We start from the raw sequence: 60,957 nt of genomic DNA, 5'->3' as shown, positions 1-60,957 counted from the left end.
CAAGCAGACATGCTAGGATCTACTAACTAGACTATTCTGCATCTTATTGCTCTAAACTTTATCAAGTTTGTTCTGGGTCAGTTTGATCTATATTGGTCCCACTTCATAAATTATATGTGAAGCATCTATGAAGGCTTTCATTCATTTCAAGTGAGACTCCTTCATCGTTTGAATGATAAGTGTTTATGCCATGGAAACATCCTATTTCCAGTGATGTCAAACAAGACCTTGAAGCCTTTCAAGAAAATCAATGATGATCTGCCGGAAGCTTTTCTATGCTAAAAAGCTCATTTTAGGGAGAATATTGTCAGTATTGAGTAAGTACAGAATGTTCAGATATATCAACAAGGAAGAGAGAGTCTCGTGTCACACATAAAGGCTCGCTTCTCGGACAGGAAATGATATTCTGCAGGAAATTATAGACTCTTGGAAGATGCAAGATGAAAGGGTGGCTCTCTCCTCTCCACTCCGTATTACAACCCAACATCTTTATAAGCAATAAAGGATCACCTGGACAGCCCATCCTGTATATGTAGTATATGTAGTGACAGTGAAAACATGTTTTTTGAAATTTTGTCAAATGTATTGAAACTTCAATACATAAATATCTAATTTACATAAGTATTCACACCCCTGAGTCAATACATGTTAGAATCACCTTTGGCAGCGATTAGAGCTGTGACTCTTTCTGTGTGAGTCTCAGAGCTTCGCACACCTGGATTGTATAATATGTGCACATTATTAGTCTAAATTAAATATTCAAGCTCTGTTAACCACTTTAAGTTGGCTGTTGACCATTGCTAGACAGCCATTTTCAAGTCTTGCCATAGAGTTTCACTCCGATTCAAGTCAAAACTGTAACTAGGCCACTCAAGAACAACAGTGTGTTTGGCCTTGTCTTTTAGGTTATTGTCCTGCTGAAAGGTGAATTTGTCTCCCAGTGTCTGACGGAAAGCAGACTTGAACCAGGATTTCTTCTAGGATTTTGCCTGGGCTTATTTGTATCCCATCAAAACTCTCCCTAGTCCTTGCCAATGACAATCATACCCATACCATGATGCAGCCACCACCATGCTTGAAAATATGAAGAGCAGTACTCAGTGATGTGTTGTGTTGGATTTGCCCCAAACATAACACTTTATATTCAAGACACAATGTTTCTTTCTTTGCCACATTTTTTGCAGTTTTACTTTAGTGGCTTATTGCAAATAGGATGCATGTATTGGAATAGTTTTATTCTGTACAGGCTTCCTTCTTTTCACTCTGTCATTTAGGTTAGTATTGTGGAGTAACTAGAATGTTGTTGATCCATCCTCAGTTTTCTCCTGTCACAGCCATTAAACTCTGTAACTGTGTTAAAGACTTCATTGCCTCATTGTGAAATCCCTGAGTGGTTTGCTTCCTCTTATTAAGTCGACTCACATTAGCCAGATAGAGACGGCAGTGTGACGAGAGGGAAATCCATTCAGAATAAAACTACCCTGGTTCTGATTCTTAGTAATTAAGAACAAGTGAACGATGCGTCGTCGCATTACTCTGGTCAGGTCGGTCGGAGGCCCAATGAGTCACACACACACACACACACACACACACACACACACACACACACACACACACACACACACACACACACACACACACACACACACACACACACACACACACAGACACACACATACAGACACATACAGACACACACACACACATACAGACACACACACACACACACACACACACACACACACACACACACACACACACACACACACACACACACACACACACACACACACACACACACACACACACATACACATACAGACACACACATACAGACACATACAGACACACACACACACATACAGACACACACACACACACACACACACACACACACATACAGACACACACACACACACACATACAGACACATACAGACACACACACACACATACAGACCGTCCATTCACAACGACTCCTCTCAGCTTATTAGCATGAAAGCTTTTCTGGCATCGTGCTACTCTCAGGAGCGACCAGCCACAGAAGCCTCCATTTGTAGCATTAGTAGAAGCAGCATTATCTCCCTACTGTTTTCTGGTGAGTGTAGGTAGATGTCATTATTGTGACGAGTTGTACTTTATGGTGTTAAACTTCCAGAAGCACTTATATTCCAAGTGTGTTGGCCTTCGTAAAAGGCCGACTTAAAAATGTATATTAATATGAACTTTGTAATAAATCTCTGATTGAAAACAACAAAAATAATGGCAACCTTATTCATGAAAGTTAAGTTTGCTGCTCTGAGATATTCTTTGGTCTGGTTGCACAGATAGGTCCAGAGGCAACCAATGACATTTCTTTCCCCTGCACTTTCCTCCATGAAGGAGGAACGTTACTTCTTCGTGATGATTACAGATAGTTTTTTGTGGGGAAAACATTTCCCTTGCTCTCCGGCCACCGCGTCTCAAATGAGCGGGCAACTGATGGCTCGGCTATTATGACTGTAGAGATAAGCACTATTGTTGATTTATTTTTAATGAGTTTTTCAATTATATTACCCATTAGAAGTTGTTCAAAACGACCACTGGTACAATAGGCCTGGTTTCATGTTGAAACTGGAATGTGGATCAGGCTGCTGCCCTGATCCTGCTGCTGTATGTAATTACATTGTTTAATTTTTAATTGAACCTTTATTTATCTAGGCAAGTCAGTTAAGAACAAATTCTTATTTACAATGACGGCCTACCCCGGCCAAACCTGGACGACGCTGGGCTAATTGGGGACTGTAGTGGCGCCTCTTGCACAGAGATGCAGTGCGTTAGACCGTATGTTGGTATGGCTCTTGGATAATTCAAATAATGTATGTATGATCCATATCTCTACAAAACATTTGACTGAGAATTGCGGAAGCCCCATTCTATTAGGAGACCTAAGAGACCATGGTTTGTTTTTGGTTCGCTGTGACATTCCATCATACGTAAAGCTTAATAAAGAGCAGTGTGCAGGTTACATTTTTTCTCATCACTAGTAAAACATGCTTTTCTTTGATGTCCAATAGAGGAGTATACGAAACAAACAACTAGCTGTGTGTTTACTTATTTGTGTGTTCCTTCCATGTGTGTGTGTTTGTTCCGTGTGTGTGTTTTGCTTCTGAGTATGTTCCGAATGTGTGTGTGTTCCGTTCTGCGTGTGTGTTCATTCTGGAGGGGAGACATTAATCACTGTCGGGGCCAGACACAGAACAGTGTGGATGGGCTCCGTCCAGCCGCTGCCACGGAGCATTCTGGGTAAGAGCAGGAGAGTGACAGGCTGTAAATGAGAGTGAGTCAGCGGATGTCAGCGAAGTGTGTATGTGTTTAAAACAGGGTCTTTCTCCATCATTTAGGCAGTCAGGGAGAATGTGGATCAACCTGGACCACAGCAGGACAGGTAGGGACAGGTAATGCTCATCAGTACCAACACCTGACGGGAGCCATTTTGTTTGAGACAGGTGTGTGCTTGAGAGGTGTCAGTTTCAAGATGCTGTGTTAGATGCATATAGACATGTACAAAGACCCCATGAGTTTATTCATGAATGTTTGACTAAGTAAGAAGAGACACCTTCTTAATTCAGATATATATACATTACATTTATACAGTATTACATGATGTGAGACTAGAGGATATTCTGACTATCTAGTATTTGAGTACATACAGTCCTTATTAGTATCTCTCACTCTCTCTCTGTCACCCTCTCTCTCTCTGTCACCCTATCTCTCTCTCTCTGTCACCCCCTCTCTCTCTGTCACTCTCTCTCTCATCTCTGTCTCTCTTTTCTGTCTCTGTCTCTTTCTCTCTGTCTTTCTCTCTCTGTCCATTTCTCAGCGAGTGGTAGTAGTGAGTTGTAGTTGTATTTTGTCTTTCTTAACATCCATTGTTGATAGGGGTTTTCAGCAGGATTCTAATCAGGAAGACAGAATCAGCTATTTTCAGGCTTATCTCATTGATTACACTTGATGAACACACACACACACACACACACACACACACACACACACACACACACACACACACACACACACACACACACACACACACACACACACACCCCACTTGATGAGGAGAATGCATGCACACACACACATTCACTCACATGCTCATATTCACACACACATTGGGCCTAATTGCATGGTAGAGAGACACAGAGGGGTGATTTCCATGTATTCGAATCCAGGCCTCTCCTGCAGATTACATTTAATTAGCCCTCTCATCTGGAGTGAACACAGCTAGGGTCCCTGCAAAGCACCTATAAACTCTGCCTCCTGGAAAAAGGAAACAGGACAAACAATGAGATGACAACTCACACCAAATAATCAAATACATGGACTCTATTCTATTTAAATACCACACAAAATAGCCCCTTCTTGAAAATATGCTAACTTAACCTTTTGAATTTGGAACTGCAGGAGTGGCTAGCAATCTTTTACGCGCCCATCCTCCCAACAACAACATGTTCCACCTCACAACACAAGTGGTTTCCTCTTCTTAGCAGTTTTAGCAGAGTCTTTATACAGGAGGATTTAGAGCGATCTGAAAACAAGTCTTAGGCCATATAGCTGCTTTCTGTCAGTCTGGTGGTGTGATCGTGGGCTGTAGTGATAAGCCTTTGGCTATTGCAGAACAGGGCTGGGATATGTTGGTGTGTGTGTGTGTGTGTGTGTGTGTGTGTGTGTGTGTGTGTGTGTGTGTGTGTGTGCCTGCAACCACCAATGTTATCTACAACCCAAGAGTAATAGCCTGGCGGCACCATTAGCCTGTAACTACATGGATAAGGGTGTTGTGTGTGTGTGCGTGTGTGTGTGCGTGTGCGTGTGTGTGTGTGTGTTTTGCTGGCCAAGCGAAGATAGCGAGAGAGTCTGTGTATGTATGTGAAAGTGAGTGTGTGTCTGCACGAATGTCTTCAGCTGTTGTAATTGCCCTCAGAGGTCCTGGTAATCTCTCGACCAAACAGAGCAGTTTGCAGCTGAAGTCAGTCGTAATCGCTGTGCCTGTCTAACCCAGCAAAGGGGAAGCTGTAAAAACAGATGTCCTCATGAATTAGTGAAAGCAGTTATGAAAAATTAACTGATGACCAAAGAGAAAATGCCAGGGGGTTTATGTTAATTTAATTATTTATTTGATATACCAGACTGTTTAATATTATATATATATATATATATATATATATATATATATATATAATTAAACAGTCTGGTATATCAAATAAATAATTTAATATATATAATAATATATATAATAATATATATATTATCTTCAGCTGGGTGTGTTCAGTTTGGATGCTGTGTTCCTCTCCAATGAGATTTAGGGAGGCAGCATAGACAGGCTTGTAATGGGGGGAGAGAGAGAAGAGCAGAAGGTAGGGAAAGAGAAGAGGGAGAGGGCGGAAGAGGACACAAATGGTGAAGAGGGTGAAGAGGGAGATTGAGGTCATGAAAAAATGAAGCAATCCTTTCTCCTCCCCTCCAACTCTTCCATTCCCTCTCTCCTCCAGCTCTTCCATTCCTCTCTCCTCCAGCTCTTCCATTCCTCTCTCCTCCAGCTCTTCCATTCCTCTCTCCTCCAGCTCTTCCATTCCTCTCTCCTCCAGCTCTCCCATTCCTCTCTCCTCCAGCTCTTCCATTCCCTCTCTCCTCCAGCTCTTCCATTCCTCTCTCCTCCAGCTCTTCCATTCCTCTCTCCTCCAGCTCTTCCATTCCTCTCTCCTCCAGCTCTTCCATTCCCTCTCTCCTCCAGCTCTCCCATTCCTCTCTCCTCCAGCTCTCCCATTCCCTCTCTCCTCCAGCTCTTCCATTCCCTCTCTCCTCCAGCTCTTCCATTCCTCTCTCCTCCAGCTCTCCCATTCCCTCTCTCCTCCAGCTCTCCCATTCCACTCTCCTCCAGCTCTTCCATTCCTCTCTCCTCCAGCTCTCCCATTCCTCTCTCCTCCAGCTCTCCATTCCTCTCTCCTCCAGCTCTCCCATTCCTCTCTCCTCCAGCTCTTCCATTCCTCTCTCCTCCAGCTCTCCCATTCCTCTCTCCTCCAGCTCTTCCATTCCTCTCTCCTCCAGCTCTTCCATTCATCTCTCCTCCAGCTCTCCCATTCCCTCTCTCCTCCAGCTCTTCCATTCCTCTCTCCTCCAGCTCTCCCATTCCCTCTCTCCTCCAGCTCTTCCATTCCTCTCTCCTCCAGCTCTCCCATTCCTCTCTCCTCCAGCTCTTCTATTCCTCTCTCCTCCAGCTCTTCCATTCCTCTCTCCTCCAGCTCTTCCATTCCTCTCTCCTCCAGCTCTCCAATTCCCTCTCTCCTCCAGCTCTCCCATTCCTCTCTCCTCCAGCTCTTCCATTCCTCTCTCCTCCAGCTCTTCCATTCCCTCTCTCCTCCAGCTCTTCCATTCCCTCTCTCCTCCAGCTCTTCCATTCCTCTCTCCTCCAGCTCTCCCATTCCTCTCTCCTCCAGCTCTTCCATTCCTCTCTCCTCCAGCTCTCCCATTCCTCTCTCCTCCAGCTCTTCCATTCCCTCTCTCCTCCAGCTCTTCCATTCCTCTCTCCTCCAGCGTGAACCTAATGTCTGCTGATCACCTAATGTACAATGTGAGGCTAATATCTATGGATGGACGCTAATGATGGGTACTATAGGTTTCTAACAAGACTGCGGCTCACGCTGGATCATTGGAGGCATTCTAATGTGTATATGGGACCAGCGAAGGTCTACCAGAGTCATTTGTAGGGGTTGTAATACTTGGAGAACCTGTTCACTGCACTTTGAACCAGGACTGGTAGGGTGGTTACATGAGAAGAAAGTTTGGCTTGGCTGTGAATGAGAGAGGAGAGAGGAAGGTGAGTCAGTGTGTTTGTAACACACACGCACGTGCGCACACACAAACACAGCCTTGGGCATTGAGGTAGGTTGGCTGTTGGACCCTGTCAGCCTAAATCAGTGCCAGCTTCTCTCTGAGTCCCTGTGACACTGCTGCACATACATTCCCTGTTCTGAAAAACACAAAATAAATTATCATCTGTGCCCAACCACAGGGGAGGAGGGAGGGAGACAAAACTTCAGATTCCAGATGAATAGTCTAATTCCCCAAAAACTTTTTTAAACACAAAGCTAAAACAGAAGAGAATCAGGGAGCGGAACAATGCCCATTGATTTGTTGTCTGTGTGTGGAAGGCCAGATGCTGTTCTTTGGAGTCGTGTTTCAGTGAGTTCGCTCCACTGTGCAGCTGGCCTCCTCTCTCTGAGTGGAGATGTGGAGGATGGAGGGAGTGTAGGGGTTGGAGAACAAACCTCTGCATAGAGGGGAACAACTCCTACACCTACTGGGTTCTGGGCCTCTGTACCTTGGTAATATTTAGATCAGGTCAAATGTTAATGACTTTTGTGTTTATAGTTTGATGCAACTCCTTATTTTCCTAAGAGATAACTTGTGGATAGTCCAGCAGTCCAGCATACCTTTTAAACATTCTTGTATTGTACAGTAGGCCCCTAAAACCCTTTACATTGGATTTGCCCCACTTAAAATGTCTAAAGTTGATCCATTGTGAATAAATTAATGAATAAGTTATAGCCCAATAATTAGGGAGAGGACATTTAGCAGCTCTGCAGTGACATGGAGTAATATCCTCTATCCTCTATTTGCCTCCACCGTTGATATATTCCTTAAATCTAATAATAACACACATCATTTTTATTTGCCTGGGCTATTTTACGAGCAGTTTAATCTTTATTAGCCATGTGAGCGTCTTGTTGTCCAGATTGGGTGCCAGTTCAGGGGCTGTAAATAATGCTTAGGTCATTACAGCCACACGCCTTCCCATTTCTAATCTCACACACAAGCGGAAGCACGAGCACACACACATATGGACGAACATGTACACAGGTGAGCGCAAGCGCACACACACACATGAGCATGCACACACACACACACACACACACACACACATGAGCGCCACACACACACACATGAGCATGCACACACACACACACACATGAGCACACACACACACACCCACACACATGAGCCTGCACACATACACACAATTTCAGCCCTCAATATTCCTCCAGGTAATTGCGTTGGATGCCTTGTGGTTTGACAAATTTTGGAGTCAATTCATGGAATATTTTTTAACCTCTAGCTTCGAGCAATCCCGTATCCGGGAGCGTAATCATAGCCTCAAGCTCATTAGCATAACGCAACGTTAACTATTCATGAAAATCGCAAATGAAATGAAATAAATATATTGGCTCAAAAGCTTAGCCTTTTGTTAACAACACTGTCATCTCAGATTTTCAAAATATGCTTTTCAACCATAGCTACACAAGCATTTGTGTAAGAGTATTGATAGCTAGCATAGCATTAAGCCTAGCATTCAGCAGGCAACATTTTCACAAAAACAAGAAAAGCATTCAAATAAAATAATTTACCTTTGAAGAACTTCGGATGTTTTCAATAAGGAGACTCTCAGTTAGAGAGCAAATGTTCAGTTTTTCCAAAAATATTATTTGTGTAGGAGAAATCGCTCCGTTTTGTTCATCACGTTTGGCTAAGAAAAAACCCTGAAAATTCAGTCATTACAACGCCAAACTTTTTTCCAAATTAACTCCATAATATCGACAGAAACATGGCAAACGTTGTTTAGAATCAATCCTCAAGGTGTTTTTCACATATCTATTCGATGATAAATCATTCCTGGCAGTTTGGTTTCTCCTCTGAACCAAATGGAAAAATGCACGCAGCTGGAGATTGCGCAATAATTTCGACGGAGGACACCATGCGGGCACAAACATTGGGGGAGGGGGTGGGCATTGGCGGGGGGGAGCTATGCTGACATGTGGAATTGTTTTAAAATGGTCATGCTACTTGATTTGAATTTTGAATTTTAGGATCCATTTAGGTATGGTCTGACAAACACGCTCTAACTCTGCCACCTTTCACCACAGATGAGGAAGTGCAACACTGGGGGAAGTGGTGGATTGAGAAGCATCCAATGCAACAAAACAGATATCTCTAGTTTCAACTGACTGATGTTGATGGGGAGTTTTTTGCTATGTAATTTAGATTTACGCAGCGGTGAGTCAGTGGAATCTAGGCGATTAAATAGGCTATATATTACGAACGTTGTCAGTATAACGCACCAGGACAACTGATACTTTATTATATAGATATACTTTTATTAGAAATGTGACACATTCATTTTGTGCTCTGAAAACTGTACATTAACAAAGAGTCAACCCCTGTGAACTAAAAAGGTGGAGGGGCGGTGGAGGTTAAAGGTCAGGGGACAGAGGCCAGGGTTCATGTCAGACACGTACAGATATGAGGAAGGAGTGACAGTCAGTGATACCAAAACACACACTGTTACATGGAGTTACAGAACACTCATATTCCAGTACCCTGAAAAGGATGGGAGGGGAATCATAAGATGTGTCCGAATTGGCACCCTATTCCCTATATAGTGCACTACTTTTAACCTGGTGTTAATTCCTGTCATTTGACTTGGTCAAAAGCAGTGCACTACATAGGGAATAGGGTGCCATTTTGGACGCAGATGTAATGTGAATAATCATGGTCATAATTATAATAATGAGAACAATAATCCCCAAGCACAGTAAGAAAGATATTTATAGGCTAAAATTCATTCTGTAGAACTCTGTTGAAATAATTACATTGCTGTACAACAGGACTCCAAAAGAGCCTTGTGCTTTCTCTTTGTGCAACTAATCCTAACCCCATACTGCAGAGTCACAACCTCTGTCATGTCCTATACAGTATTTATCATATATATTTTTATATTTATTCATTTCCATTGTCATTATTAAGCATAATTCTTTATATACTTTGTGACATGAGTATCCTTCATTTTTTTACCACCTGCATTTACTGAACAAGCAGAATTATATTTGCCACAAATGTACCAAGCCTGCTTGTACACCAAGCAACCAATCAACATATCAAAACACTGTCTCCTTGGCATCTGCTGAGGTCATAGAAGCTTCCACCAACGAGATATGGCCATCTCGGCTTTCTGTGATGTCATTAAGGGCATCCGCAAATGAGATATCTCATCCTTGTTGGTCTATGCTGATGTCACTATGGCCCCCACCAATGGGAGGGTTTTCCACCCTTTGACTGACTGTGATGTCAGCGGTCTGCTCCCTTCCTGTCAAGGGGGTGGGGACACTGTCTGACAGTGCAGTGGAGGGTGGGGGGGGCGGGGCTCTTAGTTGGCATGGAGAGGCACATGGTTATGGTCCAGCAGTCTGCCTCCTCCACTGCCTAGGCGTGTTTGGGACATGTACTGGACATGTAGTTTGGTTGGAACATGTACTGTATGTTGGGTGAAGGTCTTGTCCAGACCAGGTCCATTGCCTAAAGGCTTGGTTGGAACATGAACTGTATGGCTGGTCCAGGTGATCTGTTAGCAGGCTGGTGAAGAGTCCATAGGCAGTTGCAGTCTGTCCTTTTAACCTACACTACCTACACCACCCAAATACCAAACATGGCTAACCATCCACAGAGATCTACCAGGAGGAGAGAGGGACTCAAGTATGTGTCCAGTGAAGTAATAATGTGGATAATAACAGACCAGATATATGACTTTCTGACATAGTAAACAAAAAACTGATTCCAACAGCAATAAGAAAATATAACAAAATGCACTGCAAACCTGTTCTCTTCCCCCCATTTATCAGGCCATTGTCCCCTCTCTCTCTCTCTCTCTCTCTCTCTCTCTCTCTCTCTCTCTCTCTCTCTATATCTCTCTCTTCCCCCATTTAACAGGCCATTGTTCATTCTCTCTTTCCTTCTCTCTCTTTCTCTCTATATCTCTCTATATCTCTCTCTCTCCTTCTCTCTATATCTCTCTCTCTCCTTCTCTCTATATCTCTCTCTCTCTCTCCTTCTCTATATCTCTCTCTCTCCTTCTCTCTAGATCTCTCTCTCTCTCTCCTTCTCTCTATATCTCTCTCTCTCCTTCTCTCTATCTCTCTCTCTCTCTCTCCTTCTCTCTATATCTCTCTCTCTCCTTCTCTCTATATCTCTCTCTCTCTCCTTCTCTCTATATCTCTCTCTCCCCTTCTCTCTATATCTCTCTCTCTCCTTCTCTCTATATCTCTCTCTCTCTCCTTCTCTCTATATCTCTCTCTCCTTCTCTCTATATATCTCTCTCTCTCTTTCCTTCTCTCTCTCTCTCTCTCTCTCTCTCTCTCTCTCTCTCTCTCTCTTTCCTTCTCTCTCTCTCTCTCTCTTTCTCTCTCTCTCTCCCTTTCCTTCTCTCTCTCTCTTTCTCTCTCTCTCTTAGTTGGGTCCTAACATAAAGGAGCCTCTCTCTCTTTCCTTCTCTCTCTCTCTCTCTCTCTCTCTCTCTCTCTCTCTCTTTCCTTCTCTCTCTCTTAGTTGGGTCCTAACATAAAGGAGCCTCTCTCTCTCTCTCTCTCTCTCTCTCTCTTTCCTTCTCTCTCTTAGTTGGGTCCTAACATAAAGGAGCCTCTCTCTCTCTCTCTCTCCCTCTCTCTCTTTCCTCTCTCTCTTAGTTGGGTCCTAACATAAAGGAGCCTCTCTCTCTCTCTCTCTCTCTCTCTCTCTTTCCTTCTCTCTCTCTTAGTTGGGTCCTAACATAAAGGAGCCTCTCTCTCTCTTTCCTTCTCTCTCTCTTAGTTGGGTCCTAACATAAAGGAGCCTCTCTCTCTCCTTCTCTCTATATCTTTCTCTCCCTCTTTCTCTCTCTCTCTCTCTCTCTCTCTCTCTCTCTCTCTCTTTCCTTCTCTCTATCTCTCTCTCTCTCTCTCTCTCTCTCTCTCCTTCTCTCTATATCTCTCTCTCTCTCTTTCTCTCTCTTTCTCTCTTTCTCTCACTCTCTCTCTCTCTCTCCCTCTTTCTCTCTCTCTCTCTCACCACTGCCCGTTTCGTTGGTCATTGATCGTTGGTCATTGGTTCCCAGATTGAGATGTGGAGCTGCGAGAAGGGACGAAGTCTGTCTGTCTGAGAGCTGGGCTGGGGGACGGGGTTGGCTGCTCTCTGTCTCTCTCTCCATCTGTCTCTCTGTCTCAGTCTCACACCTCTGTCTGCAGGTCCATGAGCTCCTGTCCCACCAGAGGGATGGTGGCGCTGGCCTTCTCCCACTCCACGTTCTGCAGCTCCAGGGGAGAGGCCGCCAAGGGCTCCAGGTCCTTCCTCATCCACGACGGGGGAGATTGGGTCTTCCTGATGCCCTCCCAGGCTCTCTTACTGGGTGTCTGCTGCTTGTCCTGTTGGATAGAGGGATGGACAGGAGAGGAGAACAGATGAACCAGAGAACAAACTAAATCATCAACAGATGACAGAGAGAAAGAGAGACAGAAAGAAAGAGATACAGAGACAGAGAGATAGAGAAGAGAGATAGAGAGGACAGAGACACAGAGTCAGAGAGACACAGAGACACAGAGAGAAGAGAGCTAGAGAGAGGACATAGACCCAGAGACACAGAGAGACACAGAGTCAGAGAGACACAGAGAGAGAGAGAGAGAGAGACAGAGAGAGAGAAATAGAGACAGACAAAGAGACAGAGAGAGAGACAGAGAAGGACAGAGACAAGGAGACATAGACAAAGAGAGAGATAGAGAGAGACGGAGAGAGAGAGAGAGAAAGAGGGAGAGAGAGAGGAGAGAGAGAAAGAGAGAGAGAGAGAGAGGTGCTATTCATGGAGATAGAATGGTAAAAAGAGAGAGTGGGAGAGGGAGACATGAAAAGAGAAAGGTAAAAAAAGGTGAAGGGGAAGAAAGAGAGAGAGTCAGACAGAAGGAGAGAAAGAGATAATGGGAGAGACAGTGTGTCGTACGCTCATGATGGTCTTGTCGCTGCCTGCTGAGGACACACTCCACCTCTTCCCTGCCTTCCCATCGCCAGGCGGAGACGCCCTGTCCTGGTCTGCACTGTGGATCTTCCTGTTCAGGTCCTGGAACATGTCCTGGTGACGCTTCCGTGTGTGCATGATCTTCTAAATGAGACAATCACATAGGAAAATCCACCATCAGCATCAATCCTCCTTAAACAACAACATAGCTTGTGCAAGATCTTCTACATGGACCAAACAAATAAAAAAAAAACACCAAAGAAAAATCACTCATCCACCACAGATGTCTACAAAGCTTAGATAGACTACTGTATATGATCTGCTATGCAGTCTCATGCACCATAATTATAAAGAAAAGGGGATTATGTCAATTCTAGTGGATTTTTAGAAGCAGAATTGAGACATTAGAGACAGTTTGTCAAACCAGCAAGACATTATGTCAGAAGTAATGCAGTCCAGAAGTCTGAAATTACCTCAAAATCCAGCTCTGCGTAGCGGGATTTTCGTCTCTGGAGAAAGACATGAGGAACAGATTAAAAGATACATTCTGCTGTCATCTATATGCTGTGTGAATTTGACGAGACAAATGGTGATGTCTTCCTCGGCATTTCACTCTGTTTCACTGTTATTTTCAAATCAGTTAAAACGACTGAGAAAGTTTCTCAGTCATAACAGTGACTCATGAAAAAACTGAGCGTCCATGTTGGTTCATACTGACACCCTTGGCGTGAATCCTTGCAGTAAACAGCTTGTGATCGTGTGACCTTTGTCAGCAAGCAGAGAAAGAAAGGCCTGACCTTCAGGCTGGTTGGTTGTTGGTTGCCCTGGCAGCCGCGACCTTGCATGAACAGCATTTTGGGAGGGGAGCGAGTTTGGCCCTGAGGTGAAAAGACACCAGCAGGCTGAGAGGTCTGACTGTCTGCCTATCTGACTGGCTGCCTATCTCACTGTCAGGCTTGGCACGACTAGCTGTGCGTGGGTGTGTGCTGGTCAGTGTAGCAGTCTGAGTTTGAGCTCCCCCACTGGACTGGCACAGTCAAGGAGAGAATACTAAAACCTGACCTTTTTAAAGATCTAGGTGTTCTGTCGAGCCAGGAAAGATAGGGATATTTCAGTACATCTTGCCACTACAGTGCTGTTACTACACAGAAAAGGATATCGACTATAAATATATCGCAACAGAAACTCTATGCCATGAATACAGTGCCACCACATACTGACAGGAAACGGCACTGGCTGATTTCAGGAACACCTGTCCCATCATTTGGTGAGAACATGGGGTTGTGTGTGTTTGTATGTGTGTCTATGTGTGTGTCTGTGTGTGTGTGTGTGTGTGTGTGTGTATGTGTGTGTTTGTGTGTGTGTGTCTTACCTCCAGGGAGCTCATGGAGAGCGTGGACACGGTCTCGCTCTTGGACATCATTCCAGAGTTCCCAGAATCACCCTGTTCACACATGCTGTTGGTCATGTGGGATTCTCCGGAGACGTTCTGCATGTTGTGGACGGGCGACTCCCTCTCTGAGCAGGAGACACTGACCAGGTCTGCAGGCAGGCTCTTCAGCGCGAAACCCGGGACGCCCTCCACCCCCGCCGAGTTGGCCAGGTGGATGAGTCTGGTCTGGGGCATCTGCTGCTCAATGCTGATGTTGTACTTGGCCGTCGTGTCCTCCTTGCTGCCCTTTCCGGGCCGCCCCAGGGTGCCAGTGTTGTTGTTGTTAGGCAGGATGATGTACCCTGTGCCCTCAGGCCCCCCGGCCTCCCCTGTCCCCCGTGGAGACAGCTCCCCATCCAGCTGTTTAAAGAGCTCCCCGTCACAGATGTAGATGGACTTGGCTCCCGGCAGCTCGGTGCTGATGCCCTTGGTGGCACCACCCTTCTCCCTGCGCAGGGTGAGAGTATGACTGGGGTAGTCTGCCACATTCTGGAGGTGGACCTTGGCCATGCTGGCAGGCATGGTGTTGAAGTTAGAGCCCTTCTGAAGGGTCAGGGGCTGGGAGGATGGCTTCTCATCACCCTGGAGAGAGGAACGCTTCAGAGTACCTGGGGGGAGAGGGAGGAAGGAGAGGGAGTGACAGAGAGAGAGAGAGATTTGAGAGGACGCAAAACTCAGAGATAAAGAGAGGGTGACTCTCAAGATGCCCAGACTTGAACATGCTATAGAATGAGTGCAAACCTTCCCACTGTTGATTGAACTAGTGACTACTGCCTTCCTTGAACTTCTGATTATTAGCTTTTAGATTACGCCGTGAGCCTGTTTCACTGCAACTGCTGGCTTGCTGTGGTGTGCATCTCACTATTGAGCACAGGGCTAGACAAAAGCATCAGACAACTTCCTGTCAGCATGACAAAATATCTTACAATCACTCCCCAGTCCCCACCGCTCCACACACACTCACACAAAGAAAAAGTCATTTCACTCCTTAGTGGGCTTGTCTGCTGTGTCTCGCGTCTCAATGGCGTTTCTGCTCCAGATGCTTTTCCTGATATCCTGTCTCGGGAGATAATCAGATTCCCTTCCGCTCCTAACGGATATCAGAGGAGAGCCTCTATCTGATGCTGCACTGTTGGTGGGTGCTTAATTATAGCACGGCCGGCCCGCCTGCCGGTGGATGTGGGGGAAGATGTGGGAGACTCAGACAACACTATTTATCCTCATATTACTGCTCAGCACTGATTCGCACACCACCGCCCTATTGCCAAATGGCTGGGCTAAATTGCGTTATGCTGCAGTAATGTGGTGCATCTCATGTCAAAACAGTGTTTTGCGCTTCATAAGGGGCGCCTGCTGTGGCGGCCGTGGTCTGACAACGGGCGGAGAGGAGTGGAATGGGAGGGTGCTACTAACACACAATACGCGTGCAGCAGAGAGGGAAAAGCAAGTGTAACTTTTGAATGACAGAACGCAAAGAAAAATCCACATGCATAGAGAGAGTTGTATAGGGTCTGACAGACAGACAGACAGACAGACAGACAGACAGACAGACAGACAGACAGACAGACAGACAGACAGACAGACAGACAGACAGACAGACTGACAGACAGACTGACAGACGAACAGACGGACAGACGGACAGACTCACAGACGGACAGATGAACAGACTGACAGACGAACAGACTGACAGACGGACAGACTGACAGACGGACAGACGGACGGACAGACAGACGTACAGACGAACATACTGACAGACTGACAGACGAACAGACTGACAGACTGACAGACTGTCAGACTGACAGACGAACAGACTGACAGACTGACAGACGAACAGACCGACAGACGAACAGACTGACAGACTGACAGACTGACAGACGAACAGACCGACAGACGAACAGACTGACAGACGGACAGACTGACAGACGGACAGACGGACGGACAGACAGACGAACAGACGAACATACTGACAGACTGACAGACGAACAGACTGACAGACTGACAGACTGACAGACTGTCAGACTGACAGACGGGCAGACTCACAGACGGACAGACTGACAGACTGACAGACTGACAGACGGACAGACGGGCAGGCTCACAGACGGACAGACTGACAGACTGACAGACGAACAGACTGACAGACGAACAGACGAACAGACTGACAGGCAGACAGACGGACAGACGGACAGACTCACAGACGGACAGATGGACAGACTGACAGACTGACAGACGGACAGACTGACAGACGGACAGACGGACGGACGGACAGGACATACTGACAGACTGACAGACTGACAGACGAACAGACGAACAGACTGACAGACTGACAGACGAACAGACTGACAGAATGACAGACTGACAGACTGACAGACGAACAGACTGACAGACGAACAGACTGACAGACGAATAGACTGACAGACGAACAGACTGACAGATGAACAGACTGACAGACTGACAGACGGACAGACGGACAGATGGACAGACTCACAGACGGACAGACTGACAGACGAACAGACTGACAGACGAACAGACTGACAGATGAACAGACTGACAGACGGACAGACGGACAGACTCACAGACTGACAGACGAACAGACTCACGAACAGACTGACAGACAAACAGAACAGAACAGACTGACAGACTGACAGACGAACAGACTGACAGACAAACAGACGAACAGACTGACAGACTGACAGACTGACAGACGAACAGACTGACAGACTGACAGACTGACAGACGAACAGACTGACAGACGAACAGACTGACAGACTGACAAACAGACGAACAGACTGACAGACTGACAGACTGACAGATGAACAGACTGACAGACTGACAGACGGACAGACGGACAGACTCACAGACTGACAGACGGACAGACGGACAGACTGACAGACGAACAGACTGACAGACGGACAGACGGACAGACTCACAGACTGACAGACGAACAGACTGACAGACGAACAGACTGACAGACAAACAGACTGACAGACAAACAGACTGACAGACGAACAGACTGCATAAACTCACTCTTTTTTTTGCCGGTACTCTTACCTCCTCTGCAAGCCATGTCGACGTCTTTCTCGAAATCAGTCTAACGAAGAAAAGAAATGTAGAGAAAACCTGTTAACAAAGAGCCTGTAATACATATCAAGTACATTAGACATTGTTTAAGATGAAGAATAACGTTCCATTGGTACTACCATAAGCTGAGCGTGTCCGTTCTGGAAAGATCCCCCTGAGTCTCCATTCCCGTCCTCCTGGCGGTCCACTACCCGACACTTCACTGCCTCTTGAACCTACAGTACACCATAATAAACACAGAGGTCATGACCTTTCAATGTCATGGTCAGGTTTTTGTCTGCTCAACCTCCTCCCCGCCACATCACCCTCAAAACAACCAATGATTTGGTTTACTTAATCAACTTTTCCCTTTTAGCTCCTAGTGGAGCAAAGGGCCTCAACAACCATCCAATAAAAATAACAAATAAAATAATAATAATACAAATAATAAATAAAAAAAGAGTTTGTGACAGAGTATCATCAAGGTGAAATGTGTCAGAGTGACAACAGGGTGAAGAATGATTTACTTCTCTGCGCAGGATGCAATGCACCATGACGATGACAAAGCCTTCCAGCGAATCAAACACAGCGAACAAGATCTGGAAGAGGGAGGAGCGTCGGTCGGTGATGGCCAGGACAGCAGACATCCAGGTGAGGGCCAGGAGAGGCAGAACCACACAGGAGCTCCACAGCGACGCCCTGGAGGATGGGAGGGGAACAGCAGCCCAGGGTCAGCCCTACAGTCATGGGATTCAATGATACTAAAAACTACATGCAACTTTCTAATTACAATAGAAGCGTGTCAAATTTAATACATACAATATCTACTCCTAAAAAAGGCATCTATGTACTGCATGTTGCCCTCGTTGTTGAAATGATTATGTACAGTATAATAAACCTATAACAAGGTATAGGTATATAGCCTGATGTTTTACATATACTTACAGTAGCTACCGTAAATATGCTAATATCACACACAAAAACATACATCCATAATCAATTGAAATATATGTTCCATAACTGACACATACAATATGCATGTACGTTTAGGATGTGTCAATAAAACATATGAGACCGAGTGCAACAGGAAAAGGAGGAGCTGAGGTGAGTAAAGGAGGAACAAAAGTGAAATGAAGCAAAGAAACAGAACATAAAGACAAACACAAGAGGCAGAGGGCAGAGGTGTGATTAAGTGGACAGGGACTTGTCTTCTGGTCCATATGTTCCTACAGGACAATGTCTCTCTCTCTCCTTTATCAACATGTGTATTTCTTTCCCTAACTCCTCAACTCTTCAGAGTCTTTGTTTCACCTGTCCACCTGTTAACTCTGTCCTGAGTTGATGGAATGAAAGGTTTCTAGGTGTTGTTTAAACCAGATCCAAGCATTCAGACACACACCACTGAAGAGCACATTACATAAAATATAGCTACACAGGCCTGGCAACAGAAACCCAAAGTACATGCACACACACACACACACACGCACACACACTAATTGATAAGTCAAGTGCACTGCCCATGAAAATCTCCTCCATGCGGATACAGATGTAGAGTTACTGTATCCATCCATAGCCTGGGGGCATTACATAGCTGAAAGCCACTGAGCCTTGCACAGTTGGCCTATATTAAAGCTGCTTTTCTGCTGTCTGTGCTACACACAGACACACACACACACACACACACACACACACACACACACACAGACACACACACGCACACACACACACCATATCTTACAAGAACAGCACTGTAGAACTAATTCCCAATGATTCTCACGAGGGTACAGGGGAAGAGAGGGAACGAAAAGGGGGGAAACAAAAAGATATAAACAAGAGGGGGAGGAAGTAGAGGAGGCATATCAAGATAAAGGAAACAGAGGTAAAGAAAGCAGTATAGAATATGTGGGTAAATAATTAGCAGGACTAACATGGCGTTACTGGTAGCTGTGGTAGAAACGTCAGCCGACGAGATAACTCCGCACTTGGCACATTTGAGCGTCATATTGTACAGTGGTACTGTCATCTGACTGCAAAGTAGTCAAATTAACACACGCTGTAACATAATACACACAGATACAAATACACACACACACACACACACACACACACACACATACACACACACACACACACACACACACTTACACACTTACACACTTACACTCAGAGTGAGTCACAGTTCCCTCTCTCTCTCTCTCTCTCTCTCTCTCTCTCAGGGCTAAGGGGTATGTGTGGGGGCTGGGCCGGACAAGATACACAACCACATGGGTGGATATGTCACTAAGGGTTCATTTATTCCTCAATGATTGATCACTGCTCCTACTATGTGAACACAACAAACGTATAGGGGATCCTAACCAACACCGAGTGAGTGGGATAATCAAGTCAACAAAGACACTACTGCATTATTCTAATCATAGTCTGTGCAGAAAAGTGCAGTGACACTGTTGCACATGATGTCGCTCAAACTAGTGATTCAAAATATGATTCATAAGTGGTTAAGGTAGCCGAGCTGTTCAGAGGTTGGACCAGTAACCGAAAGGTTGCTGGTTCGAATCACAGAGCTGACTAGGTGAAATCTACCAATGTGCCCTTGAGCAAGGCACTTAACCCTAATTGCTCCAGTCAGTCACTCTGGATAAGTGTCTGCTAAATGACTAACATGTAAAAAGAGAGATACATGTGTAACTTGTGCAGGTCTGATTCTTATTGGCCAGGCACCTGTATGTGCACTGGCATGAATACACATTATATTTCCCTTCTTCATCTTATTATTCACATTGTTGAATCCTTCATTTACGTGCATTCAGCTAAATAATGATGGTATTCTAATAAATGAATAAAGCAAATGTCTAATTAGAGACACTTCATGTGCCAATTCATGCTTTGCGTCTCAGTTGCGTTGTTTATTTAGCTTCCTAAATGTAATTGCTGTGAATATTTTCACCCCTGGTTATTTCTCCCTACGCCTCACTGGTCAGACTGATTACTTTATACAGGCATTACTGAACACCCTGCTAAGGCTCTCACGCACGCACACACACGCACACACACACTCATGTAGGCATATACACACATGCAAGCACCCACATACACACACAAACACACGTACGCACAAACAATGAACTCAAAGTAGTGAGTCGTGACAGGGCTCTTAGCCTAACTCTCCAATTAACCAATTAACAGTGTGTTTATGTGTGTTCATTACCAGGTGTATATCTTTGAATGTGTGTACGTTGAGTGTGTGTTTCTGCATGGCTGTATTAAAACAGCACAAAGGATAGACAATGAATTCTAAAGATTTCCTGAGAAGCTGTTTCTCCACTGGTACTGTAATCCACGAATACTGTAGAGAATCATCACAGTTCCCATCTAGCAGTCTATTTCTGTGTCACCCCACTTCTCCAGTGTCTGTGCTGTCATCTAATCTCCTCTCATCACATCACAAAGCCCAGTGTGGCTGGGCCTGCCTCTCTCTGCCTGGCTGGAAGTAAGAGACACAGTACAATCTCTACAATGCCTCTTCATCATGGATGACATATTGTCTGAGAAATAATACACGAGAGGGTATGTGATTACTAAGATTATTATCAGGACGAGATGCAACAATAAACTGTCCATCCATACTTCAACACAATGGCTTGAAAGCTGCTTCATTATATTAAAATACTCCCACAAGAAACACACATCTAGAAGAAACAGAGTTCGAGAAGAACAGTGTCACAAAATGGCCGCTTGCAAAACAACAATTAAACCATCGATTCCATATAGCCGCTGGACAGACGGATTAAAAATCACATTATAACAAATTCCATTTCAAGTAAAAAGGCAATACAACCAACACCCCCCCTCCCCTTCAGCCATAGGCTGTGATATTAAAAAGCAATCAGTAGCTTTTGAAATACAACACCATTTCCCTCGTCTTTATGATGTGTAGACGACAGAGAGAGTTCAGTGAGAGAGAATGAAGCTGAGTAGGAAACACCCATATCCACAGGGACACATAGACCTGCTCAAATCAAATCCAGGTCTTCAATCAAACAAGCAATACTTTTCAGCTAAATGCTCACTTCGTTGTTCTGTCTCAACAATGTGGGTAGAAGAGATTCGATATGTGATATCCTGTGGTTCCCAGTCGACCAACAAGGGTACAAAGCTTACCCAGTTTACTGGTATTTCTTTCACTTGGATCGTCCACTCTGTAACAATTGCCACTTTTTTCCAGTGAGCCTGGGAGGAGCCAGTCTGTATAGTGACAACTAGGGTTAAAGTAACTGAACAGCAACCTCCTAACACAGTGCTAACACTTCCTGGAATGAAGAACAAGAAAACAGTACACCCGCCAGCTCTGCCTGGATGGCTTTACAGTTGGCCTTTCCTCTTCTCTCCTGTCTTATCCTCTACTCTCCTGTCTTTCCATTTTCCTATCCAATTAGCCTCTAATTTTAGGGGTGGAGGAAAGAGAGAGAGCCTCGCCAGGCAGCGAGGGTACATTTAAATCTCTAAGATATGAGAGAGCGGAGCCACGGTACGCCGTGCCTCATTAGGCGCATCATCTAGCGATCATTAATTATCTTGATTAAACATGTTAGGTATTGAAAGGCATGCGAGGGGGCAAAGAGGCTAACACCCTTCGGTTTTCCACGTATCCACTCTGCAGTGCCACCCTGCCCCCTTCCTACAGTCCCTCCACCCCTCAGTCCACGTATGCTTAACCTAATCCTTGCGAAAGCTGTGAGGGAGCAGAGGGGGCCCAAACAGTGAGTATAATATCAGAGAATACCATGGTATCCTACTGTGTTGTGTATGTATCCATCTTCTTGTGCCACCTCTGCCCCCTCTCCCCTCGGTCCAGGCATCACTGATAGCCCAGTGGTCTGCTGTGTAACATCGGTGTAAAACAACCCTTAAACAACCCCCCAGTACCCACTGTGTAATCGAATGCACACAAACACACAGGCCAAAGCACAGACTCACTCATCTAAACACACACGAACATACACACTTCCTGTCATATACTACTCTGTGCCATGTCCTATACTTCTGTCACTATTCATTCTGTATCTTAGTAATGTGACTACTTTGAACAGATCTATGGATCACAACCGTGTTCTAGATTTTGCACTGCAGTTTATGTTTATAGTTATTCTATACATCTAGTTCTTGTCTAGCTGGTTTTAGATGGAAGCTGGGATATTGATAGCAGGGAAAGACATTCTACAATTCTACTAGTTGGGGAGTGTGAGGAGGGGGTATTAAGCCAATCAGAGTGTAAGGAGGGGATATTAAGCCAATCAGAGAGCACTACTGCCAGGGGGAGGAGATTTAGTGGGTGGGCCATGAGCAGGGCTGATAGCCAATACAGTCAACAACAGTGGGCGAGGCAGATTTTTTACCGAATCAGTGACGAGGTGGAAAGGGGGAGCTGAGATTGAGGTGTTCCTGATTGGAGAGGAGAAGCCCTGAGTGAGAGAGGGGGGAATTCTGTGCAAACTCAAAGAGAACGTTTCTGACAGCAAGAAACAAACTTGTACAGTTCAAGAATAGATCATTGCAGAGAGGCAAACATGTTGTTCAGAGAAAATAAATACATAAATAAACAACAACACAGTTGGATGTACTAACGATCGCCAATGAGGGCACAGAACAGCAGCCTGCGAAAAGGGGGGAGCAGGGTACACCGAGAGGTCAAAGGTCAACACTGGGGTTATATAGGGACTAAAGGTCATGACCTCTCACAATGTTGGCGTGTATTGAACTGCACATGTATTAAGTAGCAGTAGTAGGTATAAACAAGGCAGCCTTTAAGGCAAGTACACATGGTTGAAGTAGGTTGAAAACCTTCCATCCTGTCTCAGCAGGAGCTTGGAAATGCCCAAATGGCTGTAGTAAAATCTCCAACACAACAGATGTATCAGACAGAGTATGTTTCATACTATAGTGAGTAGCCTTTTTAACAAAGCAACGGAAAATAAACACATTTCTATGGACATAGAGACAGCATTAGCGGTGTACAATAAATCAAACACATGACATTATCGTGTGCTTTGAGTGATCTCTGAGGTCTCTACTCTATACCCATAGGGCCCCTGCTCCCCTTCCCTATAAAACAATCAACCAAACAAAATAAATGAGAAAGATGGATATACAGAAATGTAGATTATATAGCAACACCTGCAAATGAAGAGAAGCTGAGTGAATGTGTAAAAGCAACATACAGTATATGGCAGAGTATAATGAAACCAATATGATAGCCATGAGATGAGCACTGATGCGCCATCTTGTTTCTTAATGAGAGGGTCCGATAACCACAGCATTCTTTCTCATCTTCCCTTTTCTTATATCTCCCTCCCTCGCTGCTCTCTTCTTTGATCCCTCTCTGTCAGACCTCATCCTCTACAAATCTTCCAATCATTGATCACTGTGTCTTATGAAAACATTCACATAATCCTTTCAATATGTGCTCCTTTTCATTTCCCCCCCTCTCCCCTCCCCCTCTCTCTCTCTCTGCTCTCGCTATATCTCTCATCCCTCCCTCTCTCTGCTCTCACTATATTTCTATTGCTCTCTCTTACTCTCTCTCCCTCTCTCATTTTGTCTGTGCTCCTATTCTGTTATCTCCCCTGTTTCTAAATTCTGTCCCACCCCCAAAAAATAGCTCTTATCAATTTCCTCATCGGACTCTTTCTTAGATCCCTGCGTTCTAAACGCGAGAGCCAATGGCATCGCTAGCCCCGCCCCCAAGCGTATGCCCCCAGGCTGGTGATTGGTGGACCAGTGAGATGGATGTGCGGTAGGATAAGGCATACCCTGCCCTCTCCTTCAGTTTCATATCAGTAATGCCGTCTTTGGACACCAGTTTGTTAAATACGAGAATCCCGATAACCATGTTAACCTGTCAGAGAGAAAAGAGAGATGTGAACGAAGCAGCCAGACACAGAGAACAACTCTACAACCACTCTGTCAGTCTGACATGGGACTACAGAAATGATAGAGTATGATACATGCATGTGAATGTCAGTCCCACACGTAAACACTTAAACACAATAGCTTTACATATCAAACCTATATATATATATATATATAAAAAAGTTGTAACTGCTAAGTCAAGGTAATAACATGTAGTTAGTCAAGTGGTAGCAACCTTGCACATAGGGTCCATTGATGACTATACATGGTTGATGAAGATGTTAGTTAAGATAATGTACAATCTATTGACTGGCTAAAACCAATAGTAGTACAGGATGTTGACTGCATTAAGCCAAAATGGTAAGTTTATGGTTAGGGCAAGATAAGCATTACAGTATCTGACATATTTCTGTGGCTAAATGTTAATCTAAGATCAGTAAAGCAACAAAGGTTTCTCAGACAAATAGAGGCTGAGACAGAGAGATAGGAAGTACCAAGACTACAGCGGCAGCCGGTCCCACAAACGCATAAAGCAGACCACCTTCCAGAGACAGCCAGCAGCTGAGAGAGAAAGAGGAAGAGAGGGAGGAGGAGGAAAGGAAAAAGGCAGGACGAGAGAGTGACACCAAGAGCAGGTGAGAAGGAAGGAGAAAGAGAGATGAAAAGAAAGAAAGATGGCATGAGAAAGGGGATAGAGCGAGGAGAGGAAGAGGTCAAGTCAGCTACCAGCAGTCAGGTCACACAAATACAACCCCCAAGTATAAGGATTCTGTATCACGTCTTAAATGCTCTTTAAACAGTTAGCTAATCCAATAAGGAAAGGTTTAGAAGAAGAAAGAGATATAGAGGTACACAGAAATAACGATACAGAGAGAGAGACAGAATTACACTTGTCTAGACAAAGGGAGACACAAGGCAACAATATCAGGGACAGCAGACTCACTAGTTGACGGTGCCATATCCCTTAGCTTTGGTGAATCCCACAGAGACTGCCACAACCAGAGCAGGTAGACCTAAGGAGGAGGAGGGGGAAGGGTCAGTACTGGGAAGGGATGGGACGGACACACAGATGGACAGACAGAGAGACAGATAAAACTGATCCCCCCTGCCCTCAGCATCCTCACCCCAGCCCAGACACAGGAATCGCTTGCGGATGATGCGGTTCCTCAGCCGGCCAGTCACGGCCATGTATGACTGCCACGCCTCTGTCAGAACCCAACAGAACGACGACAGGAAGAAGAAATGCAGGAAAGCAGCGACCAGCGTGCAGATCACCTGAGAGAGGGAGAGAACACAAGATAGGAAGAGAGGGACAGAGAGTGAGGGAGAAAGAGAACAAGAGGGGGAGAAAGAAGGAGAGTGTGAGGGGGGTTGAAAGAGGGAACAGGGAAGAGAAGAAGAGATGGAGAGATGTGAGTAAAGCATCTTTACAAGACCTTGAGAGAGTACGTGGTGAGATACAGCTTGTTCATTGGCTCTTACCTTGTTCCGTGTCTGCGTCTGACCAATGAGGATGAGGGCGTTGGAGGAGATGATGGAGAGGCAGAAGTTGATGAGGATGACGGAGCGCTCGGAGCGAATGTACCTGAGGAGAGACAACATGTTCAGGCGTCCACACCTTTCCAAGTTGACCGTCAACCATCAACAACCACACCCATACTTCCTTCACTTAAACGGTTCAAAAGCTCTAACCTTTTTACACTGAACCGCACTATGCTGGCTCAGATTTAGTCCACTTTGTCCTTTCCAGCACGGTTCAAGCAACTATGGAGGATGTGTAACCAAACCAGCCTAATACAGGTCAGCTGGGCATAGTAACTACTCAGATACCACTCGAAACAAAAGACCAGAGTCAATGTGTTCTCACCTCCAGACCGACACATAGATGATGATGAGGAGCAGCAAGGTGAGAGAGGAGACTCCACAGCCCACCATCAGCGTCACAGAGGGAAGCTGCATTTTATCCATGTTCTGCAGGAGACACACATACAGTCAACACATAGATGATGATGAGGAGCAGCAAGGTGAGAGAGGAGACTCCACAGCCCACCATCAGCGTCACAGAGGGAAGCTGCATTTTATCCATGTTCTTCAGGAGACACACATACAGTCAACACACAGACTGTTAGGACTGTAAAGAAACGTAAAGAAGCTGTCTTCTTCTCCTTATTTTGGAAAATATTCTTTCTTCCACTCTCCTGGTTCAGGACTAAAAAACTAAAACAGCCCCCCACACACACAGACATGCGCAGTGCCGTGTACAGAGGTAGGTATATCTGGTATCTGATAAAGAGAGCAGGGAGCTGGAGAGAGGCTGGCAGGCAGGCTGCTGTTTGGGCCTTGGCTGGATATGGAGAGCAAGGTGACTCCAAGGTGAATCACTACACAGATTCTTAGCTGAAGGCCATGAAGCACATTCTGACAAATTATATTGTCAGACGTGTAGTCTGATTCAGCCAGATCCAAACATTCTACTATGAAACACAGCAAGATAATCAAAACCTCCTGTGAAAGCATCGACAACAACAGGTCGCCGTCTCCATGTTCCCGCAGCAGCCATTATCTTAGTTGCCATGGTGATGCAGGATGTCGGTACGGTAGCGTGGCAGCAGCAGCAGCAGTAAGGGAAGGAAGGCTGCAGCAACCCACTGACCCTGCGTCTGCTTTATGCATCTCACTGGTGTGTGTGTGTGTATGTGTGTTTAAGAGAGTGCGTGCGTGTGTGTGTGTGCATTTCTGACACAATTTTCAGACTTGACTCATATATGCTTAGCAGCACTGACTGACGAGTGTTCCCTGCTTTGGCCTGAACAGAGTGAAAGCATCTAGCTGGCAGACAGTGTATCTTCCTGTCATCCAAAGGAAACATGTTCTAAGGGCAGCTGTCTTTGCTAAAGTTTGTTAGAGGTGGTGTTCGGGGGTGGATGTAGGTGAATGGGTCTGATGGAAAGGGATAGGGATGGAGGGTTGGGGTGCAGGGGGGGTTGAGGTTGTGTTGGGGTAGCTAGAGGTGAGAAGCAGGTGGAAGGGAGAGCACCAGTCTTATAACAGGGATATGGGGGGAGAAGAGGAGGGGCGTCTATTCTATGGTTGGGCATTCCACCCTCAAGCAGAAGATAATTGGAGTTTATAGTCTGTCTTGTTTCCAGGTTTGATGTGTGCTAGAGGGCCAAATTAATTAAATCCTTTGATTAATCTGCACTGCGGTGAGTTCCCCTCGCTCTCTCTGTCTGAAGGAAAAAGATTACGAGTGCAGCCAAATGGAACAATGTCCGCTGAGACCGAGTAACTCTTACAGCCCTCTCTGTCTCCACTAATGGCAGAGCTGGGATGTGGGATGTGAATTGCGTACAGTGCAATCACCTAGTGAGAGAGACAGAGACTTCCCATCCGGAAGAGACTACACTATCCCAGAGTTGACCTAAAACTGCCTTCAGATAGGGTGCATATACAGTTGAAGTCATTTTTCAACCACTCCACACATTTCTTTCTCCACACATTTCTGCAAATCGGGTAGGACATCTACTTTGTGCATGAGGCAAGTCATTTTTCCAACAATTGTTAACAGACATATTATTTCACTTAGAATTCATTGTATCACAATTCCAGTGGGTCTGAAGTTTACATACACTAAGTTGACTGTGCCTTTAAACAGCTTGGAAAATTCCAGAAAAGATGTCAGAAGCTTTAGAAGCTTAGAAGCTTAGAAGCTTCTGATAGGCTAATTGACATCATTTGAGTCAATTGGAGGTGTACCTGTGGATGTATTTCAAGGCCTACCTTCATACTCAGTGACATCATGGGAAAATCAAAAGAAATCAGCCAAGACCTCAGAATAGTTTTTTTTTACCTCCACAAGTCTGATTCATCCTTGGGAGCAATTTCCAAACGCCTGAAGGTACAACGTTCATCTGTACAAACAATAGTACGCTAGTATAAACACCATGGGACCACGCAGCTGTCATACTGCTCAGGAAGGAGACACGTTCTGTCTCCTAGAGATGAACGTACTTTTGTGCGAAAAGTGCAAATCAATCCCAGAACAACAGCAAAGGACCTTGTGAAGTTGATGGAGGAAACAGGTACAAAAATATCTATATCCACAGTAAAATTAGTCCTATATCGTCATAACCTGAAAGGCCGCTCAACAAGGAAGAAACCATTGCTCCAAAACCGCCATAAAAAAGCCAGACTACGGTTTGCAACTGCACTTGTGGACAAATATCATACTTTTTGGAGAAATGTCCTCTTGTCTGATGAAACAAAAATAGAACTGTTTGGCCATAATGACCATCGTTATCTTTGGAGAAAAAACGGGGAGGCTTGCAAGCCAAAGAACAACGTCCCAACCATGAAGCACGTGGGTGGCAGCATCATGTTGTGGGAGTGCTTTGCTGCAGGAGGGACTAGTGCACTTCACAAAATAGATGGCATCATGAGGCAAGAAAATTATGTGGATATATGAAAGTAACATCTCAAGACATCAGTCAGAAAGTTAAAGCTTGGTCGCAAATGGATCTTCCAAATAGACAATGACTCCAAGCATACTTCCAAAGTTGTGGAAAAATGGCTTAAGGACAACAAAGTCAAGGTATTGGAATGGCCAACACAAAGCCCTGACCTCAATCCCATAGAACATTTGTGGGCAGAACTGAAAAAGCGTGTGCGAGCAAGGAGGCCTACAAACCTGACTCAGTTACACCAGCTCTGTCAGGACGAATGGGCCAAAATTCACCCAACTTATTGTGGGAAGCTTGTGGAAGGCTACCCGAAACGTTAGACCCAAGTTAAACAATTTAAAGGTAATGCTACCAAATACTAATTGAGTGTATGTAAACTTCTGACCCACTGGAAATGTGATGAAATAAATAAAAGCTGAAATAAATAATTATCTCTACTAATATTCTGACATGTCACATTCTTAAAATAAAATGGTGATCCTAACTGACCTAAAACAGGGAATCTTTACTAGGATTAAATGTCAGGATTTGTGAAAGACTGAGTTTAAATGTATTTGGCTGAGGTGTATGTAAACTTCCGACTTCAACTGTAAGTCTCTCAATGGCTAAATGGTGTTCTTGATTTGTTGGTTACTGTCCTGTATCAATGCAGATATACAGGTATACATACAGTATCATCGTGTTAACAGCTGTCCAACACCATCAAGACTTTCTGGGAATCACCATGGAAACCAGTAGTTCAATGATACCTAGCCTGGGTGTGTCTAGTTTGTAGAGTCATACTAACAGGCTTTGATTAAGACATTTCACTAACTCTGTGTCTGACTGTATGTGACTCAAACCCAAGTAGGATAGCTTCTAAATGAACATGAATCAATGAATGAGTCGTGGTGTAGCTACAGCATGAGGAACAGTCTCTCTGATATAATGGGAAACACAAATCTGTTCTGTGGTTCTGCTGAGTTAGTTGATCTATGTCTTACTATCTAGAGGTCTACTATGGGTTACATGGTCAAAGGCAGGTCTGTAGGTGTGTGAACTGCGTACTCACAAACCCATGAGACATTCTAACAAAGAGTTGTCTCTCTCTCATACACACACACACACACACACACACACACACACACACACACACATTCATTCATCCTATTACCAAAAACACAAGCCTGCTGGGTTCAAGTTTGAGCCTTTTGATAAGACTGCAGTGAATTTCTCTCTCTCCTTCTACAGCCTGCAGCTGAGTAGGACTGACTGAATGTGGTAACATTACAGAAGACAGGAGAGGAGAGATGAAGAGAGTGAGTGATAAAGGGGCGGGACAGAGACCTACTATGTGGAGAGAGAGAGAGAGAGAGAGAGAGAGAGAGAGAGAGAGAGAGGCAGAGAAAGCAGCAGAGGAAAAGGATGTGGGAAAATGACTAAGCAGGAGGGAGAGGAAAATGGGATAAAGGGGTAGAGGAGAGACAGTGGGAGACTGAGTGTTTGTCATTCTGGGGCTGTATGAGGCTAGCTGCAGACAGAGGAGAGGAGAGGGGATAAAGGGGTAGAGGAGAGACAGTGGGAGACTGAGTGTTTGTCATTCTGGGGCTGTATGAGGCTAGCTGCAGACAGAGGAGAGGAGAGGGGATAAAGGGGTAGAGGAGAGACAGTGGGAGACTGGGTGTTTGTCATTCTGGGGCTGTATGAGGCTAGCTGCAGACAGAGGAGAGGAGAGGGGATAAAGGGGTAGAGGAGAGACAGTGGGAGACTGGGTGTTTGTCATTCTGGGGCTGTATGAGGCTAGCTGCAGACAGAGGAGAGGAGAGGGGATGCGCCATTCAGAATGTGGCAAGTGTTGGTGCAGGAATAATTAGCAAGTTCAATATCCATGGCTGTCTCACAACCCCACTAGCATGGCAGGAGGGAAGAAGGGAGGGAGAAGATGAAAGAGAGGGAGGGGGAGGAATGGGAGGAAGAGAGAGAGGGGGAGGAAAAGGAGTGCCCTTCTCTCCTGGCACAGTACCATGTGAATATAATTGCCACAATATGCTTCCCTTAGGGCATCTAAAAGCCCCCAGACTGCGACACTGCTGTGAAATCACCTGTTGAGTGCCCAGGTAGAGAGGGGGATGAATAGAGGTAGAGAGATGGAAGGAGGAATGAGGGGGAGACACTGTGTCCTGCCAGGGAGAAGCAGCAATCACTTGCGGAGTGCTATTAACACATGATGCTACAACGACTGCTGCCCATCGCACAGGAACACGCCAAATAAACAGTGTGTGTGTGTGTGTGTGTGTGTGTGTGTGTGTGTGTTTGAGACGTATGTGTAACCGTATGCATGTGTGCAGCTGTGTGTAATAAGGATAGCAACTGCTTCTGTGTGTGTATAGCAAGTGATGATCTGTAAACATCTTGCAGAGGTGCACAAACACACACACAAACACACATTTCCAAGATCATCCCCCCCTGGCTGAATAATCGTAGCTGTAGGATGGACGAGGGGAAGACAGAGGGAGTGTGAGAGAGGGAGAAGAGAGAGAGAGACAGAGATGGAGAAGAGAGAGATACAGAACATCAAACACACAGCTGCAGATTCTCAGGGCGAAAGACTGGCGTGTTTATTTGCTTTCCTAAGACCCATCAAATCAAGCTTGTCCATTGCTTGCAGGTGCACATTTTCTCATCCTTATCCCCTCCTTTTGATGTAGCATTTTGGAACCGCCACATAAAAACCACATGCATTTCTGAAACGAGTAAATGTCGCATCTGTCTGAATATTTTGGCCCAGGAGGGGTAAATGAATGGTATTCCATCCCTCCCTTCATCCATCCATCCATTCTTCCCTTCCCTCTATCTAGGCATTCTTCCCTTCCCTCTATCTAGGGATTCTTCCCTTCCCTCTATCTAGGCGTTCTTCCCTTCCCTCTATCTAGGCATTCTTCCCTTCCCTCTATCCATCCATTCTTCCCTTCCCTCTATCTAGGCATTCTTCCCTTCCCTCTATCTAGGGATTCTTCCCTTCCCTCTATCTAGGCGTTCTTCCCTTCCCTCTATCCATCCATTCTTGCCTTCCCTCTATCTAGGCGTTCTTCCCTTCCCTCTATCCATCCATTCTTCCCTTCCCTCTATCTAGGCGTTCTTCCCTTCCCTCTATCTAGGCGTTCTTCCCTTCCCTGCATCTAGGCGTTCTTCCCTTCCCTCTATCTAGGCGTTCTTCCCTTCCCTCTATCTAGGCGTTCTTCCCTTCCCTCTATCTAGGCGTTCTTCCCTTCCCTCTATCTAGGCGTTCTTCCCTTCCCTCTATCTAGGCGTTCTTCCCTTCCCTCTATCTAGGCGTTCTTCCCTTCCCTCTATCTAGGCGTTCTTCCCTTCCCTCTATCTAGGCCTTCTTCCCTTCCCTCTATCTAGGCGTTCTTCCCTTCCCTCTATCTAGGCGTTCTTCCCTTCCCTCTATCTAGGCATTCTTCCCTTCCCTCTATCTAGGCGTTCTTCCCTTCCCTCTATCTAGGCGTTCTTCCCTTTCCTCTATCTAGGCATTCTTCCCTTCCCTCTATCTAGGCGTTCTTCCCTTCCCTCTATCTAGGCGTTCTTCCCTTCCCTGTATCTAGGCGTTCTTACCTTCCCTCTATCCATCCATTCTTCCCTTCCCTCTATCTAGGCGTTCTTCCCTTCCCTCTATCCATCCATTCTTCCATTCCCTCTATCTAGGCGTTCTTCCCTTCCCTCTATCTAGGTGTTCTTCACTTCCCTCTATCCATCCATTCTTCCCTTCCCTCTATCTAGGCGTTCTTCACTTCCCTCTATCCATCCATTCTTCCCTTCCCTCTATCTAGGCGTTCTTCCCTTCCCTCTATCCATCCATTATTCCCTTCCCTCTATTTAGGCGTTCTTCCCTTCCCTCTATCTAGGCATTCTTCCCTTCCCTCTATCTAGGCGTTCTTCCCTTCCCTCCATCCATCCATTCTTCCCTTCCCTCTATCTAGGCGTTCTTCCCTTCCCTCTATGCATCCATTCTTCCCTTCCCTCTATCTAGGCGTTCTTCCCTTCCCTCTATCTAGGCGTTCTTCCCTTCCCTCTATCTAGGCATTCTTCCCTTCCCTCTATCTAGGCGTTCTTCCCTTCCCTCTATCCATCCATTCTTCCCTTCCCTCTATCTAGGCGTTCTTCCCTTCCCTCTATCTAGGCGTTCTTCCCTTCCCTCTATCTAGGCGTTCTTCCCTTCCCTCTATCCATCCATTCTTCCCTTCCCTCTATCTAGGCATTCTTCCCTTCCCTCTATCTAGGCGTTCTTCCCTTCCCTCTATCCATCCATTCTTCCCTTCCCTCTATCTAGGCGTTCTTCCCTTCCCTCTATGCATCCATTCTTCCCTTCCCTCTATCTAGGCGTTCTTCCCTTCCCTCTATCTAGGCGTTCTTCCCTTCCCTCTATCAAGGCGTTCTTACCTTCCCTCTATCTAGGTGTTCTTCCCTTCACTCTATCCATCCATTCTTCCCTTCCCTCTATCTAGGCGTTCTTCCCTTCCCTCTATCCATCCATTCTTCCATTCCCTCTATCTAGGCGTTCTTCCCTTCCCTCTATCTAGGTGTTCTTCCCTTCCCTCTATCCATCCATTCTTCCCTTCCCTCTATCTAGGCGTTCTTCCCTTCCCTCTATCCATCCATTCTTCCCTTCCCTCTATCTAGGCGTTCTTCCCTTCCCTCTATCTAGGCGTTCTTCCCTTCCCTCTATCTAGGCGTTCTTCCCGTCCCTCTATCTAAGCATTCTTCCCTTCCCTCTATCTAGGCATTCTTCCCTTCCCTCTATCTAGGCGTTCTTCCTTCCCTCTATCCATCCATTCTTCCCTTCCCTCTACCTAGGCGTACTTCCTTCCCTCTATCTAGGCGTTCTTCCTTCCCTCTATCTAGGCGTTCTTCCGTCCCTCTATCTAAGCATTCTTCCCTTCCCTCTATCCATCCATTCTTCCCTTCCCTCTACCTAGGCGTACTTCCCTTCCCTCTATCTAGGCGTTCTTCCCTTCCCTCTATCTAGGCGTTCTTCCGTCCCTCTATCTAAGCATTCTTCCCTTCCCTCTATCTAGGCATTCTTCCCGTCCCTCTATCTAGGCGTTCTTCCCTTCCCTCTATCCATCCATTCTTCCCTTCCCTCTACCTAGGCGTACTTCCCTTCCCTCTATCTAGGCATTCTTCCCTTCCCTCTATCTAGGCGTTCTTCCCTTCCCTCTATCTAGGCGTTCTTCCCTTCCCTCTATCCATCCATTCTTCCTTCCCTCTATCTAGGCGTTCCTCCCTTCCCTCTATCTAGGCGTTCTTCCCTTCCCTCTATCCATCCATTCTTCCCTTCCCTCTATCTAGGCATTCTTCCCTTCCCTCTATCTAGGCATTCTTCCCTTCCCTCTATCTAGGCGTTCTTCCTTCCCTCTATCCATCCATTCTTCCATTCCCTCTATCTAGGCGTTCTTCCTTCCCTCTATCTAGGCGTTCTTCCCTTCCCTCTATCTAGGCGTTCTTCCCTTCCCTCTATCCATCCATTCTTCCCTTCCCTCTATCTAGGCGTTCTTCCCTTCCCTCTATCTAGGCGTTCTTCCCTTCCCTCTATCTAGGCATTCTTCCCTTCCCTCTATCTAGGCGTTCTTCCCTTCCCTCTATCTAGGCGTTCTTCCCTTCCCTCTATCTAGGCGTTCTTCCCTTCCCTCTATCTAGGCGTTCTTCCCTTCCCTCTATCCATCCATTCTTCCCTTCCCTCTATCTAGGCGTTCTTCCCTTCCCTCTATCCATCCATTCTTCCCTTCCCTCTATCTAGGCGTTCTTCCCTTCCCTCTATCCATCCATTCCTCCTTCCCTCTATTTAAGCGTTCTTCCCTTTCCTCTATCTAGGCATTCTTCTCTTCCCTCTATCTAGGCGTTCTTCCCTTCCCTCTATCCATCCATTCTTCCCTTCCCTCTATCTAGGCGTTCTTCCCTTCCCTCTATGCATCCATTCTTCCCTTCCCTCTATCTAGGCGTTCTTCCATTCCCTCTATCTAGGCATTCTTACCTTCCCTCTATCTAGGCGTTCTTCCCTTCATTCTATCCATCCATTCTTCCTTCCCTCTATCTAGGCGTTCCTCCTTCCCTCTATCTAGGCGTTCCTCCCTTCCCTCTATCTAGGCGTTCTTCCCTTCCCTCTATCTAGGCGTTCTTCCCTTCCCTCTATCCATCCATTCTTCCCTTCCCTCTATCTAGGCGTTCTTCCCTTCCCTCTATCTAGGCGTTCTTCCCTTCCCTCTATCCATCCATTCTTCCCTTCCCTCTATCTAGGCGTTCTTCCCTTCCCTCTATCTAGGCATTCTTCCCTTCCCTCTATCTAGGCATTCTTCCCTTCCCTCTATCTAGGCGTTCTTCCCTTCCCTCTATCTAGGCATTCTTCCCTTCCCTCTATCTTCCCTCTATCTAGGCGTTCTTCCCTTCCCTCTATCCATCCATTCTTCCCTTCCCTCTATCTAGGCGTTCTTCCCTTCCCTCTATCCATCCATTCTTCCCTTCCCTCTATCTAGGCGTTCTTCCCTTCCCTCTATCCATCCATTCTTCCCTTCCCTCTATCTAGGCGTTCTTCCTTCCCTCTATCAGGCGTTCCTCCCTTTCCTGTATCTAGGCGTTCTTCCCTTCCCTCTATCTAGGCGTTCTTCCCTTTCCTCTATCTAGGCGTTCTTCCCTTCGCTCTATCTAGGCGTTCTTCCCTTCCCTCTATCTAGGCGTTCTTCCCTTCCCTCTATCTAGGCATTCTTCCCTTCCCTCTATCTAGACGTTCTTCCCTTCCCTCTATCTAGGCGTTCTTCCCTTCCCTCTATCTAGGCGTTCTTCCCTTCCCTCTATCCATCCGTTCTTCCCTTCCCTCTATCTAGGCGTTCTTCCTTCCCTCTATCTAGGCATTCTTACCTTCCCTCTATCTAGGCGTTCTTCCTTCATTCTATCCATCCATTCTTCCCTTCCCTCTATCTAGGCGTTCCTCCTTCCCTCTATCTAGGCGTTCCTCCCTTCCATCTATCTAGGCATTCTTCCCTTCCCTCTATCTAGGCATTCTTCCCTTCCCTCTATCTAGGCGTTCTTCCTTCCCTCTATCCATCCATTCTTCCATTCCCTCTATCTAGGCGTTCTTCCCTTCCCTCTATATAGGCGTTCTTCCTTCCCTCTATCTAGGCGTTCTTCCTTCCCTCTATCCATCCATTCTTCCCTTCCCTCTATCTAGGCATTCTTCCCTTCCCTCTATCTAGGCATTCTTCCCTTCCCTCTATCTAGGCGTTCTTCACTTCCCTCTATCTAGGCGTTCTTCCTTCCCTCTATCCATCCATTCTTCCCTTCCCTCTATCTAGGCGTTCCTCCCTTCCCTCTATCTAGGCGTTCCTCCTTCCCTGTATCTAGGCGTTCTTCCCTTCCCTCTATCTAGGCGTTCTTCCCTTCCCTCTATCTAGGCGTTCTTCCCTTCCCTCTATCTAGGCATTCTTCCCTTCCCTCTATCTAGGCGTTCTTCCCTTCCCTCTATCTAGGCGTTCTTCCCTACCCTCTATCTAGGCGTTCTTCCCTTCCCTCTATCCAGGCATTCTTCCCTTTCCCTCTATCTAGGCGTTCTTCCCTTCCCTCTATCCATCCATTCTTCCCTTCCCTCTATCTAGGCGTTCTTCCTTCCCTCTATCCTAGGCAGTCTTCCCTTCCCTCTATTTAGGCGTTCTTCCCTTCCCTCTATCCATCCAGGCATTCTTCCCTTCCCTCTATCTAGGCGTTCTTCCTTCCCTCTATCCATCCATTCTTCCTTCCATCTATCTAGGCGTTCTTCCCTTCCCTCTATCTAGGCATTCTTCCCTTCCCTCTATCTAGGCATTCTTCCCTTCCCTCTATCTAGGCGTTCTTCCCTTCCCTCTATCCATCCATTCTTCCATTCCCTCTATCTAGGCGTTCTTCCTTCCCTCTATCTAGGCGTTCTTCCCTTCCCTCTATCTAGGCGTTCTTCCTTCCCTCTATCCATCCATTCTTCCCTTCCCTCTATCTAGGCGTTCTTCCTTCCCTCTATCTAGGCATTCTTCCCTTCCCTCTATCTAGGCATTCTTCCCTTCCCTCTATCTAGGCGTTCTTCCTTCCCTCTATCTAGGCATTCTTCCCTTCCCTCTATCTTCCCTCTATCTAGGCGTTCTTCCCTTCCCTCTATCCATCCATTCTTCCATTCCCTCTATCTAGGCGTTCTTCCCTTTCCTCTATCTAGGCGTTCTTCCCTTCGCTCTATCTAGGCGTTCTTCCCTTCCCTCTATCTAGGCGTTCTTCCCTTCCCTCTATCTAGGCATTCTTCCCTTCCCTCTATCTAGACGTTCTTCCCTTCCCTCTATCTAGGCGTTCTTCCCTTCCCTCTATCTAGGCGTTCTTCCTTCCCTCTATCCATCCATTCTTCCCTTCCCTCTATCTAGGCGTTCTTCCATTCCCTCTATCTAGGCATTCTTACCTTCCCTCTATCTAGGCGTTCTTCCCTTCATTCTATCCATCCATTCTTCCCTTCCCTCTATCTAGGCGTTCCTCCTTCCCTCTATCTAGGCGTTCCTCCTTCCCTCTATCTAGGCGTTCTTCCCTTCCCTCTATCTAGGCGTTCTTCCTTCCCTCTAACTAGGCGTTCTTCCCTTCCCTCTATCCATCCATTCTTCCCTTCCCTCTATCTAGGCGTTCTTCCCTTCCCTCTATCCATCCATTCTTCCCTTCCCTCTATTTAGGCGTTCTTCCCTTCCCTCTATCTAGGCATTCTTCCCTTCCCTCTATCTAGGCGTTCTTCCCTTCCCTCTATCCATCCATTCTTCCCTTCCCTCTATCTAGGCGTTCCTCCCTTCCCTCTATCTAGGCGTTCTTCCCTTCCCTCTATCCATCCATTCTTCCCTTCCATCTATCTAGGCGTTCTTCCCTTCCCTCTATCTAGGCATTCTTCCCTTCCCTCTATCTAGGCATTCTTCCCTTCCCTCTATCTAGGCGTTCTTCCCTTCCCTCTATCCATCCATTCTTCCATTCCCTCTATCTAGGCGTTCTTCCCTTCCCTCTATCTAGGCGTTCTTCCCTTCCCTCTATCTAGGCGTTCTTCCCTTCCCTCTATCCATCCATTCTTCCCTTCCCTCTATCTAGGCATTCTTCCCTTCCCTCTATCTAGGCGTTCTTCCCTTCCCTCTATCCATCCATTCTTCCCTTCCCTCTATCTAGGCGTTCCTCCTTCCCTCTATCTAGGCGTTCTTCCTTCCCTCTATCCATCCATTCTTCCCTTCCATCTATCTAGGCGTTCTTCCTTCCCTCTATCTAGGCATTCTTCCTTCCCTCTATCCATCCATTCTTCCTTCCCTCTATCTAGGTGTTCTTCCCTTCCCTCTATCTAGGCATTCTTCCTTCCCTCTATCTAGGCGTTCTTCCCTTCCCTCTATCTAGGCGTTCTTCCTTCCCTCTATCCATCCATTCTTCCCTTCCCTCTATCTAGGCGTTCCTCCCTTCCCTCTATCTAGGCGTTCCTCCCTTCCCTGTATCTAGGCGTTCTTCCCTTCCCTCTATCTAGGCGTTCTTCCCTTCCCTCTATCTAGGCGTTCTTCCCTTCCCTCTATCTAGGCATTCTTCCCTTCCCTCTATCTAGACGTTCTTCCCTTCCCTCTATCTAGGCGTTCTTCCCTACCCTCTATCTAGGCGTTCTTCCCTTCCCTCTATCTAGGCATTCTTCCCTTCCCTCTAACTAGGCGTTCTTCCTTCCCTCTATCCATCCATTCTTCCCTTCCCTCTATCTAGGCGTTCTTCCCTTCCCTCTATCCATCCAGTCTTCCCTTCCCTCTATTTAGGCGTTCTTCCCGTCCCTCTATCTAGGCATTCTTCCCTTCCCTCTATCTAGGCGTTCTTCCTTCCCTCTATCCATCCATTCTTCCCTTCCCTCTATCTAGGCGTTCCTCCTTCCCTCTATCTAGGCGTTCTTCCTTCCCTCTATCCATCCATTCTTCCCTTCCATCTATCTAGGCGTTCTTCCCTTCCCTCTATCTAGGCATTCTTCCCTTCCCTCTATCTAGGCATTCTTCCCTTCCCTCTATCTAGGCGTTCTTCCCTTCCCTCTATCCATCCATTCTTCCATTCCCTCTATCTAGGCGTTCTTCCCTTCCCTCTATCTAGGCGTTCTTCCCTTCCCTCTATCTAGGCGTTCTTCCCTTCCCTCTATCCATCCATTCTTCCCTTCCCTCTATCTAGGCGTTCTTCCCTTCCCTCTATCTAGGCATTCTTCCCTTCCCTCTATCTAGGCATTCTTCCCTTCCCTCTATCTAGGCGTTCTTCCCTTCCCTCTGTCTAGGCATTCTTCCCTTCCCTCTATCTTCCCTCTATCTAGGCGTTCTTCCTTCCCTCTATCCATCCATTCTTCCCTTCCCTCTATCTAGGCGTTCTTCCCTTCCCTCTATCCATCCATTCTTCCTTCCCTCTATCTAGGCGTTCTTCCCTTCCCTCTATCCATCCATTCTTCCCTTCCCTCTATCTAGGCGTTCTTCCCTTCCCTCTATCAGGCGTTCCTCCCTTTCCTGTATCTAGGCGTTCTTCCTTCCCTCTATCTAGGCGTTCTTCCCTTTTCCTCTATCTAGGCGTTCTTCCCTTCGCTCTATCTAGGCGTTCTTCCCTTCCCTCTATCTGGCGTTCTTCCCTTCCCTCTATCTAGGCATTCTTCCCTTCCCTCTATCTAGACGTTCTTCCTTCCCTCTATCTAGGCGTTCTTCCTTCCCTCTATCTAGGCGTTCTTCCTTCCCTCTATCCATCCATTCTTCTCTTCCCTCTATCTAGGCGTTCTTCCCTTCCCTCTATCCATCCATTCTTCCCTTCCCTCTATCTAGGTGTTCTTCCCTTCCCTCTATCTAGGCATTCTTCCCTTCCCTCTATCCATCCATTCTTCCCTTCCCTCTATCTAGGCGTTCCTCCTTCCCTCTATCTAGGCGTTCCTCCTTCCCTGTATCTAGGCGTTCTTCCCTTCCCTCTATCTAGGCGTTCTTCCCTTCCCTCTATCTAGGCGTTCTTCCTTCCCTCTATCTAGGCGTTCTTCCCTTCGCTCTATCTAGGCGTTCTTCCCTTCCCTCTATCTAGGCGTTCTTCCTTCCCTCTATCTAGGCATTCATCCCTTCCCTCTATCTAGGCGTTCTTCCCTTCCCTCTATCTAGGCGTTCTTCCCTTCCCTCTATCTAGGCGTTCTTCCCTTCCCTCTATCCATCCATTCTTCCCTTCCCTCTATCTAGGCGTTCTTCCTTCCCTCTATCCATCCATTCTTCCATTCCCTCTATCTAGGCGTTCTTCCCTTCCCTCTATCTAGGCGTTCTTCCTTCCCTCTATCTAGGCGTTCTTCCTTCCCTCTATCCATCCATTCTTCCCTTCCCTCTATCTAGGCGTTCTTCCCTTCCCTCTATCTAGGCATTCTTCCTTCCCTCTATCTAGGCGTTCTTCCTTCCCTCTATCTAGGCGTTCTTCCCTTCCCTCTATCCATCCATTCTTCCCTTCCCTCTATCTGGGCGTTCTTCCCTACCCTCTATCTAGGCGTTCTTCCCTTCCCTCTATCTAGGCATTCTTCCCTTCCCTCTAACTAGGCGTTCTTCCCTTCCCTCTATCCATCCATTCTTCCCTTCCCTCTATCTAGGCGTTCTTCCCTTCCCTCTATCCATCCATTCTTCCTTCCCTCTATTTAGGCGTTCTTCCTTCCCTCTATCTAGGCATTCTTCCTTCCCTCTATCTAGGCGTTCTTCCTTCCCTCTATCCATCCATTCTTCCTTCCCTCTATCTAGGCGTTCTTCCTTCCCTCTATCCATCCATTCTTCCTTCCCTCTATCTAGGCGTTCCTCACTTCCCTCTATCTTGGCGTTCCTCCCTTCCCTGTATCTAGGCGTTCTTCCCTTCCCTCTATCTAGGCGTTCTTCCCTTCCCTCTATCTAGGCGTTCTTCCCTTCCCTCTATCTGGCGTTCTTCCCTTCGCTCTATCTAGGCGTTCTTCCCTTCCCTCTATCTAGGCGTTCTTCCTTCCCTCTATCTAGGCATTCATCCCTTCCCTCTATCTAGGCGTTCTTCCCTTCCCTCTATCTAGGCGTTCTTCCTTCCCTCTATCTAGGCGTTCTTCCTTCCCTCTATCCATCCATTCTTCCCTTCCCTCTATCTAGGCGTTCTTCCCTTCCCTCTATCCATCCATTCTTCCCTTCCCTCTATCTAGGCGTTCTCCCCTTCCCTCTATCTAGGCATTCTTCCCTTCCCTCTATCTAGATGTTCTTCCCTTCCATCTATCTAGGCGTTCTTCCCTTCCCTCTCTCCATCCATTCTTCCCTTCCCTCTATCTAGGCGTTTTTCCCTTCCCTCTATCTAGGCATTCTTCCCTTCCCTCTATCTAGGCGTTCTTCCCTTCCCTCTATCTAGGTGTTCTTCCCTTCCCTCTATCTATCCATTCTTCCCTTCCCTCTATCTAGGCGTTCTTCCCTACCCTCTATCTAGGCGTTCTTCCCTACCCTCTATCTAGGCATTCTTCCTTCCCTCTAACTAGGCGTTCTTCCCTTCCCTCTATCCATCCATTCTTCCCTTCCCTCTATCTAGGCGTTCTTCCTTCCCTCTATCCATCCATTCTTCCTTCCCTCTATTTGGCGTTCTTCCCTTCCCTCTATCTAGGCATTCTTCCCTTCCCTCTATCTAGGCGTTCTTCCTTCCCTCTATCCATCCATTCTTCCCTTCCCTCTATCTAGGCGTTCCTCCTTCCCTCTATCTGGCGTTCTTCCCTTCCCTCTATCCATCCATTCTTCCTTCCATCTATCTAGGCGTTCTTCCTTCCCTCTATCTAGGCATTCTTCCCTTCCCTCTATCTAGGCATTCTTCCCTTCCCTCTATCTAGGCGTTCTTCCTTCCCTCTATCTAGGCATTCTTCCCTTCCCTCTATCTTCCCTCTATCTAGGCGTTCTTCCTTCCCTCTATCCATCCATTCTTCCCTTCCCTCTATTTAGGCGTTCTTCCCTTCCCTCTATCTAGGCATTCTTCCCTTCCTCTATCCATCCATTCTTCCATTCCCTCTATCTAGGCGTTCTTCCCTTCCCTCTATCTAGGCGTTCTTCCCTTCCCTCTATCTAGGCGTTCTTCCTTCCCTCTATCCATCCATTCTTCCCTTCCCTCTATCTAGGCGTTCTTCCTTCCCTCTATCTAGGCATTCTTCCTTCCCTCTATCTAGGCATTCTTCCTTCTCTATCTGGGCGTTCTTCCCTTCCCTCTATCTAGGCATTCTTCCTTCCCTCTATCTTCCCTCTATCTGGCGTTCTTCCTTCCCTCTATCTAGGCATTCATCCCTTCCCTCTATCTAGGCGTTCTTCCTTCCCTCTATCTAGGCGTTCTTCCTTCCCTCTATCTAGGCGTTCTTACCTTCCCTCTATCCATCCATTCTTCCCTTCCCTCTATCTAGGCGTTCTTCCCTTCCCTCTATCCATCCATTCTTCCATTCCTCTATCTATCTAGGCGTTCTTCCCTTCCCTCTATCTCCATTCTTCCCTTCCCTCTATCTGGCGTTCTTCCTTCCCTCTATCTAGGCGTTCTTCCCTTCCCTCTATCCATCCATTCTTCCCCCTCTATCTAGGCGTTCTTCCCTTCCCTCTATCTAGGCATTCTTCCCTTCCCTCTATCTAGGCGTTCTTCCTTCCCTCTATCTAGGCGTTCTTCCTTCCCTCTATCCATCCATTCTTCCCTTCCCTCTATCTAGGCGTTCTTCCCTACCCTCTATCTAGGCGTTCTTCCTTCCCTCTATCTAGGCATTCTTCCCTTCCCTCTAACTAGGCGTTCTTCCTTCCCTCTATCCATCCATTCTTCCCTTCCCTCTATCTAGGCGTTCTTCCTTCCCTCTATCCATCCATTCTTCCTTCCCTCTATTTAGGCGTTCTTCCCTTCCCTCTATCTAGGCATTCTTCCTTCCCTCTATCTAGGCGTTCTTCCCTTCCCTCTATCCAGCCATTCTTCCCTTCCCTCTATCTAGGCGTTCCTCCTTCCCTCTATCTAGGCGTTCTTCCCTTCCCTCTATCCATCCATTCTTCCCTTCCATCTATCTAGGCGTTCTTCCTTCCCTCTATCTAGGCATTCTTCCTTCCCTCTATCTAGGCATTCTTCCTTCCCTCTATCTAGGCGTTCTTCCCTTCCCTCTATCCATCCATTCTTCCATTCCCTCTATCTAGGCGTTCTTCCTTCCCTCTATCTAGGCGTTCTTCCCTTCCCTCTATCTAGGCGTTCTTCCTTCCCTCTATCCATCCATTCTTCCCTTCCCTCTATCTAGGCGTTCTTCCCTTCCCTCTATCTAGGCATTCTTCCCTTCCCTCTATCTAGGCATTCTTCCTTCCCTCTATCTAGGCGTTCTTCCTTCCCTCTATCTAGGCATTCTTCCCTTCCCTCTATCTTCCCTCTATCTAGGCGTTCTTCCCTTCCCTCTATCCATCCATTCTTCCATTCCCTCTATCTAGGCGTTCTTCCCTTCCCTCTATCTAGGCGTTCTTCCTTCCCTCTATCTAGGCGTTCTTCCTTCCCTCTATCCATCCATTCTTCCCTTTCTATCTAGGCGTTCTTCCCTCTATCTAGGCATTCTTCCCTTCCCTCTATCTAGGCGTTCTTCCTTCCCTCTATCTAGGCGTTCTTCCTTCCCTCTATCCATCCATTCTTCCCTTCCCTCTATCTAGGCGTTCTTCCCTACCCTCTATCTAGGCGTTCTTCCCTTCCCTCTATCTAGGCATTCTTCCCTTCCCTCTATCTAGGCGTTCTTCCCTTCCCTCTATCCATCCATTCTTCCCTTCCCTCTATCTAGGCGTTCTTCCTTCCCTCTATCCATCCATTCTTCCCTTCCCTCTATTTAGGCGTTCTTCCTTCCCTCTATCTAGGCATTCTTCCCTTCCCTCTATCTAGGCGTTCTTCCTTCCCTCTATCCATCCATTCTTCCCTTCCCTCTATCTAGGCGTTCCTCCTTCCCTCTATCTAGGCGTTCTTCCTTCCCTCTATCCATCCATTCTTCCCTTCCCTCTATCTAGGCGTTCCTCCTTCCCTCTATCTAGGCGTTCCTCCTTCCCTGTATCTAGGCGTTCTTCCCTTCCCTCTATCTAGGCGTTCTTCCTTCCCTCTATCTAGGCGTTCTTCCCTTCCCTCTATCTAGGCGTTCTTCCCTTCGCTCTATCTAGGCGTTCTTCCCTTCCCTCTATCTAGGCGTTCTTCCTTCCCTCTATCTAGGCATTCATCCCTTCCCTCTATCTAGGCGTTCTTCCCTTCCCTCTATCTAGGCGTTCTTCCTTCCCTCTATCTAGGCGTTCTTCCTTCCCTCTATCCATCCATTCTTCCTTCCCTCTATCTAGGCGTTCTTCCCTTCCTCTATCCATCCATTCTTCCATTCCCTCTATCCATCCGTTCTTCCTTCCCTCTATCTGGCGTTCTTCCCTTCCCTCTATCTAGGCGTTCTTCCTTCCCTCTATCCATCCATTCTTCCTTTCTAGGCGTTCTTCCCTTCCCTCTATCCATCCATTCTTCCTTCCCTCTATCTAGGCGTTCTTCCCTTCCCTCTATCTAGGCGTTCTTCCCTTCCCTCTATCTAGGCATTCTTCCCTTCCCTCTAACTAGGCGTTCTTCCTTCCCTCTATCCATCCATTCTTCCCTTCCCTCTATCTAGGCGTTCTTCCTTCCCTCTATCCATCCATTCTTCCTTCCCTCTATCTAGGCGTTCTTCCTTCCCTCTATCTAGGCATTCTTCCCTTCCCTCTATCTAGGCGTTCTTCCTTCCCTCTATCCATCCATTCTTCCCTTCCCTCTATCTAGGCGTTCTTCCCTTCCCTCTATCCATCCATTCTTCCCTTCCCTCTATCTAGGCGTTCCTCCTTCCCTCTATCTAGGCGTTCTTCCCTTCCCTCTATCTAGGCGTTCTTCCTTCCTCTATCTAGGCGTTCTTCCCTTCCCTCTATCTAGGCGTTCTTCCCTTCCCTCTATCCATCCATTCTTCCCTTCCCTCTATCTAGGCGTTCTTCCCTTCCCTCTATCTAGGCGTTCTTCCCTTCCCTCTATCTAGGCGTTCTTCCCTTCCCTCTATCTAGGCGTTCTTCCCTTCCCTCTATCCATCCATTCTTCCCTTCCCTCTATCTAGGCGTTCTTCCCTTCCCTCTATCCATCCATTCTTCCATTCCCTCTATCTAGGCGTTCTTCCCTTCCCTCTATCTAGGCGTTCTTCCCTTCCCTCTATCTAGGCGTTCTTCCCTTCCCTCTATCCATCCAGTCTTCCCTTCCCTCTATCTAGGCGTTCTTCCCTTCCTCTATCTAGGCATTCTTCCCTTCCCTCTATCTAGGCGTTCTTCCCTTCCCTCTATCTTGGCGTTCTTCCCTTCCCTCTATCCATCCATTCTTCCCTTCCCTCTATCTGGGCGTTCTTCCCTTCCCTCTATCAGGCATTCTTCCTTCCCTCTATCTAGGCGTTCTTCCTTCCCTCTATCCATCCATTCTTCCCTTCCCTCTATCTAGGCATTCTTCCCTTCCCTCTATCCAGGCGTTCTTCCCTTCCCTCTATCCATCCATTCTTCCTTCCCTCTATCTAGGCGTTCTTCCTTCCCTCTATCCATCCATTCTTCCCTTCCCTCTATCTAGGCGTTCTTCCCTTCCCTCTATCTAGGCGTTCTTCCTTCCCTCTATCTAGGCGTTCTTCCCTTCCCTCTATCTAGGCGTTCTTCCCTTCCCTCTATCTAGGCGTTCTTCCCTTCCCTCTATCTAGGCGTTCTTCCCTTCCCTCTATCTAGGCATTCATCCCTTCCCTCTATCTAGGCGTTCTTCCCTTCCCTCTATCTAGGCATTCTTCCTTCCCTCTATCTAGGCGTTCTTCCCTTCCCTCTATCCATCCATTCTTCCCTTCCCTCTATCTAGGCGTTCTTCCCTTCCCTCTATCCATCCATTCTTCCATTCCCTCTATCTAGGCGTTCTTCCTTCCCTCTATCTAGGCGTTCTTCCCTTCCCTCTATCTAGGCGTTCTTCCTTCCCTCTATCCATCCATTCTTCCCTTCCCTCTATCTAGGCGTTCTTCCTTCCCTCTATCTAGGCATTCTTCCCTTCCCTCTATCTAGGCGTTCTTCCCTTCCCTCTATCTAGGCGTTCTTCCCTTCCCTCTATCCATCCATTCTTCCCTTCCCTCTATCTAGGCGTTCTTCCCTACCCTCTATCTAGGCGTTCTTCCTTCCCTCTATCTAGGCATTCTTCCTTCCCTCTATCTAGGCGTTCTTCCTTCCCTCTATCCATCCATTCTTCCTTCCCTCTATCTAGGCGTTCTTCCTTCCCTCTATCCATCCATTCTTCCTTCCCTCTATTTAGGCGTTCTTCCCTTCCCTCTATCTAGGCATTCTTCCCTTCCCTCTATCTAGGCGTTCTTCCCTTCCCTCTATCCATCCATTCTTCCCTTCCCTCTATCTAGGCGTTCTTCCCTTCCCTCTATCTAGGCGTTCTTCCTTCCCTCTATCCATCCATTCTTCCCTTCCTCTATCTAGGCGTTCTTCCTTCCCTCTATCTAGGCATTCTTCCCTTCCCTCTATCTAGGCATTCTTCCTTCCCTCTATCTAGGCGTTCTTCCCTTCCCTCTATCCATCCATTCTTCCATTCCCTCTATCTAGGCGTTCTTCCCTTCCCTCTATCTAGGCGTTCTTCCTTCCCTCTATCTAGGCGTTCTTCCCTTCCCTCTATCCATCCATTCTTCCTTCCCTCTATCTAGGCGTTCTTCCCTTCCCTCTATCTAGGCATTCTTCCCTTCCCTCTATCTAGGCATTCTTCCCTTCCCTCTATCTAGGCGTTCTTCCCTTCCCTCTATCTAGGCATTCTTCCCTTCCCTCTATCTATCCATTCTTCCCTTCCCTCTATCTAGGCGTTCTTCCTTCCCCTATCTAGGCGTTCTTCCCTTCCCTCTATCCATTCTTCCCTTCCCTCTATCTAGGCGTTCTTCCCTTCCCTCTATCCATTCCATTCTTCCCTTCCCTCTATCTAGGCGTTCTTCCCTTCCCTCTATCTAGGCGTTCTTCCCTTCCCTCTATCCATCCATTCTTCCTTCCCTCTATCTAGGCGTTCTTCCCTTCCCTCTATCTAGGCATTCTTCCCTTCCCTCTATCTAGGCGTTCTTCCTTCCCTCTATCTAGGCGTTCTTCCCTTCCCTCTATCCATCCATTCTTCCCTTCCCTCTATCTAGGCGTTCTTCCCTACCCTCTATCTAGGCGTTCTTCCCTTCCCTCTATCTAGGCATTCTTCCCTTCCCTCTAACTAGGCGTTCTTCCCTTCCCTCTATCCATCCATTCTTCCCTTCCCTCTATCTAGGCGTTCTTCCCTTCCCTCTATCCATCCATTCTTCCCTTCCCTCTATTTAGGCGTTCTTCCCTTCCCTCTATCTAGGCATTCTTCCCTTCCCTCTATCTAGGCGTTCTTCCCTTCCCTCTATCCATCCATTCTTCCTTCCCTCTATCTAGGCGTTCCTCCTTCCCTCTATCTAGGCGTTCTTCCTTCCCTCTATCCATCCATTCTTCCCTTCCATCTATCTAGGCGTTCTTCCTTCCCTCTATCTAGGCATTCTTCCCTTCCCTCTATCTAGGCATTCTTCCCTTCCCTCTATCTAGGCGTTCTTCCCTTCCCTCTATCCATCCATTCTTCCATTCCCTCTATCTAGGCGTTCTTCCTTCCCTCTATCTAGGCGTTCTTCCCTTCCCTCTATCTAGGCGTTCTTCCTTCCCTCTATCCATCCATTCTTCCCTTCCCTCTATCTAGGCGTTCTTCCTTCCCTCTATCTAGGCATTCTTCCCTTCCCTCTATCTAGGCATTCTTCCCTTCCCTCTATCTAGGCGTTCTTCCCTTCCCTCTATCTAGGCATTCTTCCCTTCCCTCTATCTTCCCTCTATCTAGGCGTTCTTCCCTTCCCTCTATCCATCCATTCTTCCATTCCCTCTATCTAGGCGTTCTTCCCTTCCCTCTATCTAGGCGTTCTTCCCTTCCCTCTATCTAGGCGTTCTTCCCTTCCCTCTATCCATCCATTCTTCCCTTCCCTCTATCTAGGCGTTCTTCCCTTCCCTCTATCTAGGCATTCTTCCCTTCCCTCTATCTAGGCGTTCTTCCCTTCCCTCTATCTGGCGTTCTTCCTTCCCTCTATCCATCCATTCTTCCTTCCCTCTATCTAGGCGTTCTTCCCTACCCTCTATCTAGGCGTTCTTCCTTCCCTCTATCTAGGCATTCTTCCCTTCCCTCTATCTAGGCGTTCTTCCCTTCCCTCTATCCATCCATTCTTCCCTTCCCTCTATCTAGGCGTTCTTCCTTCCCTCTATCCATCCATTCTTCCTTCCCTCTATTTAGGCGTTCTTCCTTCCCTCTATCTAGGCATTCTTCCCTTCCCTCTATCTAGGCGTTCTTCCCTTCCCTCTATCCATCCATTCTTCCTTCCCTCTATCTAGGCGTTCTTCCCTTCCCTCTATCTAGGCGTTCTTCCTTCCCTCTATCCATCCATTCTTCCCTTCCCTCTATCTAGGCGTTCTTCCTTCCCTCTATCTAGGCGTTCTTCCCTTCCCTCTATCTAGGCGTTCTTCCCTTCCCTCTATCTAGGCGTTCTTCCCTTCCCTCTATCTAGGCGTTCTTCCCTTCCCTCTATCTAGGCGTTCTTCCCTTCCCTCTATCTAGGCGTTCTTCCCTTCCCTCTATCTAGGCATTCTTCCCTTCCCTCTATCTAGGCATTCTTCCCTTCCCTCTATCTAGGCGTTCTTCCCTTCCCTCTATCTAGGCGTTCTTCCCTTCCCTCTATCAGGCGTTCTTCCCTTCCCTCTATCCATCCATTCTTCCTTCCCTCTATCTAGGCGTTCTTCCTTCCCTCTATCCATCCATTCTTCCTTCCCTCTATCCATCCGTTCTTCCCTTCCCTCTATCTAGGCGTTCTTCCCTTCCCTCTATCTAGGCGTTCTTCCTTCCCTCTATCCATCCATTCTTCCCTTCCCTCTATCTAGGCGTTCTTCCTTCCCTCTATCTAGGCATTCTTCCCTTCCCTCTATCTAGGCATTCTTCCCTTCCCTCTATCTAGGCGTTCTTCCTTCCCTCTATCCATCCATTCTTCCCTTCCCTCTATCTAGGCGTTCTTCCCTTCCCTCTATCTAGGCGTTCTTCCTTCCCTCTATCTAGGCATTCTTCCCTTCCCTCTATCCCTCTATCCATTCTTCCTTCCCTCTATCTAGGCGTTCTTCCCTTCCCTCTATCCATCCATTCTTCCCTTCCCTCTTCCCTTCCCTTCCCTCTATCTAGGCGTTCTTCCCTTCCCTCTATCCATCCATTCTTCCCTTCCCTCTATCTAGGTGTTCCTCCTCCCTCTATCTAGGCGTTCTTCCCTTCCCTCTATCCATCCATTCTTCCTTCCCTCTATCTAGGCGTTCTTCCCTTCCCTCTATCTAGGCGTTCTTCCTTCCCTCTATCTAGGCATTCTTCCCTTCCCTCTATCTAGGCGTTCTTCCTTCCCTCTATCCATCCATTCTTCCCTTCCCTCTATCTAGGCGTTCTTCCCTTCCCTCTATCTAGGCGTTCTTCCCTTCCCTCTATCTAGGCGTTCTTCCTTCCCTCTATCCATCCATTCTTCCCTTCCCTCTCCTTCTTCCCTTCCCTCTATCTAGGCGTTCTTCCCTTCCCTCTATCTAGGCGTTCTTCCCTTCCCTCTATCTAGGCATTCTTCCTTCCCTCTATCTAGGCGTTCTTCCCTTCCCTCTATCTAGGCGTTCTTCCCTTCCCTCTATCCATCCATTCTTCCCTTCCCTCTATCTAGGCGTTCTTCCCTTCCCTCTATCCATCCATTCTTCCCTTCCCTCTATCTAGGCGTTCTTCCCTTCCCTCTATCTAGGCGTTCTTCCCTTCCCTCTATCTAGGCGTTCTTCCCTTCCCTCTATCTAGGCGTTCTTCCCTTCCCTCTATCCATCCATTCTTCCCTTCCCTCTATCTAGGCGTTCTTCCTTCCCTCTATCCATCCATTCTTCCCTTCCCTCTATCTAGGCGTTCTTCCCTTCCCTCTATCTAGGCGTTCTTCCTTCCCTCTATCAGGCGTTCTTCCTTCCTTCTATCCAGGCGTTCTTCCCTTCCCTCTATCTAGGCATTCTTCCCTTCCCTCTATCTAGGCGTTCTTCCTTCCCTCTATCCATTCTTCCCTTCCATCAGGCGTTCTTCCTTCCCTCTATCTAGGCATTCTTCCCTTCCCTCTATCTAGGCATTCTTCCCTTCCCTCTATCTAGGCGTTCTTCCCTTCCCTCTATCCATCCATTCTTCCATTCCCTCTATCTAGGCGTTCTTCCCTTCCCTCTATCTAGGCGTTCTTCCCTTCCCTCTATCAGGCGTTCTTCCTTCCCTCTATCCATCCATTCTTCCCTTCCCTCTATCTAGGCGTTCTTCCCTTCCCTCTATCTAGGCATTCTTCCCTTCCCTCTATCTAGGCATTCTTCCCTTCCCTCTATCTAGGCGTTCTTCCCTTCCCTCTATCTAGGCATTCTTCCTTCCCTCTATCCCTCTATCTAGGCGTTCTTCCCTTCCCTCTATCCATCCATTCTTCCCTTCCCTCTATCCATCCATTCTTCCCTTCCCTCTATCTAGGCATTCTTCCCTTCCCTCTATCTAGGCGTTCTTCCTTCCCTCTATCTAGGCGTTCTTCCTTCCCTCTATCCATCCATTCTTCCCTTCCCTCTATCTAGGCGTTCTTCCCTCCCTCTATCTAGGCGTTCTTCCCTTCCCTCTATCTAGGCATTCTTCCCTTCCCTCTATCTAGGCGTTCTTCCCTTCCCTCTATCTAGGCGTTCTTCCCTTCCCTCTATCCATCCATTCTTCCTTCCCTCTCTCGTTCTTCCTTCCCTCTATCCAGGCATTCTTCCTTCCCTCTATCTAGGCGTTCTTCCCTTCCCTCTATCTAGGCATTCTTCCCTTCCCTCTATCTAGGCGTTCTTCCCTTCCCTCTATCCATCCATTCTTCCCTTCCCTCTATCTAGGCGTTCTTCCCTTCCCTCTATCTAGGCATTCTTCCCTTCCCTCTATCTAGGCGTTCTTCCCTTCCCTCTATCCATCCATTCTTCCCTTCCCTCTATCTAGGCGTTCTTCCCTTCCCTCTATCATCCATTCTTCCTTCCCTCTATCTAGGCGTTCTTCCTTCCCTCTATCTAGGCATTCTTCCCTTCCCTCTATCTAGGCGTTCTTCCCTTCCCTCTATCATCCATTCTTCCCTTCCCTCTATCTAGGCGTTCTTCCCTTCCCTCTATCTAGGCGTTCTTCCCTTCCCTCTTCCATCCATTCTTCCCTTCCCTCTATCTAGGCGTTCTTCCTTCCCTCTATCCAGGCATTCTTCCTTCCCTCTATCTAGGCATTCTTCTTCCCTTCCCTCTATCCATCCATTCTTCCTTCCCTCTATCTAGGCGTTCTTCCCTTCCCTCTATCTAGGCGTTCTTCCCTTCCCTCTATCTAGGCGTTCTTCCCTTCCCTCTATCCATCCATTCTTCCCTTCCCTCTATCTAGGCGTTCTTCCCTTCCCTCTATCTAGGCGTTCTTCCCTTCCCTCTATCAGGCGTTCTTCCTTCCCTCTATCTAGGCATTCTTCCCTTCCCTCTATCTAGGCGTTCTTCCTTCCCTCTATCTAGGCGTTCTTCCTTCCCTCTATCCATCCATTCTTCCTTCCCTCTATCTAGGCGTTCTTCCTTCCCTCCTCCATTCTTCCCTTCCCTCTATCTAGGCGTTCTTCCCTTCCCTCTATCCGTTCTTCCCTTCCCTCTATCTAGGCGTTCTTCCTTCCCTCTATCTAGGCGTTCTTCCCTTCCTCTATCCATCCATTCTTCCCTTCCCTCTATCTAGGCGTTCTTCCCTTCCCTCTATCCATCCATTCTTCCCTTCCCTCTATCTAGGCGTTCTTCCCTTCCCTCTATCTAGGCGTTCTTCCCTTCCCTCTATCCATCCATTCTTCCCTTCCCTCTATCTAGGCGTTCTTCCCTTCCCTCTATCCATCCATTCTTCCCTTCCCTCTATCTAGGCATTCTTCCCTTCCCTCTATCTAGGCGTTCTTCCCTTCCCTCTATCTAGGTGTTCTTCCTTCCCTCTATCTAGGCGTTCTTCCCTTCCCTCTATCCATCCATTCTTCCTTCCCTCTATCTAGGCGTTCTTCCTTCCCTCTATCTAGGCGTTCTTCCCTTCCTCTATCCATCCATTCTTCCCTTCCCTCTATCTAGGCGTTCTTCCTTCCCTCTATCTAGGCATTCTTCCTTCCCTCTATCTATCCATTCTCCCTTCCCTCTATCTCGTTTCCCTTCCCTCTATCTAGGCGTTCTTCCTTCCCTCTATCAGGCATTCTTCCCTTCCCTCTATCTAGGCGTTCTTCCCTTCCCTCTATCTAGGCGTTCTTCCCTTCCCTCTATCTAGGCGTTCTTCCCTTCCCTCTATCAGGCATTCTTCCTTCCCTCTATCTAGGCATTCTTCCCTTCCCTCTATCTAGGCGTTCTTCCCTTCCCTCTATCTAGGCGTTCTTCCCTTCCCTCTATCTAGGCGTTCTTCCTTCCCTCTATCCATCCATTCTTCCCTTCCCTCTATCCAGGCGTTCTTCCCTTCCCTCTTCCCATTCTTATCTAGGCGTTCTTCCCTTCCCTCTATCTAGGCGTTCTTCCTTCCCTCTATCTAGGCGTTCTTCCCTTTCTTCCTTCCCTTCCCTCTATCCATCCATTCTTCCCTTCCCTCTATCTAGGCGTTCTTCCCTTCCCTCTATCTAGGCGTTCTTCCCTTCCCTCTATCTAGGCGTTCTTCCTTCCCTCTATCTAGGCGTTCTTCCCTTCCCTCTATCCAGGCATTCTTCCCTTCCCTCTATCTAGGCATTCTTCCCTTCCCTCTATCTAGGCATTCTTCCCTTCCCTCTATCTAGGCGTTCTTCCCTTCCCTCTATCTAGGCATTCTTCCCTTCCCTCTATCAGGCGTTCTTCCCTTCCCTCTATCTAGGCATTCTTCCCTTCCCTCTATCTAGGCGTTCTTCCCTTCCCTCTATCCATCCATTCTTCCCTTCCCTCTATCTAGGCATTCTTCCCTTCCCTCTATCAGGCATTCTTCCCTTCCCTCTATCTAGGCGTTCTTCCTTCCCTCTATCCATCCATTCTTCCCTTCCCTCTATCTAGGCGTTCTTCCCTTCCCTCTATCCATCCATTCTTCCCTTCCCTCTATCTAGGCGTTCTTCCTTCCCTCTATCTAGGCATTCTTCCTTCCCTCTATCTAGGCATTCTTCCCTTCCCTCTATCTAGGCGTTCTTCCCTTCCCTCTATCCATCCATTCTTCCTTCCCTCTATCTAGGCGTTCTTCCCTTCCCTCTATCCAGGCATTCTTCCCTTCCCTCTATCTAGGCATTCTTCCTTCCCTCTATCTAGGCGTTCTTCCCTTCCCTCTATCTAGGCGTTCTTCCCTTCCCTCTATCTAGGCGTTCTTCCCTTCCCTCTATCCATCCATTCTTCCTTCCCTCTATCTAGGCATTCTTCCCTTCCCTCTATCTAGGCGTTCTTCCCTTCCCTCTATCTAGGCGTTCTTCCCTTCCCTCTATCCATCCATTCTTCCTTCCCTCTATCTAGGCGTTCTTCCCTTCCCTCTATCTAGGGTTCTTCCCTTCCCTCATTCTTCCTTCCCTCTATCTAGGCATTCTTCCCTTCCCTCTATCTAGGCGTTCTTCCTTCCCTCTATCCATCCATTCTTCCTTCCCTCTATCTAGGCGTTCTTCCCTTCCCTCTATCATCCATTCTTCCCTTCCCTCTATCTAGGCGTTCTTCCTTCCCTCTATCTAGGCGTTCTTCCCTTCCCTCTATCCAGGCATTCTTCCCTTCCCTCTATCTAGGCGTTCTTCCTTCCCTCTATCCATCCATTCTTCCCTTCCCTCTATCTAGGCGTTCTTCCTTCCCTCTATCCATCCATTCTTCCTTCCCTCTATCCGTTCTTCCCTTCCCTCTATCTAGGCGTTCTTCCCTTCCCTCTATCCATCCATTCTTCCTTCCCTCTATCTAGGTGTTCTTCCCTTCCCTCTATCTAGGCGTTCTTCCCTTCCCTCTATCTCCATTCTTCCCTTCCCTCTATCCATCCGTTCTTCCTTCCCTCTATCCATCCATTCTTCCCTTCCCTCTATCTAGGCGTTCTTCCCTTCCCTCTATCTAGGCGTTCTTCCCTTCCCTCTATCTAGGCGTTCTTCCCTTCCCTCTATCCATCCATTCTTCCCTTCCCTCTATCTAGGCGTTCTTCCCTTCCCTCTATCCGTTCTTCCTTCCCTCTATCCATCCATTCTTCCTTCCCTCTATCTAGGCGTTCTTCCTTCCCTCTATCTAGGCATTCTTCCCTTCCCTCTATCTGGGCGTTCTTCCTTCCCTCTATCTAGGCGTTCTTCCTTCCCTCTATCTAGGCGTTCTTCCCTTTCTATCTAGGCGTTCTTCCCTTCCCTCTATCTAGGCGTTCTTCCCTTCCCTCTATCATCCATTCTTCCCTTCCCTCTATCTAGGCGTTCTTCCCTTCCCTCTATCTAGGCATTCTTCCCTTCCCTCTATCTAGGCATTCTTCCCTTCCCTCTATCTAGGGTTCTTCCCTTCCCTCTATCTAGGCGTTCTTCCCTTCCCTCTATCTAGGCGTTCTTCCCTTCCCTCTATCCATCCATTCTTCCTTCCCTCTATCTAGGCATTCTTCCCTTCCCTCTATCTAGGCGTTCTTCCTTCCCTCTATCTAGGCATTCTTCCTTCCCTCTATCTAGGTGTTCTTCCCTTCCCCTCTAGGCGTTCTTCCTTCCCTCTATAGGCGTTCTTCCCTTCCCTCTATCTAGGCATTCTTCCCTTCCCTCTATCCATCCATTCTTCCCTTCCCTCTATCTAGGCGTTCTTCCTTCCCTCTATCTAGGCGTTCTTCCTTCCCTCTATCCATCCATTCTTCCCTTCCCTCTATCCGTTCTTCCCTTCCCTCTATCCATCCATTCTTCCCTTCCCTCTATCTAGGCGTTCTTCCCTTCCCTCTATCTAGGCGTTCTTCCCTTCCCTCTATCCATCCATTCTTCCCTTCCCTCTATCTAGGCGTTCTTCCCTTCCCTCTATCCATCCATTCTTCCCTTCCCTCTATCTAGGCGTTCTTCCCTTCCCTCTATCTAGGCGTTCTTCCCTTCCCTCTATCTAGGCATTCTTCCCTTCCCTCTATCTAGGCGTTCTTCCCTTCCCTCTATCTAGGCGTTCTTCCTTCCCTCATCCATCCATTCTTCCCTTCCCTCTATCTAGGCGTTCTTCCCTTCCCTCTATCTAGGCATTCTTCCTTCCCTCTATCTAGGCGTTCTTCCCTTCCCTCTATCCATCCGTTCTTCCTTCCCTCTAGGCATTCTTCCCTTCCCTCTATCTAGGCGTTCTTCCCTTCCCTCTATCTAGGCGTTCTTCCCTTCCCTCTATCCATCCATTCTTCCCTTCCCTCTATCTAGGCGTTCTTCCCTTCCCTCTATCTAGGCGTTCTTCCCTTCCCTCTATCCATCCATTCTTCCCTTCCCTCTATCTAGGCGTTCTTCCCTTCCCTCTATCTAGGCGTTCTTCCCTTCCCTTCCATCCATTCCCTTCCCTCTATCTAGGCGTTCTTCCTTCCCTCTATCATCCATTCTTCCCTTCCCTCTATCTAGGCGTTCTTCCTTCCCTCTATCATTCTTCCCTTCCCTCTATCTAGGCGTTCTTCCCTTCCCTCTATCTAGGCATTCTTCCCTTCCCTCTATCATCCATTCTTCCCTTCCCTCTATCTAGGCGTTCTTCCTTCCCTCTATCCATCCATTCTTCCTTCCCTCTATCTAGGCGTTCTTCCCTTCCCTCTATCTAGGTGTTCTTCCTTCCCTCTATCCATCCATTCTTCCCTTCCCTCTATCTAGGCGTTCTTCCTTCCCTCTATCCATCCATTCTTCCCTTCCCTCTATCTAGGCGTTCTTCCCTTCCCTCTATCATTCTTCCTTCCCTCTATCTAGGCGTTCTTCCCTTCCCTCTATCTAGGCGTTCTTCCCTTCCCTCTATCTAGGCATTCTTCCCTTCCCTCTATCTAGGCGTTCTTCCCTTCCCTCTATCTAGGCGTTCTTCCCTTCCCTCTATCTAGGCGTTCTTCCCTTCCCTCTATCCATCCATTCTTCCCTTCCCTCTATCTAGGCGTTCTTCCCTTCCCTCTATCCATCCATTCTTCCCTTCCCTCTATCTAGGCGTTCTTCCCTTCCCTCTATCTAGGCATTCTTCCCTTCCCTCTATCTCGTTCTTCCTTCCCTCTATCCATCCATTCTTCCCTTCCCTCTATCTAGGCGTTCTTCCCTTCCCTCTATCCATCCATTCTTCCCTTCCCTCTATCTAGGCGTTCTTCCTTCCCTCTATCTAGGCGTTCTTCCCTTCCCTCTATCTAGGCGTTCTTCCTTCCCTCTATCTAGGCATTCTTCCTTCCCTCTATCCTCCATTCTTCCCTTCCCTCTATCTAGGCGTTCTTCCCTTCCCTCTATCCATCCATTCTTCCTTCCCTCTATCTAGGCGTTCTTCCCTTCCCTCTATCTAGGCGTTCTTCCCTTCCCTCTATCCAGGCATTCTTCCCTTCCCTCTATCCGTTCTTCCCTTCCCTCTATCCAGGCATTCTTCCTTCCCTCTATCTAGGCGTTCTTCCCTTCCCTCTATCTAGGCATTCTTCCTTCCCTCTATCTATCGTTCTTCCCTTCCCTCTATCTAGGCGTTCTTCCCTTCCCTCTATCTAGACGTTCTTCCCTTCCCTCTATCTATCCATTCTTCCCTTCCCTCTATCCAGGCATTCTTCCCTTCCCTCTATCTAGGCGTTCTTCCCTTCCCTCTATCTAGGCGTTCTCCTTCCCTCTATCCATCCATTCTTCCCTTCCCTCTATCTAGGCGTTCTTCCCTTCCCTCTATCTAGGCATTCTTCCCTTCCCTCTATCTAGGCATTCTTCCTTCCCCTATCCGTTCTTCCTTCCCTCTATCTAGGCGTTCTTCCCTTCCCTCTATCCATCCATTCTTCCCTTCCCTCTATCTAGGCGTTCTTCCCTTCCCTCTATCTGGCGTTCTTCCCTTCCCTCTATCTAGGCGTTCTTCCCTTCCCTCTATCCATCCATTCTTCCCTTCCCTCTATCTAGGCGTTCTTCCCTTCCCTCTATCTAGGCATTCTTCCCTTCCCTCTATCTAGGCGTTCTTCCCTTCCCTCTATCTAGGCGTTCTTCCCTTCCCTCTATCCATCCATTCTTCCCTTCCCTCTATCTAGGCGTTCTTCCCTTCCCTCTATCTAGGCGTTCTTCCTTCCCTCTATCCATCCATTCTTCCTTCCCTCTATCTAGGCGTTCTTCCCTTCCCTCTATCTAGGCGTTCTTCCTTCCCTCTATTCGTTCTTCCTTCCCTCTATCCATCCATTCTTCCCTTCCCTCTTCTCCATTCTTCCCTTCCCTCTATCTAGGCGTTCTTCCTTCCCCTCTATCCATCCATTCTTCCTTCCCTCTATCTAGGCGTTCTTCCTTCCCTCTATCCATCCATTCTTCCCTTCCCTCTATCTATCTAGGCGTTCTTCCTTCCCTCTATCTAGGCGTTCTTCCTTCCCTCTATCTAGGCGTTCTTCCTTCCCTCTATCCATCCATTCTTCCCTTCCCTCTATCTAGGCGTTCTTCCCTTCCCTCTATCCATCCATTCTTCCCTTCCCTCTATTTAGGCGTTCTTCCCTTCCCTCTATCTAGGCATTCTTCCCTTCCCTCTATCTAGGCGTTCTTCCCTTCCCTCTATCTAGGCGTTCTTCCCTTCCCTCTATCTAGGCGTTCTTCCTTCCCTCTATCTCCATCCATTCTTCCCTTCCCTCTATCTAGGCGTTCTTCCTTCCCTCTATCCATCCATTCTTCCCTTCCCTCTATCTAGACGTTCTTCCCTTCCCTCTATCTAGGCGTTCTTCCCTTCCCTCTATCTAGGCGTTCTTCCCTTCCCTCTATCCATCCATTCTTCCCTTCCCTCTATCTAGGCATTCTTCCCTTCCCTCTATCTAGGCGTTCTTCCCTTCCCTCTATCTAGGCGTTCTTCCCTTCCCTCTATCCATCCATTCTTCCCTTCCCTCTATCTAGGCGTTCTTCCTTCCCTCTATCCATCCATTCTTCCCTTCCCTCTATCTAGGCATTCTTCCCTTCCCTCTATCTAGATGTTCTTCCTTCCCTCTATCTAGGCGTTCTTCCCTTCCCTCTATCCATCCATTCTTCCTTCCCTCTATCTCCATCCATTCTTCCCTTCCCTCTATCTAGGCATTCTTCCCTTCCCTCTATCTAGGCGTTCTTCCCTTCCCTCTATCTAGGTGTTCTTCCCTTCCCTCTATCTAGGCATTCTTCCCTTCCCTCTATCTAGGCGTTCTTCCCTTCCCTCTATCTAGGCATTCTTCCCTTCAATCTATCCATTCTTCCCTTCCCTCTATCTAGGCGTTCTTCCCTTCCCTCTATCCATCCATTCTTCCCTTCCCTCTATCTAGGCGTTCTTCCCTTCCCTCTATCTAGGCGTTCTTCCCTTCCCTCTATCCATCCATTCTTCCCTTCCCTCTATCTAGGCGTTCTTCCCTTCCCTCTATCCATCCAATCTTCCCTTCCCTCTATCTCGTTCTTCCTTCCCTCTATCTAGGCGTTCTTCCTTCCCTCTATCCATCCATTCTTCCCTTCCCTCTATCTAGGCGTTCTTCCCTTCCCTCTATCTAGGCGTTCTTCCTTCCCTCTATCCATCCATTCTTCCTTCCCTCTATCTAGGCGTTCTTTCCTTCCCTCTATCTAGGTGTTCTTCCCTTCACCCTATCCATCCATTCTTCCTTCCCTCTATCTAGGCGTTCTTCCTTCCCTCTATCCATCCATTCTTCCCTTCCCTCTATCTAGGCGTTCTTCCCTTCCCTCTATCTAGGCGTTCTTCCTTCCCTCTATCCATCCATTCTTTCCCTTCCCTCTATCTAGGCATTCTTCCCTTCCCTCTATCTAGGCGTTCTTCCCTTCCCTCCATCTAGGCGTTCTTCCCTTCCCTCTATCATCTATTCTTCCTTCCCTCTATCTAGACGTTCTTCCCTTCCCTCTATCCATCCATTCTTCCCTTCCCTCTATCTAGGCGTTCTTCCCTTCCCTCTATCTAGGCATTCTTCCTTCCTCTATCTATTCTAGACGTTCTTCCTTCCATCTATCTAGGCGTTCTTCCCTTCCCTCTCTCCATCCATTCTTCCCTTCCCTCTATCTAGGTGTTCTTCCTTCCCTCTATCTAGGCGTTCTTCCCTTCCCTCTATCTAGGCATTCTTCCCTTCCCTCTATCTAGGCGTTCTTCCCTTCCCTCTATCTAGGCATTCTTCCCTTCCCTCTATCCATCCATTCTTCCTTCCCTCTATCCATCCGTTCTTCCCTTCCCTCTATCTAGGCGTTCTTCCTTCCCTCTATCCATCCATTCTTCCCTTCCCTCTATCTAGGCGTTCTTCCCTTCCCTCTATTCCGTTCTTCCCTTCCCTCTATCTAGGCGTTCTTCCCTTCCCTCTATCTAGGCGTTCTTCCCTTCCCTCTATCTCTATTCTTCCCTTCCCTCTATCTAGACGTTCTTCCTTCCCTCTATCCATCCATTCTTCCCTTCCCTCTATCAAGGCGTTCTTCCCTTCCCTCTATCTAGGCATTCTTCCCTTCCCTCTATCTAGGCGTTCTTCCCTTCCCTCTATCCATCCATTCTTCCCTTCCCTCTATCTAGGCGTTCTTCCCTTCCCTCTATCTAGGCGTTCTTCCCTTCCCTCTATCCATCCATTCTTCCCTTCCCTCTATCTAGGCGTTCTTCCCTTCCCTCTATCTAGGCATTCTTCCCTTCCCTCTATCTAGGCCTTCTTCCCTCCTTTCTATCCATCCATTCTTCCCTTCCCTCTATCTAGGCGTTCTTCCCTTCCCTCTCCATCTATCTAGGCGTTCTTCCCTTCCCTCTATCTAGGCATTCTTCCCTTCCCCTATCCATCCAGTCTTTCCCTTCCCTCTATCTAGGCATTCTTCCCTTCCCTCTATCTAGGCGTTCTTCCCTTCCCTCTATCTAGGCGTTCTTCCCTTCCCTCTATCCATCCATTCTTCCCTTCCCTCTATCTAGGCGTTCTTCCCTTCCCTCTATCCATCCATTCTTCCCTTCCCTCTATCCATTCTTCCTTCCCTCTATCTAGGCGTTCTTCCCTTCCCTCTATCTAGGCGTTCTTCCCTTCCCTCTCCATCCATTCTTCCCTTCCCTCTATCTAGGCGTTCTTCCTTCCCTCTATCCATCCATTCTTCCCTTCCCTCTATCTAGGCGTTCTTCCTTCCCTCTATCTAGGCATTCTTCCCTTCCCTCTATCTATCCGTTCTTCCTTCCCTCTATCTAGGCGTTCTTCCCTTCCCTCTATCTAGGCGTTCTTCCCTTCCCTCTATCTAGGCGTTCTTCCCTTCCCTCTATCTAGGCGTTCTTCCCTTCCCCTATCTATCTTCCCTTTCTATTCCATTCTTCCCTTCCCTCTATCTAGGCGTTCTTCCCTTCCCTCTATCTAGGCGTTCTTCCCTTCCCTCTATCCATCCATTCTTCCCTTCCCTCTATCTAGGCATTCTTCCTTCCCTCTATCTAGGCGTTCTTCCTTCCCTCCATCTAGGCGTTCTTCCCTTCCCTCTATCCATCCATTCTTCCCTTCCCTCTATCTAGATGTTCTTCCCTTCCCTCTATCCATCCATTCTTCCTTCCCTCTATCTAGGCGTTCTTCCTTCCCTCTATCTAGGCATTCTTCCTTCCCTCTATCTAGATGTTCTTCCTTCCCTCTATCTAGGCGTTCTTCCCTCTATCATCCATTCTTCCCTTCCCTCTATCTAGGCATTCTTCCCTTCCCTCTATCTAGGTGTTCTTCCCTTCCCTCTATCTAGGTGTTCTTCCCTTCCCTCTATCTAGGCATTCTTCCCTTCCCTCTATCTAGGCGTTCTTCCCTTCCATTCTTCCTTATCTATCCATTCTTCCCTTCCCTCTATCTAGGCGTTCTTCCTTCCCTCTATCCATCCATTCTTCCTTCCCTCTATCTAGGCGTTCTTCCTTCCCTCTATCTAGGCGTTCTTCCCTTCCCTCTATCCATCCATTCTTCCCTTCCCTCTATCTAGGCGTTCTTCCTTCCCTCTATCCATCCAATCTTCCTTCCCTCTATCTAGGCGTTCTTCCCTTCCCTCTATCTAGGCGTTCTTCCTTCCCTCTATCCATCCATTCTTCCCTTCCCTCTATCTAGGCGTTCTTCCCTTCCCTCTATCTAGGCGTTCTTCCTTCC

General features: G+C 47.3%; 1 protein-coding gene across 3 annotated transcripts; it reads right to left on the bottom strand.

Moving 5' to 3' along the window:
• Positions 1 to 11,839: 11,839 nt before the first annotated feature.
• On the bottom strand, positions 11,840 to 26,249 carry LOC112235327 (adhesion G protein-coupled receptor B1). 3 transcript variants are annotated; one of them, XM_042304828.1, is made up of 14 exons: positions 26,112 to 26,249; positions 25,727 to 25,829; positions 25,369 to 25,519; positions 25,188 to 25,257; positions 24,739 to 24,805; positions 24,145 to 24,230; positions 19,264 to 19,362; positions 17,863 to 18,034; positions 17,476 to 17,571; positions 17,303 to 17,366; positions 14,219 to 14,886; positions 13,320 to 13,355; positions 12,832 to 12,990; positions 11,840 to 12,262 (listed from the first exon to the last, which is right to left on the bottom strand). In XM_042304828.1, the coding sequence occupies exons 1-14, from the start codon at positions 26,210 to 26,212 to the stop codon at positions 12,068 to 12,070; spliced, it is 2,067 nt and encodes a 688-aa protein (XP_042160762.1). In that variant the 5' UTR covers positions 26,213 to 26,249; the 3' UTR covers positions 11,840 to 12,067. The 3 variants fall into 3 exon arrangements, with proteins under 3 accessions (XP_042160762.1, XP_042160763.1, XP_042160765.1); XM_042304829.1 differs by having other exon boundaries at positions 17,327 to 17,366; XM_042304831.1 differs by lacking the exon at positions 19,264 to 19,362.
• Positions 26,250 to 60,957: the final 34,708 nt, after the last annotated feature.

This window comes from Oncorhynchus tshawytscha, linkage group LG23 (assembly GCF_018296145.1).
Source record: "Oncorhynchus tshawytscha isolate Ot180627B linkage group LG23, Otsh_v2.0, whole genome shotgun sequence".
NCBI lineage: Eukaryota > Metazoa > Chordata > Actinopteri > Salmoniformes > Salmonidae > Oncorhynchus > Oncorhynchus tshawytscha.
The sequence above is the reverse complement of the archived record's forward strand: the minus strand, read 5'-3'. Positions and strand labels throughout refer to the sequence as shown.

Excerpts from the sequence above, each read along its gene's own strand:
- LOC112235327 (XM_042304828.1), bottom strand. The coding sequence starts at position 26,212 with ATGGATAAAATGCAGCTTCCCTCTGTGACGCTGATGGTGGGCTGTGGA. Across the intron at positions 25,830-26,111 it reads ATCTATGTGTCGGTCTGGAG|GTACATTCGCTCCGAGCGCT; the intron begins GTGAGAACACAT and ends GTCTCTCCTCAG. Across the intron at positions 25,258-25,368 it reads ATTCCTGTGTCTGGGCTGGG|GTCTACCTGCTCTGGTTGTG; the intron begins GTGAGGATGCTG and ends CCTCCTCCTTAG.